Source organism: Zingiber officinale, chromosome 8B (assembly GCF_018446385.1).
Source record: "Zingiber officinale cultivar Zhangliang chromosome 8B, Zo_v1.1, whole genome shotgun sequence".
Taxonomy (NCBI): domain Eukaryota; kingdom Viridiplantae; phylum Streptophyta; class Magnoliopsida; order Zingiberales; family Zingiberaceae; genus Zingiber; species Zingiber officinale.
In genome coordinates, this window is record NC_056001.1 from 73,037,241 (window position 1) to 73,109,329 (window position 72,089).

The window sequence follows — 72,089 nt, forward strand, 5'->3', positions numbered from 1 at the left end:
CATTTTTCTTTTGGAAACTTAATTTCAAAATTATTTTAAAAATCTTTTAAACTTAATTTCAAAATCATTTTCAAAATCTTTTAAAAATTAATTTCAAAATTATTTTAAAAATCTTTAAAAACTTAATTTCAAAAACATTTTAAAAATCTTTTAAAAATTAATTTCAAAATTATTTTAAAAATCTTTTAAAAACTTAATTTTAAAATCATTTTAAAAATCTTTTAAAAATTAATTTCAAAATTATTTTAAATCTTTTAAAAACTTAATTTCAAAATTATTTTAAAAATATTTTAAAAATTTAATTTCAAAATATTTTTAAAAATCTTTTAAAAATTAATTTCAAAATTATTTTAAATCTTTTAAAACCTTAATTTCAAAATCATTTTTAAAATCTTTTAAAAACTTAATCTCATAATCTTTTTAAAAATCTTTTAAAAATTAATTTCAAAATTATTTTAAATCTTTTAAAAACTTAATTTCAAAATTATTTTAAAAATATTTTAAAAACTTAATTTCAAAATCATTTTAAAAATCTTTTAAAAATTAATTTCAAAATTATTTTAAATCTTTTAAAAACTTAATTTCAAAATCATTTTAAAAATCTTTTATAAACTTAATTTCAAAATCATTTTCAAAATATTTTTAAAAATCTTTTAAAAATTAATTTCAAAGTTATTTTAAAAATCTTTTATAAACTTAATTTCAAAATCATTTTCAAAATCTTTTAAAAATTAATTTCAAAGTTATTTTAAAAATCTTTTAAAAACTTAATTTCAAAATTACTTTCAAAATTATTTTAAAAATCTTTTAAAAACTTAATTTCAAAATTATTTGAAAAATCTTTTAAAAACTTAATTTCAAAATTATTTGAAAAATATTTTAATCTTTTTTTTAAAAAACTTAATTTTAAAATTATTAAATTCAAAATAAACCTAGAGTTGATCTTTGTTGCAACAAATACAAACTCAAACTTATTGACTTCACCTTCTTTTCATCAAATAGAGTCCAATTCAAATAATTTATGTGTAGGAATATAAAGAATTGGATCAGTAGATGTTAGATAGTGGATGCTCCAGACATATGACGGGAGATAAACTAAAGTTCACAAAGCTCAAAATAAAGAATTTAGGGTCTGTTGCATTCAGCAACGACGGCAAACTTAAGGTAATCAGAAGAGGTAACATCGAACTTAGTTCCGATTTTATTATTCGAAAAGTTCTATTAGTTGAAAACTTCAATTTTAATCTTCTAAGTATAAGCCAATTATGTGATAGTGGATATTTAGTTACCTTTGACAAATCTAGTTATTTAGTTAAAAATATTGAAAACCCGAAAATCACACTTAAAGGGCATAGGAAAAATAACATGTACTCAATTAATCTACCCACTTCCTCAATAAAGTGTTTTCTAACACAAGAAGAGGAAACTGAGTTGTGGCACAGAAGATTGGGTCACACTCACACTAGACTCATTTAAAAAATGAGTCAAAATGGTCTAGTTAAAGGATTGCCCAAATTAAAATTTACTGAAAACTCAATCTGTAATGCTTGTCAACAAGGAAAACAAACCAAGTCAACCCACAAATCAACTAATCTAGAAAGCACTAATTCCTTACTTGAGCTCCTTCACCTTGACCTATTTGATTCACATGGAGCTAAGTCACTAAGCAAGAACCAATATTGCCTAGTTATAATTGATGACTACTCTAGGTTCTCCTGGGTAAAATTTCTAAAAATAAAAGATGAAACTTTTGAAGAATTCAGTAATTTTTGCAAGTTAATAGAAAATGAAAAAGATACTAAAATTAAAAGAATAAGAAGTGATCATGGGGGGGGGGGGATTTGAAAATCATATGTTTACCCAACTCAGTAAAATAAATGGATACCAACATAAATACTAGCCCTAGGAGAGTGTGCCTCTCAACTTTTGTGGATGATGCATACCTTAAAAGACTATGAATTAGAATACAAAAATACAAAAATCTTAATTGACAATATAAGCTCAATTAATCTAACTAAAAATCTAATTCACCACTCTAGGACTAAACACATAGAGGTAAAACACCACTTTGTAAGGGATCATGTAGCTAAAGGTGAACTTGCACTCAACTATGTTTAGTCCAAATCAAACCTAGCCGACATTTTCACAAAACCCTTACCTGAACTTGAGTTCAGTGCACTTAGAAGACAAATAGGGATGTGTTGGGTAGAATAGATATTAATTTTCAAAATTCATTGTCTTACTTCTAAACTCATTCTCTTATTCTTTTCAAAATCTAGGAAAAATTATGATTTTAAAATCCCCTTTTCTTAGAATTTTCAAAAACTGGACTTAGTTTAGGCTCTACCCTAGAAATCCTGTTCCCCTAGATTTAAGCCAGAGCATCTCACAAACACCTAGGTATACCTTGCTTGTGTTTGAAAAATATAGAATGGTGTGAGATGCATAGGGTACAGCCTAGACTCAAGAATGCTTATTTCTGTGCATCAATATGAGTCTGGGCATTAAATACTTTATTAACAGTAATCAAGTCAAGTCTTCCAGCTTTAGTCAAATCTAACTGGACTAAATGACTTAACTTGACTAACCAGGTAAAAGCTGCTGCCCTCTAGACAATCAGCAAGTAGCTAAAGGTTAGACAGTTGGTGAAGAAAATAGAAATATTAAGCTTAAGCATGCTTGTACTTTAGGGTTCTAATACCTGATCAAAACAAATTAATAAGTTAACAACTATTTAACTTGACTCATGCTTGGACTTAAGGACCAACTGAATAAATAAACCTAAATTAAATTTTTAGCTACTCCCTCTTCGTCCAAAAATTAACAAATTCTTACTCATATTTTTTCAAATATAAGTATTGTTTTATTCAAATTAAGCTAAGTCCCTTTTTAACTTAAATTATATTTTCAAAATTCAATGGTTGCAAAAGGCTTAGCTAAGTAACTTTATAAAATTCTTGCTAAAGATATTTTTCTTAAGTTACCCTTCAGATTCATTCTTTACTTCGCCAAAAGTATTAAAAATTATAGTTTTACGAAATTTTAACTCATTGTTTTCAAAAGTTTAGGTCAAAAAGAAAAATTAAAAATTGACTTATTTTTTGATAAATGGCAAAGGGGGAGAGTAGGAAATTCAAAGTAAAAGTCAAAATCAATCTAATTCAAAAGTAAAAAGGAAGCCCTGTATTAAGGGGGAGCTTCACAAAGTTTAAGTGTTAGCTTAAGTTATGCTTTTATTTGAATTTATGTACTTAAGCTTGCTCACTTAAACCTTTTGATATATTTATGTATTTGTTTTAATTTAACTTTGAATTTGGGTTGCCATAATAAAAAAGGGGGAGATTGTTGGTGCGAGAAGCATCTGACGATCAAACCTGAGTTTTGATAATGGCAAAGGATTCAAAGTTAAGGTGTGTTGTGATCTAACGTGCTTGACTAAGTGTTTCAGGAAAACCCTAGGGGGTGGTAACCCTACGTCATAGGGGGTGGTAACCCTATGCGGAAAGTCTTGGTGGGTCGAGTGCTTCAGGCAAAAGTCCTAGGGGGGTAACCCTAGGTGGAAAGTCCTGGTGTCGCAAACCAGGTGAAAGACTGGACCAGTCGGGAAGCGGAAGTCCAACAGAAGGTCCGGAAGCATCGAGCACCGAGAAAAAGTCCAGTCGATCTGGAGGATCGCACTGGCAATAGATAAATCTCCTAAGTGGAGTAGGTGAGGACGCGTTCCCTGTAGAGGGAACAGTAGGCGTCGGGTCAACCTAGGGTTTCCGGTTGAAAATCCGAAGTCAGACCCGGACAGTCTGGAGACTGTCATTATATTATGTTATCATATTTACTGTTGTTTTGTGCTAACTTTGTGTTGTAGGGTATGTGTTTGGGACTAACACTTTTGCAGGTGCAAAGGAGCACAAGTTTACCTCGGATGAACAGTGTCCGAGGCACCTCCATGGAGCTTAGAGGCGCCTCGGGTGCAAAAGATGAGCTGGCTGTGAAGCAGGCTTGGAGGCGCCTTGAAGGAGGCTCAAGGTGCCTTGGACTGGAGGATGAAGGCGCCTTGAGGAAGCATGAAGGCGCCTTGAGCCTGATAAGGTTCGACCAGTTCAACCCTTATCGCAGCGTGTGACTCGGCCAGCATGGAGGCGCCTTGGATGGCTTTCAAGGCACCTTGAACACCCTTTATAAGAGGGTTTCGACCAGCAGCTCAGGATATCTGATTCCAAGCAATCCTTCTGATACAACCTGCCTACGAGATGATCCCGAAGTGCTGCGACTTAACACCGACAACCCGGAGCTCTACATCTACTATTTCTCTTGTTGTTGGTAAATTTAACAGCTTTTATTGTAATTAGTTTGTAACACATTTCTGAAATATAGTTGTTGCCCACGGAAAGCGATCAAGGATCGCGGGCCTTCGAGTAGGAGTCGATCTAGGCTCCGAACGAAGTAAATTCTCCTGTGTCTCTGTGTTTGTTTCTTTATTTCGCTGCGTGTTTTAACTCCGATAGTTTTACGAATCGAACGAAATAGCCGTGAGGGCTATTCACTCCCCCCTCTAGCGCTTCTTGATCCAACACTTTTCTCACGATTTGGATTGGAATGCTTGTAATCTTTATGTCTTCAGTTCTTTATCTTTCTGTTATGGAGCAGATCTATTGTTATAGGATTAAGGGAGTAATTTTATGTGATTTGATGTAAGAACTCATGGATATGCTAATTTTCTATCTAGATGATGTTAGCATGTCTTGTATCTATTCGATCTTATGTGGGTCTATGTGTTTGGACTTAATTACCATGTTTGATTGAATGTTTATGATACTTATGGATCCCGTAGAGGGATGCCCTAGATCATATGACTGAGGGACGCTAGTAACAGATAGTCCTACTAACGAACGTCTAGGGTGTCATCTTGAAAGGTGAAGCAAGTCTCTACAAGGAGGTGGGATGGTTGAATGAAGTTTTCACCTTCATCACTATGTACATTAGGTAGAGTATGTGTTTCTATATTGTATGACCGAGGGACACTAGTGACAGGCAGATCCCGCTAACAAACTTCATAGGAATCATATCTATTTGGTTGTTAGTGATGTCAATCTAGGTCCCTTGCTGGTTGTCTTCTGCAGGAGAGAACCGACAACTTCCTACAAATGAATGTTAATTGAGGATATGAATTGGTGAACCATGTTGCATTGATGAATATCACAATGAAACGAAATTCCTAGAACACTCGAAAAAATCAAGTTTCTCATTTACTTTTCTATTTCTTTGCCTTGTTCCTTTACTTAACACATTTCCTATCTTAGTCGATTGTTTAGATAATTCTTTATGAGACATTTCTAGTGCTTATAACCAGTCCTTGTGGCTTTGATATCTTTTATTACTGACAATAAAACCATGCACTTGTAGTTGCATAACACCTACCAAGGCTTTGCTCAGTCCCCTGGACCAGGACTTCGTTGCTTAATCGTAGCTAGGACTTTCCACCTGCCTAACCTCAACTAGGACTTTCCCTTGTCTAAGATCACTTAAAACTTTCCTACACACTCAGTTCAACTTGTTAGACAACAAGAAACCTTAACTTTGAGCCTTTTTCCATAATCTAAACTTAGGTTTGATCGTCTGGTGCTCCCTGTACTAACATGCCATTCGATTCTCTTACAAGAGATCCATATCTCTCAGGAATATTGCATATCTTACCTGATCTATGAGAAGGTTACGTCATAATTAGTTGAGGTTATTGACTATGCATCTCATTAGTATTTATTGGAGTCTCTTGAACTTCATCAAGTTCAACTATACTCCCACTTTCTTGTTACAAGAGAAACTCTTTCTCTAGGAATGTAACATGCCTTGAAACAAATATCTTTTGTTCCAAGGGATGATAGAATTGGTAACCCTTAGTTTCCTTAGGGTATCTAATAAATAAATACTTATCAGACTTAGTGTCCAACTTGTCTGACACAGTTCTCTTCACATAAGTAGGGCATTCCCATATCTTCAAATAAGATATGAGGGATTTATTACTAGTCCATACCTCATATGGAGTAGTTGAGATTACCTTCGTCGAGACTCTGTTTAGCAAGTAAACAACTGTCATGAGCGCATAACCCCAAAAAGTTTTGGGAAGATTTACATGATCCATCATTGACCTAATCATGCCTAGTAGGATTTGGTTACACCTTTCTGATGTACTATTATGTTGTGGCATATAAGGCGGAGTCCATTGAGACAATATACCATTGTCCCTTAGATTATCTTGAAACTCTTGGCTTAAATACTCACCACCTCGATCGGAATGAAGTATCTTAATACTTTTATTAAGTTATTTTTCTACTTCATTTCTGAATTCTCTAAACTTTTTAAAGACTTCAGACTTGTGTTTCATTATATATACATACCCATAACGAGAGTGATCATCAATGAAAGTAATGAAGTAGCTATAACCTCCTAGTGTATGAGTTAACATTGATCCACATATATTAATATGTATGAGCCCAAGTAACTCATCAACTCGTTCACCCTTCCCAGAAAAAGGTAACTTTATCATCTTGCCTTTTAAACATGAATCACATGTATCAAATGTATCTAATTTAAATAATTCAAGAACTACAATCTTTTACAATTCAGACATGTATTTCTTGTTTATATGGCCAAGGTGATAGTGCCATGAGTAAGAGGTTAATTGATTATCTATTCTAGCGCGTTTATTACTCATTTCAATATTGAATACTATTAGATCGTAGACGTTCGATAGAGGGGGAGGGTGAATATCAATTACAAAAATTCTTTCGAAAAGAGTAAGCGCAGTGGAAAAGAAAGAACACTGCTAACACAGAATCTTTTTACTTGGTTCAGAGCCTGTGTCGACTTCTACTCCAAGGCCCGTACTCATTGAGTACTTTCGTTGGGCAATCACTAGCAATTCGAATATTCAATTACAGAGTTTAAGTACAGAAAAGCCAGAACAAGAAATATCGACAATTATGAAATAAGAAAGGAACAGACAGAGCTTTGTCGGAGATCTTTCGCAGCGTTGCAAGAGCACTGGAGAGCAAGTTTTCAGTTCTAAGTTGTTGTTGAAGCTCCACTCCTGCCCCTTCTTTTATATGAAGCTCGGGGCACCCCAGATCCCTTCCGGGCACCCTGGTGAGACGTGGCAGGTCCAACCAATGAGCTCCACGTGGCGACGATGCGTTTGGATAAAAGTTGCATCCCGGGCGCTCGGATCCCTTCCGAGGGCCCGGACCTTCGGGCGCCCGGATCCCCTCCGGGCGCTCGGACCTTCGGGCGCCCGGACCTCCTTTCTCCAGAAGACTTCTTCTCCTGCAAGACAAGGTTAGTTCGAGGCAAATATATAATTTATAACCTACAAAATAGAGTGTTAGTTCAGTTTATAGTTTGACAAAAATAGTATGACTTAGATTCCGTCTTTCCGAGACTGGAATCTAGTCACGATCTCGACTTAGATATCTGAAATGGATTAAAGCTGGATCGATGACTAATGTTCCCTTCTCGAGAACGCGTCCTCATAGTCACTCCCTTCCAGTGACTTACCTTTACTCACCTGCCAGACGTCCGGTCAGCCCTTCGACCCGTCTGGACTTCTCGCCAGCTACCCGGTCAGCCCGTCGACTTAGCTGGACTTCTCGCCAGCTATCCGGTCAGCCCGTCGACCCGCTTGGACTTCGTGTCAGACATCCGGTCATCCCGTCGACCTGTCTGGACTTATCCTGTACGCTCGGTCAGAGTGTTAGATGACGACAAACCTAACTTAACCTAATTTGTCATTCATCAAAACCTGAGTTAGGCCGTTAGTACTAACCGCACCAACAATCTCCCCCTTTTTGATGGAATGACAACCTGGTTAAGTTAGTGAAAAAATATGTGAGTAAAAACCAGCATGAGGTTCAAGTTAGTTTTTAACTTTAACATTTTGTTCTATCATGAGGTTTAAGTTAGTTTTTAACTTTGACATTTTGTTTCTCTAACTTAACCACTTATCCCTCCCCCTTTGACATTCATCAAACAAGGACATAAGTTAAACATTCAAAAATATAGAATACATAAAAAAATGTAAGGAATGATGTCAAGTTAACTTGGGGGAGTTTAAACTTTTGAAGACTTGTTTAAAACATTAGCTTTAGCTTTTGGAAAATAGCTAAGTTTTGGAAAAGAGTAGTTAATTTTTAAAGATCATTTTTGAAAAATTAATTTAATTTTCAAAAATGACTTTGCAAACTCAAAGAGAATTTTCTAATCAGAAATTTGAAAAGCTAATTTTCCAGTATAAGTGTATAAGTTTCAAATTTTAGGATCAAGTTTTAAAATTTTAAAATACGTTTCAATTTTGAAGTATTTTTCAAACATAAGTTTTCAAAATCAAAATTTTAAGGCTAAGTTTTCAAAACTAGATTTATCAAGAAAATTTCCAAACATAAGTTTAATTTTGAAACACTTTTCAAACCTGAAAGATCAGAGATTTCAAAGCTGAGTTTTAAAAGATATTTACTTTTCAAAACTCACCTAAGTTTGTAATAGATTCAAAATCTTAGTTTATAAAATTTAATTGAAGAATATAGTTTTATAAAAGCTAGTTTAGAAAATTTAACACATAAATTTTCAAGATTAAGGATTTCATAGCTAAGTTTTAAAAGATATTTACTTTTCAAAACTAATTAAAAATAAGTTTGAAAAAAAAAATCTATTTTTCAAGGATGACTAAGTTTATAAAAACTTTAAATTTGAAAACCAAAATTTAATCTCAAAACTTAAAAAAACTTAGAAAAAATATTATGTTTAAGGTGGAGAAAATAATTTTGGTGTTAAGTGTTGATTTAATCCTCCCCCTAAACCTGACATCTAAAATAGCTGTCTAACCAATTAGGTACTTACTGACTATCAGAAGATAGCAGCTTTCACTTGGTTAGTCAAGTTAAGTTCATTGTAATCAGTTAGCGGTTGACTTAACTGAGTAACTTAGCTTGATCAATGTATGTTTTGTATTTTACGCCCAGACTTATATTTTTGAAATTCGTGTGTGACATTCTTCTATGCCATAACCAGGTTTCTTCTTTTTGTGTTAAATAACACTTAATTGAAGAAGTGGTTAAGTTAATCGCATAGATGTTGTCTTTCCTAAACCCTTTTAGGCTTATGTTAGGGTTGTCTAGGTGTTTGATTATGCATTCTGTAGATAAAAACCTAACCTTATACCTAGTATCATACAGTTGACTGATGCTTAAAAGATTATACTTAAAATTTTCAATAAGTAAAACATTTGTAATAATAAAATCAATTTTCAGTTCGATATTACCTATCCCAATTACCTTTAGTTTGCCGTTGTTCCCATAGGCAACTGTTCCTAGGCTTTTGTAGGTGAGTTGAGTGAATTTTGTGTGATCTTCAGTCATATGTTTGGAGCAACCACTATCCAATATCCACTTAGTTTCCTCTTCGAAGGTCGAAACCTTCGGAAATGAGTACGGACTCGTGGCTCGATTCGGGTTCAGACCCGTCTTCCGATTCTGCTTCGCGAGCCATTAGCGCGAGGTGGCTCTGGTGCTTCTGATCTTCTGCTTTTCAATCGTCTGAGGAGGAGGAGTCATCCCACGTCACTTTGAGGGCCTTCTTTTTGGTTGGCTTCGGTTTGTCGATCTTCAATCTCGGGCACTCGTTCTTGTAGTGGCCCTTCTTGTTGCATCCGAAGCACGTCATGCTCCTCGATTCGGTTAGAGAATTGATCTTTTGAAGGTCCTTCTTGCTGAAGCTTCTTTTCCTCCTGGTGAACATCTTCCTTACCAGGTTCACCAGGTGTTCTTCATCTTCAGAGTTCTGGTCAGAATCTTCTTCCGGTTCAAACTTGTTCTTCTTTTCTTTTGAGGAACCTGCAAATAAAGCTACACCTTTCTCGACCCTGGCGTTAGTTTGCTCATGCAGTTCTAATTCACAGAAAAGTTCATCTAATTTTAATTTAGATAAATTTTTAGAGATCTTGTAGGCATCTACGATAGATGCCCACAAGCTGTTGGGTGGAAAAGCGTTTAGGGCATACCTTATTAAGTCCCGGTTCTCCATTTGGTGCCCTATTGCGTGGAGTCCGTTGAGAATGTCTTTGATTCTTGCGTGGAGTTGGTTGGCCGTTTCTCCTTCCTGTATTTTTAAGTTAAAAATTCTATTTAAGAGCAAGTCTCGTTTTGTTACCTTAGAGTCGCTCGTTCCTTCGTGCAACTTGATCAGTTTGTCCCACAGCTCTTTAGCATTTTTATGTGGTATGACCCGGTTCAGTTATTCTCTAGTTAATTCACACTGTAATGTGTTGATTGCCTTGTTCTCTGTTGATGCCTTCTTCTTTAAGTCTGTTGTCCAATCTTCTGGATCCAGTAGATTCCTGGAACTGTCTACTAGTATTTTGTAGGGTCTTGTGATGCTCAGCCACTGGTCGAAGTCTGTCTTTAGATATACTTCCATCCTCTTCTTCCAGTACGGGAAATCATCCCCGTTGAAGAGGGGAGGTCACACAATGCTGAAGCCCTCGATCTGCGACATTTTTAATCTGCACAAAAAAAATATAGAGAGGTTCCAAGACTTGGTCTTGGATTAGTAGAGTGGGAAGAATTAAATAAAAATAACTAAATTGGTGTTGCACCAATTTAGATTTAATTACAACGGAAAGAAACATCCAAAAAGGTAATAATACTAGTTTGGATCTTTACGAAAAACTAAAATCTGGAAAAAAAAATTTAAAAAGCAAATCACCCCCTTGTCTGATTGGTGGTTGCACCAAATCAGAGCGGTACCTGCTCTGATACCACTTGTTGGATCGTAGACATTCGATAGAGGGGGGGGGTGAATATTGATTACGAAAATTCTTTCGAAAAGAGTAAGCGCAGCGGAAAAGAAAGAACACTGCTAACACAGAATCTTTTTACTTGGTTCGGAGCCTGTGTCGACTCCTACTCCAAGGCCCGTACTCGTTGAGTACTTTCGTTGGGCAATCACTAGCAATTCGAATATTCAATTACAGAGTTTAAGTATAGAAAAGCTAGAACAAGAAATACCGAGAATTGTGAAATAAGAAAGGAACAGACAGAGCTTTGTCGGAGATCTTTCGCAGCGTTGTAAGAGCACAGGAGAGCAGGTTTTTAGTTCTGAGTTGTTGTTGAAGCTCCACCCCTGCCCCTTCTTTTATATGAAGCTCAGGGCACCCCGGATCCCTTCCGGGCACCTTGGTGGGACGTGGTAGGTCCAACCAGTGAGCTCCACATGGTGACGACGCGTTTGGATAAAAGTTGCCTCCCGGGCGCCCGGATCCCTTCCGGGCGCCCGGACCTCTGGGCGTCCGGATCCCCTCCGGGCGCCCAGACCTCCTTTCTCTAGAAGACTTCTTCTCCTACAAGACAAGTTTAGTCCGAGGCAAATATATAATTTATAACCTGCAAAATAGAGTCTAAGTTCAGTTTATAGTTTGACAAAAATAGTATGATTTAAATTTCGTCTTTCCGAGACCGGAATCTAGTCATAATCTCGACTTAAATATCTAAAATGGATCTAAGACGGATCGACGCCTAATGTTCCCTTCCCGGGAATGCGTCCTCACAGTCACTCCCTTTAAGTGACTTACCTTTACTCACCTGCCAGACGTCCGGTCAGCCCTTCGACCAGTCTGGACTTCTCGCCAGCTACCCGGTCAGCCCGTCGACCTAGCTGGACTTCTCGCCAGCTATCTGGTCAGCCCGTTGACCTAGTTGGACTTCTCCCCAAGCGTCCAGTCAGCCCGTCGACCTGCTTGGACTTCATGCCAGACATCCGGTCAGCCCGTCGACCTGTCTGAACTTATCCTACACACTCGGTCAGAGTGTTAGATCACGACAAACCTAACTTAACCTGATTTATCATTCATCAAAACCTGAGTTAGACCGTTAGTGCTAACTACACCAACAAATACATCACCAGATATATCTAATGCGTAGAAACCATTGCATAAAGTTCCAATGAAATAAAGTGTTAGAGTGTATACTAAAAGTCTAGCTTTTGTAAACATTATTTTGAAATAAAGAATCACATTGGTCAAAAATGTCTACATTTATATGCTAAGCATAGTTATTCAATTAATTTATATTGTAGATAACATGGTGTGTGGTGTCACACACAGAAGATCATGTTATCAGTTCTTTATAAATTATAAATAGTAGCTCATGACTAAGATGGATAGGAATAAACCATTGAAATAGTCATAGTGTAATTTGGTATTAGTTTATCTTGACTAATAAATTACACTAGTACACTCTAAGTGTATTGAGTAGGATAATTTAAGATAGGTTTTTTTTATATTGACTTAATAAAAGAACAAGACCTTAGTTATTATGGAAGTATGTGCTCTTAATCCTAATATAATAACAAGCGCATATATTTAGTATTTATTTCTTTAACTTATCAAAGGGTGAGATTTATCTCGATAAATCAAAATGCCCGATAAGTTGGGAAATGATATTAGTTATAGTGTGTGTTGTTGATTATAGAAGGAAACTGTGTCCTAGTAATCTAGGTTGATAATGTCCCCAAAAGGAGCTCATAAGGATTGTCATGTTAAACTCTGCAGGTGGACTTAGTCTGACATGACGATAAGGTTGAGTGGTACTACTCTTGGACTAAGATATTAATTAAAGAGAGTTGCCAGTAGCTCATTTAATTAGTGGACATTCGACATCTTAAACACAGGGAGACTAACACACTCATAATAAGAAGGAGCCCAAAATGTAATTTGGGATTGGTGCGGTAGTTCAATAATAATTCTTTAGTGGTATGAATTATTATTGATGAAATTAAGTTGGGTATTCGGGGCGAACACGGGAAGCTTAATTTCATCGGGAGACCAAAACCAATTCCTCCTCTCGGTCCCTATCGTAGCCTCTTGTATATAGAAAATTATACCCACCGCATACCCACTTCTTACCCACCCTTAGGTGGCCGACCAAGCTAGCTTGGAGCCCAAGCTAGGGCCAGCTAAAGCAAAGAGTGAAGCCAATTTAGGGTGGCCGGCCAAAGCTTGGATCCCAAGCTTAGGTGGTCGGCCACTAGAAAATAAAAGGGATTTTATTTAAAATCTTTTCTTATGTGGATATCATGGTTTTAAAGAGAGAGTTTAAAATTTAAATCTTTAATTTTATAGTGTTCTACAAAAGATTAAGTGAAAGATTTGATATCTTTCCTTATTTGTAGTTAAAAGGAAGATTTTAGTTTTTGATAAAACTTTCCTTTTTTGTAACCATGTTCATGATTTAAAAAGAGAGTTTTAAAATTAAATATTTCCTTTTTATAAGTTTCTACAAAAGATTAAGAAAAGATTTGATATCTTTCCTTATTTGTAGATTGAAAGGATGATTTTAATTTTAGAGAAAACTTTCCTTTTTGGAAATTATCCACGTGTTTTAATAGAGAGATTTTAATTTATAAAATTTCCTTTTATAACCAACCATGAAGGGAAAAAATTATTTGAGAAATTTTTATTAAAAGTTTCTAGAAATAAATTAGGAAGTTTTATTCTTGTGTTAAAACTTTCCTTGCTTGAAGCTTTGAGGTGGCTGGTCATGTGGATTTAAGAAAAGGAAATTGGTTTTAATTAATTAAATTTTCCTTTTCACACTACAACAAAAACCTTCATAGACATCGGTTTTCCACCGGTGTCTATTTCATTTTCGACCGATGTCTATGAAGCCGATGTTAAAAGTCTGCCATTTTAGACATCGGGTTAAAACCGGTGTAGTATCACTTAACGACACCGGTTTTACAGCGGTGGAAAACCGATGTAATATTAGTTAATAACACCGGTTTTACAGCGGTGGAAAACCGATGTAATATGTATATTTTTTCACAAATTTGATTTCCGAAACCATGAAAAACCGACAATAACAAAAAAAATACACAAATATTCACAAATTATACGAATATTCTTCATTCAATAATATCCATAAAATACACAAATATTAAAAAATTATATAAATAATCTTCTTAGAACAATATCCATAAAATACCCAAACATTCTTTTTACATCAAAAGCTAGCTAATAGATATACTATCCCTAACCATTAATGGGTACCCCACGGAGCAGTAGGCCTCACTTCCTGTCCAGATCCAACATTCAATCCTTTCCCTAGGTCCCATAGCATAGTTCAGTGGTCGGCTCTGAAGTCCTCAGTGGTAGAAGTCCGACCCCATTCTCCTTTTCTCGTTCGCTCCTCCCTTTTCCCAGTCATCCCTCTTCCCTGTCATCTGTGCAATTAGTTTATAAATTCAAATAACCAGAACACGAGAAAAATATACATATTCAATGACATTCAATAAAATATATAATATAGTTAAACAAAGTGAAGACCTTGACAAAATTAAGACTCCAATGGTTTAGTCATGCATATTGCATAGAGTTCAATTGAGGAGTAAGAACTAAGAACCATATAGCTGACCAAATAGTTAGCAAAAATATGGGTTCATTGATGTTGATAATATATTTCTCTGTCCTATTTACTAATAACCACCTGATATGGGTTCATTAAAAAATTTTGTCATATTTTGTCAAAATTAGAATCAACTAGCTATAGACTGAAACTGAGCCTAAGCAGAATCAGAATCATAAACTTCCTAAACAATCTTGGGCATCCTACAATAGATTATCCAAAAGTTGCAGAACAAAGTTGTAAAAAGTAGTAAAAGATTTGCAACTCTTATTCGATGCATAATAACAATTTTGATTTTGACACACGAGGCATTAACACCTGTTTTAACTTGACGCTATCTACTTGATAAAGTCAAGAAAAGACATTTACCTTCACTTCGATCCTTGAATCCTCGAATAATACATGCAAGACTCCAAGGCCTTCCACCAGAGCATTCTTTTGCTCCACCTTTTAATATGCCATTGTGTTGCTTCAGTCTGAGAATATGTCATCTTTTGTCAAACAATGGGAAGGGTTTCACTTACATATGCACGAATCTATATATTCATCAACAACATCTTCCTGCCAAACGAATCTAATGAAGGTAAAGGCACACAAATAATACAAAAAAAAATTCTTCTGAGTGTGTGTTGATAAAATATGGCTACGCACCTTAAAAGTCCTCATATTTAACAGAGAAACTTTTCCACCTGATGCAGACGTTGCATAAGAGTCATTCTTAGATAAAGAAATACAAGCAGTTGCTTCTTCTGGATTGTTATCACTCCTTTCATTGGGCATAAAAATACCATTTGGTGGCTGACGGGGCTGAGGAGCAACAGATGCAGTTGACTGAACAAGCAAAGCAAACAATCAGCACTAGGCTTATAGCAAATAGATAATTTCTTACAACTGTTTCTTTCTGACCTTGCCCGATGGATTTCGTTCATCGCACGACCACTGCCAGAGTTTATGCACTGCATTGGAACCAAGTGCTAGTAAACTGCATCCAGAAGAAAAACTGCATTGGAACCAAGTGCTTTGATTTTACCATCAGTTGAAGTTGAGAAGAAAAACTTCACAGATAGAAATAATGAAACACTAGAAATATATAATTCTATTTCTGTCCAGTATACTGTTTCTGTCCAGTTGAAGCATCCCACACCTATTCATCATGCAACGGAACCTGTTAAGAACATACAATTCTTCTTGTACAATCTTCTGACTGATCAACCACATGGTTTTACTCACTTTAATTGCCTTGTCATTGCCGCAAGTGATGATCGAGAGAGTCTTCTTGGGATAGGAAAAGGCAATGTCATTAACACTGCCTATATGAGCATCAATCTGCAGAACAAGATGTTATCATCATCATCATATATATGGTTGCCAAACACCATAACTATTAACTGACCTCCAAATGTTGTCGTAATTCTTAATTTAAATTAAAAGCATAGATCTGCACTAGATGCTTTGAAAATGCAACACCTATTAGTATCACAGAAGAATAACAAGAATTTTAGTTTGATGAACTTGATCAAAATAATCCAACTTTGTTTTTTTGCTTCGACATACCAAGAATAGAACCTTCAGGACTCCACAAGCATCTGTTGACAGATTAGAACAAAAAATACTTTGTTCACTACAGCAAAGAACAAAAAATGATAAAATCTAAATTAATAAAACACATAAATAAAGTCCAATTCGATCGAAAGCTTACCACATATACACAACTATGCAAGTGTCTGTGATTGGCTTCAATTCACAAAAGGGAATTATGTCATTGCAGTTAACATAGACTGTGCGCTCCATGCCAAACACAAAAGGGAATTATGATATCAAGTAACTGTGTCAATTAAAGAGCAAGTTGAATCTCAAGTAGATGTTGATGGTCCATTTGCTGCATGCTTACATTGAGAACTTGTTGCCTTTGCCTTGTCATCTCATTCCCACCCACGAGAAAGTAAGCAGTGTGCCTGAAAGCCAGCCTAAATAATAAAAATAATAATAGTATTCATATCATCAACAAAGGAAGACACGGTGTGGGTTGATATGTGCCTGAAAAAATTCATCATTTTGACTTTTGAATTAGGATCGATGCTCATGGTGCTATCGAGTGCTTGTTGCATGTGGTGCAACCACCTCTCAGCAGCTTGGTGTGTAACAGGGAATGGTGCATGTCGTCCGATCAGAGCTGGATGACCTGCAATAATGATTGATTCAAACGAAACCGTGTTGCAACAATTCAGCCAAAGGTTTCCCTTCATTACAGAAGCAAACTTAGAACTGGAATCTATAGAGAGAGATGGATGTATCAATTTCTTGTATATTTTTCAGATTTTTTCTTCTGTATCAGCTGAGTCCAGATACTAAATTGTTCTTATGATTTCCTTACCAAATGAATAAAACATGCCTTTTGTTGCATCAAACTCCATAATACTGGTCTAAATATAGCAGCATATCCACAAACTAAAATTAATTATTCATAATAAATTCAAATGCATGAACTCAGGTGTTTCAGTTATGTGACTATTTTTGATATAATCACATAACCGAAACACCAGAGATATGATCGGTATAACAATATCTCAGTATGCATCAAAGTAGGACACCAACCATTCTTGTACTTCCTAACCACCATTCTCCTAAAGGCTCAATGAACAAATCCTGAACACAAGGTGATTACAAAAGAGAATAGAATATTTAAGAGGTCATATGAAATTACAATGATACGAATATCATCACAATAATCAATTTGTGTAAGATTCTGATCATATAAAACAAATATAAAATGATAAATTTGGCAGATGCTAAATGATTTTGCTACTTTAAAAGGCGAAACAAATATTGCAAGTTTCAGAAAGAAGCTATCAGACATCAATAGAACAAGTTCCCTTCACCTTTCCTCTGGGAATACAGATTAGGGCCTCCCATCCTCTGAACGAGGAACTCGTACTGGTTCCAAATCGTGTCCTCCTTCTTCGAATTCGAAAAGATAGATCAGAACCCCACTCTTCCTCATCAACGAAAACCCTACCAACCATCTGTGTTAACAAAATCAGAGATGGTCATAATCAATCGAGCATCTACAACGGACGTAGAGGGCCGCGGAGGAAGAGGTAGGTAGATCGGCTCACCTGTTGTAGAAATTGGTTGAGAGATCGATGAAGGGTTGGATTCCGCCTAGGGTTTCGAAGAGGTTGGTCTCGTTGATGGTGAGGCGTCGCTCACTGCCACTTCGCTCGAGGATGAAGGTAGCGTATTATCTATAGCCTTGATAATTGTGGCGCCGACCCATTTTGACTTAACCCACCTACTAAACTATTGAAGATGAGGAAGAACTTCAGTAGCGACAATGGATAAAGAAAAAAAATTTCGGAATGTAAAGAAGGACTCCAACGATGACAGTGAATGTTGGACCGGAGATGGATGAAGGAAAAACTATCGGAATGCGAAGAAGGCCTCCTCTTCTCAACCAAATGGAGGAGTTGGAGGAGATGCGGTGTGGTTGGACGGAGAAGCAAGTTCGTTGTGTCTTGATCCTGATCGGGAGAGGATCTAGGAAGGGGGGAAGAGGGAGATGAGGTTGAGAGAGATGGTCGGAGGTTTAGGTTTAGGCTGAGAGAGATGGTCGGATGGTCGGATGGTCGGAGGTTTAGGTTTCGGTTTAGGTTATCGCGAGAGAGATGGTCGCGCGGAGGAAGGGGCGGGATAAAGATTTAGGTTTGGAGGGAATTCACAGTGTGCAGATTTTGGCTCGTGGGGAAAATTAAAATATTTTATTTGGGTTCATTAACATCGGATTTTAAAAACCGATGTTAAAATCGGTGTCTATTAATGAAAAAAAGGGCGCTCATAGACATCGCCTAAAAAATCGATGTCTATAAGCTAAAATCTACGCTCATAGACACCGGTTTTTAGAAAAACCGGTGTAAAATACTCAAAGACATCGGTTTTAGCCTAAAACCGTTGTTGTTCCACTGATGTCTATGAGAGATTTTGTTGTAGTGTCATGGCAAAGAAAATAAGGAAGTTTTTATTTAAATTTTTCTTATTTGCCAAGACCAAGGATTATAAAAGAGGGGGTAAGGGTGCCTTCATGGGTAACATCTCTATTCTATTTTCCTCCCTCTCTTCCTTGGTGGTGGTCGGCCCTAGACCTTGCTCTTCTCCTCTTCTCTTCTTCTTTAGTGGTCAGTTTCATCCCTCTCTTGGAGCTCTTGTTGGTGGCCGGTTCTAGCTTGGAGAAGAAGGAGAGAAAGGAGGCTGTGTTTCTAGCATCCCTTGGAGCTTGGTGGTGGTGGCCGAAACTCTTCATCTCAAGGAGGAGTGCTTGGCCGAAACTTACAAGGAGGAAGAAAAAGGGTTTGGGTGGTTCTCATCTCGGTAGATCGTTGCCCACACAACATCCGAGATAAGAAGAGAAATACAATAGAAGATCAAGAGGTTGTTGTTTACAAAGAAAGGTATAACTAGTAATTATTTTCCGCATCATACTAGTTTTTCTTTGTATGAATTCCAAACACAAGAGGCATATAATTCTAGGTTTCGAATTTGTGATTCGAGTATGTGTTTTTTTTTTATTTTTTGAATTTGTGATTTGATTGTTCCTTTTGGTTAAACCTATAGGTTCTTGTAACGTTGGAAATGCTCCTAAACCCATTTAGGTGCATAAGTTGTAACGACCCGCCTCCTACTGACTAGGCTGCGAGGCCGATCGCTACAGTTATGCTGTGCTAAATTACTATTGCGTAAAATCTGGATTTATTAAAATTTTACTAAACTGATTACTGTAAACTGAACTTAATATTCTAGGTGTACCTAGGAGTTGTACACATGCTAGGGAAGATAATCTATGCCTCTCGGATGGCCTGCTAGCTATAATCAGGCACTTCAATCGATCCATAGATCGATTGGGTTGTTGGATCGATCCCGTGATCGATCCAACTTGTTACTGGCACGGAAAAACTATCTGGATCGGTCGGCAGACCGATCCATATGCTCCCTCGCCTCTGTATGCGGCTGGATCGGTCTACCGAACGATCCAGATCAGTGAGGTCCGATCGGTCGGCCGATCGATCCAGGTGCGTACCGAAGCTCTCGTGAATAATGGATCGGTCGGTCGACCGATCCATACGCCAACTCTCTGTTGCGCATGGATCGGTCGGTGACCGACCGATGCTAACCCACTCTCGATCGATCCGATCGAGTTCGATTCGACCGAAACTCGACGCCGAAAATCTGGATCGGTCTACCGAACGATCCAGAGCACACCGATCGGTCGGTGAGCCGATCGATCTCACCGATCGGTCGGTGACCGATCGCTGGCGTCGTGCTCTCGTTAAGACAATGGATCGGTCGGCCGACCGATCCATAACAGAGGCCAACTCTGTTCGGCGCATGGATCGGTCGGTGGCGACCGATCCAAAGCTAACCCACTCTACGATCGGTGCAGACCGATCGAGTTCGATTTCACCAAACTCGATTTACGCACGAAACTCGATTTCGACGCCGTGCCAAAATCTCACATATGAGTTATACACTACATGAGAAAAATTCTAATGACATAAAACTAGTATTCTAAACTTAACATGATACATAGTTCACTGATTCATAGCATTACACAACTAAACGTGCATGAAAGTAAAACACTAAAGAGTTCTACGGTTTAAACTTGCTAAGTCCCCAAAGAATCTTTTATTCCAGTTCCTGCCACACACACCATCTCTGCATTGGCCTCCAGCTTCCTCTGCTAGTCCATTTTTCCCTTACCTTTATCTGCAGTATAAGGAAAATAGAATTTGTAAGCTTAAAGCTTAGTAAGAAACCAACTACCTCACTAAAACATGCAACGATGCAAACATGCTTTTAAAGAATGCTATTTGAAAACATGTACTGGCATGACATACTATGGTTGCAAGCATAAACTGAAATAACTGAACATGCATACTGAACATGGCATGACAACTAATCACATGAATCAATAAAGATAACTGATCTGAACATATAATAAGCTAAACTGTAGCTAAACTGATGCTGAATTCGAACTCAACTAACATAAATAATTTTGAGCTTTGAAAACTAATTCATAATAAGTGAAAATACATAATCATGCTGTTTGGGCCCGGCAACTGTACTTGCTGTGCGCGCATCCCTAACTAGACCCGGGTTTGCAAGTCCCGAATTTAGTAGGGTTAACTAGGTTATCTAAACCTAGGGACGACTGTGGGAGTCCAACCCAATGGATATCTGATCCAGTACAGTGCCACTGAAAATAAAATACTGAATATAGATAACTGTTTTAACTTGCTGTTTCTAGGTTATCTGAACCTAGAGCTAGGTTGTCTGAACCTAGAGGCGACTGTGGGAGCCCACCCATTGGACCGTAGTCCCATATAAGCTAAAATAAACTGATTTACTGATTTAAATGCTTCTAATGCATTGAACTGAGCTATTAAAATGCCTAATTTGCATTTTAACTTAACTAGCTATTTTATCGAACACCTAGTGTGCCCCAACTCTCCCCTCTATTAGGGAGACCACTTCTAGGCACCCGACAACGTCTAGGAACCCCCACTGAAGAGGGAATACGTGTTCGGCCCATCTAGAAGTACTCACTAAATCCCTAAATCTGCGAGGAGGGTCAAATTCACCCTATGCGTCGATAAAAACTGCATATAGCTAAACTAGTGCGTATAAAACCAAACGGAGCTACTTATACTGTAGGTGAGGGGTTTCTTACCTTGTGTGCTAGATTTCTTACAAATCTAATCGCTAGAAATTCCGGTGGAGACGACTTCTCGACGATTCGCTCGCGTCCACGTGCTCTACTCGCGGAGGGGAACGTCCTTGTGCTGAAATCATCGCCAGAAAGTGACCTTGGGACTCTAGGGATGGAACCCTAGTTCTTCCCTTGTTGTGGCGCCAAGAGAAGGAGAGGGGAGAGGGGTTGGCGTCGGCGTGAGGGTTTTGGAGAGGGGTTGCCGGACCAAGTTCTAAAAATAAACCAAACCCCAACTTAAATTTCCTATTTATATTAAGTAATTAATTCGGCCAAACCAATTATAAATATAATTGATTCCCTTTCTTTTCAGCACGGCCTTGCTGGGTTCACCGGTTACTAAGGCTAACTAAAGGTTTAGCGGACCCGAGAGGTCCCGGGTTCGATTCTCGCTTAAGCCATTTTACTTTTCTAATAATTTTTGCTACTTCCGCTACTCGGAAAATACCGGAAAAATATCTAATAATTCCAGAAAAATCATAGAATATCCCTAAAATAGTTTTGAGAATTTTCGGGCGTTACAATCCCCCATACCTTATAAAAAGTTTATCCTCGAACTTAGAATAATTCTGGGTACTTCTGTCTCATGCTGGCTTCTGTCTCCCAAGTTGCCTCTTCTGCTGTGTGACTGTGCCAAATGACTTTGACTAATGGTACTTCCTTGTTCCACAATTTCTTAACTACTTGGTCTATTATCTGAATAGACCGACTATCATAGCTGAGGTTTTCCACCGGTGTCTATTTGATTTTCGACCGATGTTTATGAAGCTGATGTTAAAAGTCTGCCATTTTAGACATCGGGTTAAAACCGGTGTAGTATCACTTAACGACACCGGTCTTCGAATCGGTTATTAACCGGTGTAGTATCACTTAACGACACTGTTTCATCAACGGTGTAAAATCGATGTAATATTGTATGTTAATAACACCAGTTTTGGCAGCGGTAAATGACCGATGTAATATTACTTTATAACACCGGTTTTACATCGGTGGAAAATCGATGTAATATGTATATTTTTTAACAGCACAGATTTGATTTTAAAACCGACAATAACAAAAAAAAAACACAAATATTCACAAATTGTACAAATATCTTCATTCAATAATATCCATAAAATACACAAATATTCACAAATTATATAAATAATCTTCTTACAACAATATCCATAAAATACCCAAACATTCTTTTTACATCAAAAGCTAGCTAATAGATATCAAAATCAAAGTATAACATTCTGTTAACACATCAAGGTACAACTGTCTCAAATGTAATCTAGCATGCATTCAGCCCACTCGAACCGCACTTCATCAATTTCAACTCTGGAGTACTTGAGATTTGTAAACTGTAAAAACACATAAATAATATATTAGTAAATCAAGACCAAAAATCATAGTTGAAAAAGTAGTAAGAGCACCAAGTAACAAGATGACTAATTTGAATGCTTAAAAAGAGACCTATTCATCATTTATCTCAACCACATCAATGCTTACTTCAATGCTTGCAATAAGGATCTTCAGTGATTCACAAGGTATCAGAAAGTTGAATTTGCAGTTACAAATCAAGTAAAAGAATCATATTCAGCTGTCAAAAGATAACTAGGTCCATGCTCTTAGAGAGAACCATACAAAACAAAATGAAAGGTTTTGAACATAAAAAAAAAAAAAATGTTAGTCATGACAAGACTGAGATCACTCATCTATCTATCATTTCAACCTAATAAATTAGTTACTTTGGTTTTACAAAGTCTCCCAATTGTGTAGGAAGATCACAGAAGAATATTCCTGATAAAAGTTAACTTTCTTTAGTAGAAACAACCAATAGCGCTATAACAAATCCAGGAACAGCAACCAACCATTAGTCACTAATATATGAAGAGATTGCAAATGTAAGTGAACTTAAAGAAACAAAAAGAGCAAATAAAAATCAACTAGACAGCAATGGATCCAACATAAAAAATTGTGCAAAAACTAATAAATAATAATAAGGGTTACAAATCACTCCTACACAATCAGCACTACACTTGCTTCCAACTAAGAGAGCCTATAATTAAACAATCAAAAGTGTACCAATAATTCTCCTTTCTGATAAATAGCTGTAATAATAAATCAAAAGCATAGCATGTTGTGCTCATATAGCTAACAATAAAAGTGAAACAAAAAAATATAGCTCTTGGGAATTAACTGACACGTATGGTAAACATGACCACCAAATCAAAGATGAAGTGTGTGAAAAATACCTTTGGTTTCTCTTCCTCCTTTGGTTTCAGTAGCTCTTCCTTTGAAATAGCTTTCCCTGTAGAAAATAATTCAGTCACTCAGCAGTCAGAAACATGCAAATATAAAACTACAAAACCGATAGAATCTGGGCTTCCAAATGTACATGAAAAAAATTTCAAATTCAATGCTGTGTCAGAGAACTCAAACCTTTTGCATCACGATATACTGGTTCTGCACTTTTACCACTCAAACTAGGATCCAAGGATGCAAATCTGGGACAAAAAAACAAAGAATAGTGAACATATATATACCAGTCGTGAAGGCATACTCAGCCGATGTCGTATCCGTTTCCCAGTCCTTCCATCTGTGTATCTGCCCAAGAGAAGATTATCAATGCAAAGTGGATACTGCAACAGCTAAACTAAATCATCCTCAGGCAATGCTATGGAATTATTCAGAATGATACATAATGTAATCCACTACTCTGTCATTGCAGATTCACCTTTGCTCTTCCAAGGACCATTATAAGAGCACTATTTACCACATGAAACTCAGCCAAAAAGAAGATCAGAATGTGCAACTGGTGCAAGCCTGTGGCAGTAATCAGTTGCTCCTTTTCCTACAAGTGATCACAACTGAACATTTTAGTGAAAGCTTCTTAGATTTTGTTTACAATAGATTATTTTCAACCAAACAATCAGAGAATTGGAAGTTGCTGTGCACTACTCATTGGGGGGCATTCAACCACTGAATCACCAGCAGCTAAAATCCTGCGCTTCAGGTGTGACTCCGTCAGCACCAGCGCGAGCAGCCGCCTTTTATTTCTGCCAGTTGACTCTGCATCAGGGCGACATGGCAGCATAGAATCTGCAACTGCCTTTGGCACGCAGATTTTCGTGATCTGGTCCTGACTAAATGTCAACAGCAAGGAGATGAAGCCGAGAATCATCAACTCTGCGAAAACCACAATGGATCACAGAGTTACAGTAATTCATCTATTCCGGATACCATGCACGTCGAAAGAGTGCTCCAATTTAGGTATGAACTTTCTGGTTTTATCGGCTTTCACCTTCTCAAGAACTTCAAAAAGAGTTCTCTTTTGCCTCTTGATAAACCACTGACAACGAAGTCAAAGCAAATGTAACTGTCAGTCATATGAGAAAATTGAAGCACACTTCTCCAAAAAGAAATGGCAATACAATATATAGATAGCAGACAATAAATAATCAAACAAAGTTCACAAACTTCTAGAGGTAAATTGGAACATACTAGTAACACAGAAATGAAGCATATTATAATTCAATTATAATCAATTTAAATATGTTTGATGGTGTTAGTCAATAGTTCCCCCGAATTATTTGATCTAGGACAACACCAACTTGTGCCACTATGGTAAATGCCAACATCCTCCGCATCTACACATCTGACGGGAGTAGAATGGAAGGGGCTCCCAAAATCTGAGCATTCACTAGCTTTAACTCAGAGCAAACAATATGAAGGCACATAATAGTGAAGACCTTGTCAGAACTATTCTAAATGACCTTGACAATTGAAGTGATTTATAAAATACTACAGTCAACTCAAAAATCTAAAGTCAACCAATGTGAGTAACTATCCCAATGTCTTATCTTAATTGGAAGAGATCGCCGATTACATCATGAACCACAAACCAAACTCAAACTATTGCAGCACGCAAAGCGTAGTTCTTTCCTTTCAATTTCTTCATAGTAATAGTAATGGACACAACGGGGCTTGAAATATCAGTAATAGGAGACATTAAGGAGGTAGTCAAAGAGTTTGACTTTTTACCATGTACAAAGTACAAAATACAATGTACAAAATGTGACACCAAAGTTACAATGGAGATTAGATCAAGTGGTCAATGACAAATACACAACCTGATGGTGAATCTATTGTTGAAAGGATGAACCAAAATTGCACCAGTATCTTGCTGAACTTTCTCAGTAATACTCTCTCTTGATTGGATCGTTGATTCACTCCAGAAGATTTGACCACCATACCACCTGACATTCTCAACCTTGCATTTTGGAGCATTTTTCGGTATGACAACATATGCTGGGATTCCACGAAGCTTTGCAGCCAAAGCCACTGCTGCAGCATGGTTACCACTGCAATAAAAAACTATATTACCGACCTAAGAAAAAACAAGAATAACAAAAAACAAAGGCATACTAAAAATAAATCATATTATTGTTTGAAATTATATGGAGATAACCTGTTGTGTGTCAAAACGCCTTTGGCAGCTTGATCATCAGAAAGGGAGAATATAGCATTTGAAGCTCCCCTAATCTTAAAGGCTCCTCTGAAATAAAATTGATAAAGTTGCTAACTACTAAATATTCTGATTCTTCATAAATTGTTCGAGATAATTGCCTTATTCAAGATAGGATCTCTACCCTTTTTGAAAGCATTCACACTTGAAATACAACCGTTTGGAAGCTATAGAATCTAAAGACTTCGAGGTAAGCACTGGAGTTTCATGAATATATGGAGCAATACGGACTCTCGCCTCCCTTATGGAAGCAATATCAGCAGCATAGTTATCGTTTTTCACTTGTTTCCCATTGTCCATTAGACCTATCCACAGCAACAAATGCTTCAGTATGTTTTGCACGTATCTATATAGTTAATGGTAAAAATTGCACTTTTTCCAACTATACCGATGAATTTAAACAAGTGGTGAGAAATCCTAATCCACACACAAAAAAACTAGTCAACGATGACAGAAATCTACCGTAGAAAAGCATGTAACCAAAAAAAAAAAAATCTCATTCAGGCATTTCCACAAGTAACCTGCCTACCAAATTGATCCGGAGCTGATATAACGAAAACCGAGAGACGAAATGGAGAACATAGAAAAGAGAGAGGAGCAGTCGACCTCTAAGAGATAAACAGCGATCGTTGTTCTCCGGCGTGAAGTCCAGCGTCGGAGGAGGTTTCGCGGCGAGGAAGGTGCGGTGGCTCGCGGCGAGGAAGGTGGCTGGTCACGAAGAGGAGCTCGCTCGTGGAGAGGGCGGTGGCTCGCGGAGAGGAAGGTGGCTAGGGCTCGCGGAGAGGAGCTCGCTCGCGGGCGGTGCTTTTTTTGATGCGACGCGGCTTTTTTTTTTCTTCTTCCGCAGACTGGACCAACAAAAAAAACAAGCGAGACTGCGAGCAACGTGGCCGAGGTTTCACAATGCGGACGGAGAAGCAAGGGCGTCGATCTAGGAAGGAGAAGAGGCAGATGAGGTTGAGAGAGATGGTCGGAGGTTTAGGTTTAGGTTTAGACGAGAGAGATGGTCGCGTGAGGAAGGGGCGCGATATAGATTTAGGTTTGGAGGGAGCAAATTTTGGCTGTGGGAATATTAAAATATTTTATTTTGGTTCATTAACACCGAATTTTAAAAACCGCAGTTAAAATCGGTGTCTATTAACGAAAAAAAAGGCGCTCATAGACATCGCCTAAAAAACCGATGTCTATGAGCTAAAATCTGCGCTCATAGACACCGGTTTTTGAAAAAACCGGTGTAAAATACTCAAAGACATCGGTTTTTGCTTAAAACCGTTGTTGTTCCACTGATGTCTATGAGGGTTTTTGTTGTAGTGCAATCACCTGGGTGGCATCTGGGGTATGCTTCTTCAGCATAGAGACATGAAATACGTTGTGGACAGCTGACATTTCCTGGGGTAGCTCTAGCTCATATGCTACCTTGCCCACTCTTCTGTTGATAAGGTATGGTCCCACATATCTGGGACTAAGTTTGCCCTTCTTCCCAAAACGCATCACTCCCTTCATGGGATCTACTCTGAGGAACACTGTATCCCCGACTAAAAACTCTAAGGGTCTGCGCCGTGTATCAGCATAGCTTTTCTAGCGGCTCTGAGCTGTCTCTATCCTCTGGCGGATCTGCTGTATAGCTGCTGTGGTATCTGCTACTAGATCTGTCTGAAGTTCTAGTTCTTTCTGTTCACCACTCTCATACCAGCAGATTGGAGATCTACACCTCCGCCCATAGAGAGCCTCGTAAGGTGCCATGCCGATAGTGGCCTGATAGCTATTGTTGTATACAAATTCTGCTAAGCTCAGATATTTGCACCAACTTCCCTTGAAGTCTAGGGCACATGCGCGGAGCATATCTTCAAGTACCTGATTTACCCGCTCCGTCTGACCATCTGTCTGAGGATGAAAAGTTGTGCAAAATTTCAACTTTGTACCCAATACTGACTGTACACACTCCCAGAAGTGTGATGTGAATCTACTGTCTCTGTCTGAAATGATGGTTCATGGGACTCCATGCAGTCTTCCATGGAGTAGGATATCTTGATAGCTAAGAAGTGGGCTGATTTAGTCAACCTGTCGACTATTACCCGGATGGCATCAAAACAATTCGTGGTTCCGGGCAGTCCCACTATGAAATCCATAGAGATATCCTCCCACTTCCATTCTGAATCTGAATAGGCTGCAGAACTCCTCCTGGTCTTGATGTTCCGCCTTGACCCTCGACAGGTGAGGCATGCTAACATATCTGGCGATGTCTCGCTTCATCCCGCCACCAAAATGGTTCTTCAGGTCTTGATACATTTGGTGGAACCCGGATGCATCGCATAGGGAGTCTTGTGAGCCTCATCTAAAATCTGTCTCCGTAGCTCCTCCTGATCTGGAACACAGAGTCTGTCACCAAAATACAACACCCCGCTATCGGACACTCTGAATTCTCTACTTTCTGATTCTGCTAGCCCTTGCTTGATTTTCTGAATTTCAGGGTCCTGCTCCTGAGCTGACTGAATATCACCAAGCAAGGTAGACTCTAAGGTCATAGTAGAGAGCTGTCCAACGATGAGTTCAAGACCGAAATCTACGATCTCCTTCTGTAGGGGCGGTGACATGGCTGTAAGAGATAATAAGGTAGCACTGGATTTTCTGCTAAGTGCGTCGGCTACCTTATTGGCTTTCCCTGGATGGTAGAGGATGTCTATATCGTAGTCTTTGACCAGCTCAAGCCATCTGCGCTGTCGCATGTTCAGATCCTTCTGAGTGAAGAAGTACTTCAGACTCTGATGATCTGTATACACTCTGCACTGAGCTCCATATAAGTAATGTCTCCAAATTTTGAGAGCGAACACTACTGCTGCAAGCTCAAGGTCATGAGTAGGGTAATTCTTCTCATAATCCTTGAGTTGTCTGGAGGCATAGGCGATCACCTTGCCATTTTGCATCAGTACTGCTCCTAGTCCCAACTTAGAGGCATCACTATAGATGTCAAAGCTGCTGGTGTTGTCTGGTAGAGCCAAAATGGGAGCACTGGTCAATCTCCTTTTTAGCTCGCTGAAGCTGTTCTCACAGTCCTCTGTCCACTGAAATTTCCTGTTCTTCCTGGTAAGAGCTGTCAGTGGGGAGGCTATCCTGGAGAAGTCCTCTACAAACTCTGTAATATCCTGCTAATCCCGAAAGCTCCTGATTTCACTGGCGTTCTTAGGTCTCTTCCAGTTACTTACCGCTTCTATCTTGCTGGGATCTACCATAATACCATCCTTTGAGATGATGTGACCCAGGAAGGACACCTGATCTAACCAAAATTCACATTTCGTGAACTTGGCGTATAGCTGGTTCTGCTGAAGGGTCTGCAATACTAGTTTCAGGTGCTCTGAGTGTTCTTCCTGAGTTCCTGAGTAGATAAGGATGTCATCGATAAACACAATAACAAACTTATCTAAATACTCCCGAATACTGTTCATGAGATCCATGAATATAGCTGGAGCATTGGTCACGCCTAAAGGGCATGACTACGAACTCAGTAGTGTCCGATCCGGTTCTCAATGTCTTGGGTATATCCTCTTTAACCTTTACCGATGATAACCTGATCCGAGATCTATCTTAGAGAACATCTTCTTCACCGGTCAAACAGTCATCGATTCGGAAGGGATACTGTTTGATCGTGACTTGGTTGATCCGTAGTCTATGCACGATGCTTCCATCCTTCTTCTTCACGAACAATACAAGCGCTCCCCATGGTGAATGACTAGGCGTATGAAACCCTTGTCAAGCAGCTCCTAGAGTCCTGAAGTTCCTTCAGTTCTGCTGGAGCCATGCGATAAGGCGCTTTGGAGATAGGATTTGTACCGGGAATGAGCTCTATCTCAAAGTCAATCTCCCTGTCTGGTGCTAAGCCTGGTAACTCTTCAGGGAAGACTGCTGAGTAGTCACATACGACTCGAACATCTGCTAGCTATTGGTTCTTGTCCTGGCTAGCGTTGACTACGTGTGCTAGGAATCCTGTACATCCTGAATCCAGTAGCTTCTGTGCTTTCATAGCTGAGAGAAACTTCTTGGCCTTTCTCTTTGGTTCCCCGCTGTATTCAAATTGCACTGCCGCTTCAGGTTGGAAGATGACTTTCTGTTTACGGCACTCTATGGTAGCACCGTATCTGATCAGAAAGTCCATTCCAAAGATAACGTCATAGTCGGTCATCTCTAGCACTATCAGATCACAAAAGAGCTCTTTATCTGCTATAATGACCGGCACTGCTCTGAGCCAGTGCGTGGATGCCATGATCTCTCCTGAAGGTAGTGCCGTCAAAAACTGACCACTGAGTACCTCTGAGGGTATTTCTAACTTTTCGGAGAACATCCTGGCTATATATGAATGGGTTGCCCTAGTATCAAATAGAACAGTAGCACTATATTGTAAAATGCTAATCTGACCTGTGACAACTGTCGAGGCATTGGCTACGTCCTCTCTGGTGAGTGAGTAGATCCTCGCATTCGCCATAGCTGGAGGGGCTTCTAATCTGCCCTGGCTGATAAGTGGACCTTCTAGAGCGGCCTGCATCTGATATAACTGAGTTGGCTGGCCTGCATACTGAATCTGCTGTGGCTAAGGAAGACCGGCCTTGTTCGGGCATTTCTTGGCCATGTGCCATTCTTGTCCACATTCAAAGCATCCTCGTGTGCCCTTGTGACAAACCCCTGGGTGGAATTTCTCATATGTAGCACTCTTTGGATAACTGGGTCGCTTGCTAGATGGTCCTCCTTTTGGGTCACTCCCTGATTTGCACTTGCTGTTGGAGTTTCCTTTCCAGTTAGAGCTGTGGCCTTGCTGTTTTTGAGTGTGAGAGTTTCCTTGGCCTTTGGACTCTGAGGAGACTTGCTTCTGCTGCTTTATGCTGTTCTGGTAATGCTCTGTGGTCAAGGCACTGCTCACTAACTCCTCTGTGGTTTGTGGCCTATGTATGCCACCAGCCACATTCACTGCTATCTCTGGCCTCAGCATCTTGAGCATCAACCGGATTCGTTCCTTCTCTGTGCTGACTAGCTCTGGGCATAGACGAGCCAACCTGTTGAATTTCTTCACGGCTTCCTCAATTGAAAGGTTGCCCTGACGAAACTCAGTGAACTCGTCGTAGTGGTGGTTTGTAACCCGTATGTGAAAGAACTCCTCGAAGAATTCTTTCTCGAAGTTAGCCCATGACATCTGGTTCACTGGGCGCTTCATTCTGATTCTTTCCCACCACATGCGTGCCTCTCCGGCGTAAGGAGGCACACTTCACCTTCTCGTGTTCGGGCCAGAAGCTCCATCGTGCTCTCCAATGTTTTGAACCAGGCTTGTGCATCCCATGGTTCACTAGTGCCCGAGAAGTTCTCTGGCTTCACGCCACCGGATCAGATAGGCTTCCTTTCTTGGCTCATCTGCTAGGACTGCTGGTTTGGTGCTGTAGGCTGGTGGTGGAACCTCTAAGACTTCGGAGTCGTTGGTTCCGGGGTGACCGTGGGGTACTCTGCCGATTAGCCTTTAAGGTGGCTATTTCGTCATTGCTCGCTAGTCAGAATCGAGCCACTAATGTCAGAAGGTCGGGAGGAGGCACCGAACCGCCTACCTCTTGGGGCTCGAGCTAGTGCCCTTCTAGCTGGGCGTCCTCGTGCCATTGCTAAAGACATAGAGGACAGAACATGAATAACTATTACAATCATAATTGTATAACTATCGTTATCATGTTATATACTATCACATACTATCATGCAGCAGTTTATCTATAAACATGAACTATAACAAGGAAACAGAAAGCATAAATAAAGTAGAGATATTCTTACTTGGAAGCTGCAGGTTCAATGCTGATGTGTGTGTAGGAAGTATGGAACACTGCTCTGATACCACTCTGTAACGACCCGCCTCCTACTGACTAGGCTGCAAGGTCGATCGCTACAGTTATGCTGTGCTAAATTACTATTGCGAAAAATCTGGATTTATTAAAATTTTACTAAACTTATTACTGTAAACTGAACTTAATATTCTAGGTGTACCTAGGAGTTGTACACATGCTAGGGAAGATAATCTATGCCTCTCGGATGGCCTGCTAGCTGTAATCAGGCACTTCAATCGATCCATAGATCGATTGGGCTTTCGGATCGATCCCGTGATCGATCCAGCTTGTTACTGGCACGGAAAAACTATCTGGATCGGTCGGCAGACCGATCCATATGCTCCCTCGCCTCTGTATGCGGTTGGATCGGTCTACCGACCGATCCAGGAGCACACTGATCGGTCGGTAGACCGATCCAGTGGCTCACTGATCGGTCGGCCCAGCTCCTGATCGATCCACGGATCGATTACGGAACGAACAGAAAACTCTGTTACACAGTGATCGGTCTACCGACCGATCAGAGACTCTCTAATCGGTCTGTAGACCGATCAGAGTTCTGATTTCAGCCTGAAACTCTGATTTCAGCCTGAAACTCTGATTTCAGCACTTGGGCGTGCCAAAATCTCACATATGAGTTATACACTACATGAGAAACATTCTAATGACATAAAACTAGTATTCTAAACTTAACATGATACATAGTTCACTGATTCATAGCATTACACAACTAAACGTGCATGAAAGTAAAACACTAAAGAGTTCTACGGTTTAAACTTGCTAAGTCCCCTAAGAATCTTTTATTCCAGTTCCTGCCACACACACCATCTCTGCATTGGCCTCCAGCTTCCTCTGCTAGTCCATTTTTCCCTTACCTTTATCTGCAGTATAAGGAAAATAGAATCTGTAAGCTTAAAGCTTAGTAAGAAACCAACTACCTCACTAAAACATGCAAAGATGCAAACATGCTTTTAAAGAATGCTATTTGAAAACATGTACTGGCATGGCATACTATGGTTGCAAGCATAAACTGAAATAACTGAACATGCATACTGAACATGGCATGGCAACTAATCACATGAATCAATAAAGATAACTGAACTGAACATATAATAAGCTAAACTGTAGCTAAACTGATACTAAATTCGAACTCAACTAACATAACTAATTTTGAGCTTTGAAAACTAATTCATAATAAGTGAAAATACATAATCATGCTGTTTGGGCCCGGCAACTGTACTTGCTGTGCACGCATCCCTAACTAGACCCGGGTTTGCAAGTCCCGAATTTTGTAGGGTTAACTAGGTTATCTAAACCTAGGGACGACTGTGGGAGTCCAACCCAATGGATATCTGATCCAGTACAGTGCCACTGAAAATAAAATACTGAATATAGCTAACTGTTTTAACTTGCTGTTTCTAGGTTATCTAAACCTAGAGTTAGGTTGTCTGAACCTAGAGGCGACTGTGGGAGCCCACCCATTGGACCGTAGTCCCATATAAGCTAAAATAAACTGATTTACTGATTTAAATGCTTCTAATGCAGTGAACTGAGCTATTAAAATGCCTAATTTGCATTTTAACTTAACTAGCTATTTTATCGAACACCTAGTGTGCCCCAACTCTCCCCTCTATTAGGGAGACCACTTCTAGGCACCCGACAACGTCTAGGAACCCCCACTGAAGAGGGAATACGTGTCCGGCCCATCTAGAAGTACTCACTAAATCCCTAAATCTGCGAGGAGGGTCAAATTCACCCTATACGTCGATAAAAACTGCATATAGCTAAACTAGTGCGTATAAAACCAAACGGAGCTACTTATACTGCAGGTGAGGGGTTTCTTACCTTGTGTGCTAGATTTCTTACAAATCTAATCGCTAGAAATTCCGGTGGAGACGACTTCTCGACGATTCGCTCGCGTCCACGTGCTCTACTCGCGGAGGGGAACGTCCTTGTGCTGAAATCGTCTCCGGAAAGTGACCTTGGGACTCTAGGGATGGAACCCTAGTTCTTCCCTTGTTGTGGCGCCGAGAGAAGGAGAGGGGTTGGCGTCGGCGTGAGGGTTTTGGAGAGGGGTTGCCGAACCAAGTTCTAAAAATAAACCAAACCCCAACTTAAATTTCCTATTTATACTAAGTAATTAATTCGGCCAAACCAATTATAAATATAATTGATTCCCTTTCCTTTCAGCACGACCTTGCTGGGTTCACCGGTTACTAAGGCTAACTAAAGGTTTAGCGGACCCGAGAGGTCCCGGGTTCGATTCTCGCTTAAGCCATTTTACTTTTCTAATAATTTTTGCTACTTCCGCTACTCAGAAAATACCGGAAAAATATCTAATAATTCTAGAAAAATCATAGAATATTCCTAAAATAGTTTTGAGAATTTTCGGGCGTTACATAAGTAATGAGCGGTATCTAGCAACACATCATTACTACCCAAGTTACAAGAATGTTGAGATCCAACATCACCTTGTGACTACTAATTGTGACTTCTCACAATATATGACAAGTGTCCTTCTATCCTAGACATCTAGATTGATCAATGTGAGGCATAGACCGTGTCATCCTCTGATCAAACTAAATCTTGAAATCCAAGTAGACTCACTAAATCAAATGAGCTCAATATCTCTTATTGACTCATTTGGGCATGGCCATGCACTTCGTGGTCTCACTCTATCAAGAATATCGATGTCTCTCCGGTCATATAGGAGGGATAGATCCCATCTACATCACTCACATCCCTCTACATAATTCGTTACATACCCAGTAATCGGCTTTATAGTCCACTCAGTTACAGGTGACGTTTGACGAAACCAAAGTACATAACTCCTTATGTAGGGATCTATGGTGACTTCAGGTCCAAGGACTAGTAGTCATACTAATAGCCACATGAGAAAGTATATGACACTTATATAACGATCCATGATACTTTCTCATGGCGGGTCATTCAGTATACATTCTCCAATGCATACCCATGTGTCAACTTGATATCTCTATATCCATGACTTGTGAGATCAAGTCATCGAGTTGACCTACATGCTAGTCTTATTGCATTAACATTGTCCCTGAATGTTAATACTCGACCAGGAATGATTAAGAGTAGTGTTCCCTATATCATCTCACTATCGGTTCAACTAACCGATTGATATAGGTGAGAACGTTCTACTCAAGGACGCTATTATACTTAGTTTATTTGGCACAAATACAAGTAAGTATAATAACCAAAAACAAATACCTTTATTTATATACAAATATGATACAACAAGTTCATAATATAATCATCAAATGATTGACTCTAGGGCTCTAACTAACAATCACCTCCCATAACCTCTACAATAATGAGGCGACAAGGAATATTCGGTGCTAGAAGATGTCAGGTAATGGAAGGTGTATAGTCTTCCTCCGAGAAATCTTCCATTACACGTGTATGAACAGTCTTTTATAACTCTAGAAACTGAATATCCACTCTCATAAGAAGGTTTTGTTACATGTATATATCATATATTAGAATATTTCATGGTGAATAGCTATTATTCTCTAATGGGTTATTGTGATTCTCTGATAATGTTGTCTCCTGGAGGCAATCTGACTAGACATGTATCCGACCGACTATATGTAATAAGAGACTGGTGATAAAAATAGAGAACTAAGTCCTCCAATCCGACTGGCTATTAGGCCAACCGGGGCTATATGCTGAGTTGTATTGTAGTAGTAGAAAATGAGCTATCCTCTAAGTTCAAACAAAACCGAGTCCAACTGGCTGTATACTAAGAGTGCTTTTGCTGGGAAGTGAGAAGCCCAACCCTAGGCCCGTCTGACACTTTAGACCGAGTGACCATATGTAATAAGACTTGCCCCTAAACTGTTATGTTGGGATCTGGAAGTCTGACTGAATCTCATCCTGGTCAGTTGTATGCTTGGAGTATGCCTTTGTTTTGTCCTGAGAGGATACTTGTAGAGGATGGGGAGCTAATCCCTGTATGCCTGACCGACATTAGGGTCTTTTGGTTTTATCCTACATATCTTGGTATCAAGTGGAGCGATAAGTCCTCCTAGTCTGGCCGGTCCTTGGGGACGACCTTCCGTATACAGAGAGACTTGTACCTAAAGAATGAGAAACTAAGTCCCTTAAGTTTGATCGGCTACTAGGCCGGTTGACTTTATACTGAGAGTCATAGCGTTGAATGAGGATTGAGTGTTGGTGCAGCGGAGGCCAGTAAAAGGGGGTGAATTGCCTATAAAATAAAATTCAAACTCTATCTCAATCTTTGACTTAATTAGATTAGCACAATTAAATTAAACAATAATAAAATTGAATAATTAAAAAAGGAACATAAGAGAATAGTCTATTTACTTGGTTACAACCTAGGTGATTGTTAATCCAAGGTGTTGAAGAAAGCTCCACTGGAAAATACTCCTTTGCTGAAGGCGAAGTAGTCTCTTACACACTTTTTAGCTTACAAAAGACTAAGAGAATGAATATAGGATTTGTAGTTCAATTGTTATTAATTTCCTAGCTTCAGGGTTCTTTTTATAGTCCTTGGAAAAACCTATCCGTAGCTCGAAAGCACCTTTAAAATGGTCCAAGGTGCCTTCAATAAGATAAGTTAATCCACTGAAGATAAAACTTTATCTTCAGCTAATGGATATTTAAAGCTCCTTTAACATACTTGAAGGCGCCTTCCATGAGGGTTCGAAGGCTCCTTCAACAAGCTCGAAGGTGCCTTCCATGATTAGGCGTTGAAGGCACACCTTCTAGCTCCTTGAAGGCGCCTCTAGCAACTTTTGGGAGACTCTAAAGTTAACTTCTTGAAGGCACCCGAACCCATCTTCTGACCTTCTCCTCGAGTAAACTTCTGCTCCGGCTTCTCGTCCCTCGGAAGTAATGCGCGTGTCCTTCTTGTCCGCCGGTGTACTCTTCCGTAGCTTCTCATTCCTCGGATGTACCAAGCTCGCCGACTCACTTTTCGTACCATCCTTCTCGTCCGCTGCGTCTTCTGCTCGACTTCTTGTACCCCAAGTTCCTGCATACTTAGATATAAGGCAATAAACACAACATGACCTAACTTAACTTGGTTAACCATATCAAAACTATCTCGAGGTACTTATAATCTCCTCCTTTTTAATATGCATCAACCCAATTTAAAGTTAGGATTAAAAAAAAATGCACTATAATAAATAAGTGAATAAAATTGCAATGACACCAATAATTTTTCAAATAAGTATAAGGAAATTTTTTTTAATTATTCTACCTCTCCCCTATTTCTCCTCCTTTGATCACATAAAAAAATAGAGGAAAATAGTTTTAAAATTTTGAAAATTTTTCTAGGGATACATAACAAGAATAAATAGCAGGCTACTATTTTTAGAGATAATTTTTAAAAATATTTTTTTTTAACTAATTTAATCTCCTATTTTTGAAAAAATAATTTAAAAATTACTTTTTTTATTTCAAAAAGTCCTAAAAATTTTTGTAAAACTTAAACAAAATAAGTTAGATCAATAAAAAAATTTCACAAAGAGATATTATTTAGTCTAATAGAAATGATTTATTTTAGTAGAATAACCTAATTTTTGAAAATAAATCTTTAAAAATATATTTTCATGTAACGACCCGGCCCTCTTGGCCCATTTGGCGGCCCATTTGGCGACCCTCGGGTCGTCGACCGTCGGCCCTTATGTCGTCGGCCCATTTGGCGACCTCTCATGTCGTCGATCGACGACCCTTTGGCCGTGCCGTTACTCACTAGGACTTTCCACACCTGGCAGTGGATTTTTGCCTCCCCCAGGATTCGAACTCTAAACCTCCAGGCTTAAGTATTAGAATTTATGAATCCTGGTAACCAAGTGAGATCATCTCACTTGGTTACCAGGATTCATAAATTCTAATACTTAAGCCTGGAGGTTTAGAGTTCGAATCCTGGGGGAGGCAAAAATCCACTGCCAGGGGTGGAAAGTCCTAGTGAGTAACTGTAAGATATCGAAAATTTAATAATAAATATTATTGGACGAAAAATCTTATTGGATTTTTTGGGGATTTTTAGAAATTTTTCGGGAATTAAACGAAGTCCGTATGACTCGTTTTGAGGGGATGGATTCGGGGTACAGTGAAAGCCTGTTTGAAATACCTCTTAAATAGGAGTTGATTAAGGAATAAACTTAAAGGTTAATTAAACTAACCTAAGTTTAATAATCCCTAAATTCCCAAATTTCTCTCCCGATAACTCCTCTGCCCGAGCTTTCCCCTCTCCGGCGATTTCTCCTCTCCTCCTCTCGGTGTCGCCGGCGCAAGCAACCACCGGAGCTTTGAAGGGAAAACAAATGGCTGGTTCTTCTTCCTCAGCTCTCGGTTTCCTCTCTCCCGATTGCTCTCTCTCGCGGATGACCCGAAGTCGACGGAGGATGACTCTTCCTCGATGGTCTCGGCCTCCTCGCGTCGATTGAGGACCATCACCGGAATCTCGAAGGAGCTGATGCTGTCCAAGCCTTCTCCAGTGAACTGATCACTACCTCGACAATTTCTTGCGAGCGATCGATTGCGGGCGATCAATGGTGGTCCGGCGGAGTTAGGGCACAGCGAGATTGGGATTGCGTTGCCCCCTAGCCGATTGACCTCCTTCAGTTCTCTTCTTGGATCTGATAACTGGTGCATGCTCTGTGCCCTTACCTCAGGTGGATTGAAGCGGGCGATCGGGTTAGGTAAGTTTCCTTTGGACCCTAATGGATTCAAAGGTTTTATTGTTGTGTGATGTTCTTCCTGTTCTGTATTGGAGGAAGGCGTCAGATCGAAGTATTGGAGGATTGCACTATTGTCGATCACTGCCACTCCAATCCTTAAAGCTGTGGAGGTCACAGGTGAGAAGGTAAGGGGCTATTGAGGTGAATTTGGTACTGTGATTTCGGGTTTCAACAAATCCTTTGCTATATGATTGGATTTATGGTTTGATCTTGGAAGAAATTCGTGTAGGGTTCTTGGTAGCGGTTAGCAGAGGTTCTTGTGGGCTGTGAGATTCAGAACTTGCTACCAAAACCTCACGGTAAGTGATTTCCAGAGAGGTATCTCTGTTATTCGCATTAGTATGGGCTAAATTAGGTTTTATAAGGGGTTGTAGGGTTGTTCTTACTCAGTATGTGTTGTTGAATCCATGTCGATATTGGACTAGGGATTTTGGATTGGAAACTATGGATATCGGTGAGAATATAACGGTGAATCATGTTGGAGTTTGTGATTGATGGTAGTTTGATGATTTGGTTGATAGGTTGAGTGGATGATTATTGAATTGGGAGGTATTGTTATGTATTGGATAAAATTGGATTATTGTTGATTTGGAGGAATTTTAGAGATGTATCATGTATAACCTAATCTAAGTAGGTTGTATTATGATTAGGGATTGTTGGGGGATTAATCCATAACCATATTTGATTAGTGTTGCTCTAGTTAGGTGGGGGAGTTATATAGTTAATTATTTTCTATGAAATTAGCTAAATACACTGGTGATCGCAGGACTTGGATTCGGGACGAGCGTCTCGACGTGGGATTTTCGGATCACGATCGACAGATTTAAGGCGGGTATTTATTCCTTGGCTCTATGTAGATTTTCTTGTACTTAGTGCATGGTTATTGTTGGATGAATTAGGTTGCTTTATCTTATATCATGATCGGTTGCTGTTTTTCCTGCATGATACTTATGCTTGACCTTTGTGATGATCTATTTAATTCATATACAGTCTCCACTCTTGATATCTACTCTGTGGTGATTACACGTGTAGAGTATGTCTTATAGGGATTGTTGGGTGTTTGTATTATCATGCCGATTGTGCATATGACCGGGATTGTACATAGGATGGTATGTGTTATAGGAGTCATCATGTTGACCCTACATTTGCATGTTATATGTACACACGTTTGGTTACGTACTTTTGGAGGAGTTGGGTTGATTGTATGTTTATGGTTTATACACGTGTCTGATGTGTTTATTATTGGAGGATACATGTTGATTGTACTTATGTTCTGTGTATATGTGTCCAATGGGATTATTAGAGATTTTTTTTTGGTTGATCATATGTGGGTAGTTGTGTACATGTGTTTGGTGGGATGTGTGGATTTATCATGACGATTATATTCATGTTGTGGAGTGCTTATGTGGTTTAGAGGTTGCATGGATGATGACGGTGGTTGTATCATGATTATATATATATCATGTTCATCATTCATTGCATCTGACGACTAGTCTCCCTTGTGGTTGAGAGGGTCGCCAGTCTTTTATAGCTGTCCTTTCGGCCACTGTTGGAGAGTGGTAGTTAGGAGTAGAGCTAGTCCTGTCGCGCTCATTTAGCCGCTCAGTGTTCTGTCAGCCTCGACCACTCTGGAGTAGTGGATCTTGAGGGTACAGTAGTCAGAGGGTTTGAGTTATGAGTGGTCAGGGACCCTTAGCTATGTAGTTAGATAACTACTTAGCTGACCGTCCGCTTCGGGCGCCTATAGCGCTGCATGTACTGGAGGCTAGTACGGTTTGTCACGGACCCAAGCCTCTTGGCCATACAGGGGTCGTGGTGTCTAGAGAGGTGGCGGGGGTGACCATGGAGCATGCATGCACTTTTGCATTTGATGCGCGGTGCATCTTTGGAGATATATTTGCATACATGTCTAGTAGATAGTAGTTGCATGTGTTTGTGGTATGTTGCATTTGTTTGCGATATGATTGTTGCATATGGTTGTCATGCTGCATACATGTCATTTATTTTACATGTATTTGCAGTCGTATTTATATTGCACAGGTGTCACGAGTAGGTCTGTTGCAGATCCGGTGAGTTTATTGATCATTGTACCATGTGTTGATTCAAGATTGGGTATGTATCTGTCATTATGTTAGTTGTGGTTTGTACAGTTTATATGTCAGGTTATTATGTCAGTTATGTTTAGGTGCATTGATTATGATAGTATGATCATGTTCTTTATTCCCTACTGAGACTGTATACTTGTGATCTCCATGTTGTTTATGGACCATGCACTATCTTATCTATTACCCGCTGAGTTACCTATACTCACCACCGCATGTATATCTTTATGTTTTCAGGTAGATGGTTGGAGTGTCGCTTGGAGTATCCTGTCTGCCGGGTCCTACGTCACATCCGAAGGTTGTTTATGGTTTTGTATATGTTTTATTTGTATTTGTATTTGGTGGGTTGTTGTATTTATTGTTGTGGTTGTTGTATAAAGCCTAGCCGGCTAGCAGTGTGTTGTTTGTGTTGTATTGGGCTTTCCGTCTTCGTTTTTCCGCTGTGTTGGTTTGTTTTGTACAGCCGTGTGGGATGTTTTATATATAACTGCGTGGTTGTGATTGTTTCATTCCAGCCGTGTGGGCTGTTATTATAACTGCGTGGTTGTGTATATAAATATTCCAGTCGCATGTGGCTGATGTATTTTGCTTGTATTGATGCTACAGATTGTCACCGGTACAGGGGAGATGCTGTCGGATTTTTGTCTGGCAGAGACTCCTTTGGGGGCGTGACAGTAACGGCACGACCAAAGGGTCGTCGTTCGACGACATGAGAGGTCGCCAAATGGGCCGACGACATAAGGGCCGACGGTCGACGACCCGAGGGTCGCCAAATGGGTCGCCAAATGGGCCAAGAGGGCCGTCGACCGTCAGCCCTTATGTCGTCGGCTCATTTGGCGACCTCTAATGTCGTCGACCGACGACCCTTGGCCGTGCTGTAATTCACTAGGACTTTCCACCCCTGGTCAGTGGATTTTTGCCTCCCCCAGGATTCGAACTCTAAACCTCCAGGCTTAACTATTAGAGTTTATGAATCCTGGTAACCTGGAGGTTTAGAGTTCGAATCCTGGGGGAGGCAAAAATCCACTGCCAGGGGTGGAAAGTCCTAGTGAGTAACGGCACGGGCAAAGGGTCGTCGGTTGACGATATGAGAGGTCGCCAAATGGGCTGACGACATAAGGGCCGACGGTCGACGACCCGAGGGTCGCCAAATGGGGCAAGAGGGTCGGGTCGTTACAATAAAAAGGCGCCTTTTATTGTAACGACCCGACCCTCTTGGCCCATTTGGCGGCCCATTTGGCGACCTCTCATGTCGTCGACCATCGGTCCTTATGTTGTCGGCCCATTTAGCGACCTCTAATGTCGTCGACTTCCGGACTTAAGTATTAGAGTTTATGAATCCTGGTAACCAAGTGAGATCATCACTTGGTTACCAGGATTCATAAACTCTAATACTTAAGTCTGGAGATTTAGAGTTCAAATCCTGGGGGAGGCAAAAATCTACTGCCAGGGGTGGAAAGTCCTAGTGAGTAACGGCACGGCCAAGGGTCGTCGATCGACGACATGAGAGGTCGCCAAATGGGCCGACGACATAAGGGTCGACGGTCGACGACCCAAGGGTCGCCAAATGGGCCGCCAAATGAGCTAAGAGGGCCGGGTCGTTACAATAAAAAGGTGCTCTTTTATTGTAACGACCCGACCCTCTTGGCCCATTTGGCGACCTCTCATGTCGTCGACCGTCGGCCCTTATGTCGTCGGCCCATTTGGCGACCTCTAATGTCATCGACCGACGACCCTTGGCCGTGTCGTTACTCACTAGGACTTTCCACCCCTGGTCAGTGGATTTTTGCCTCCCCCAGGATTCGAACTCTAAACCTCCAGGCTTAAGTATTAGAGTTTATGAATCCTGGTAACCAAGTGAGATCAGACCTCTCATGTCGTCGACCGTCGGCCCTTATGTCGTCGGCCCATTTGGCGACCTCTAATGTCGTCGACCGACGACCCTTGGCCGTGCCGTTACTCTCTAGGACTTTCCACCCCTGGTCAGTGGATTTTTGCCTCCCCCAGGATTCGAGGGCTTAAGTATTAGAGTTTATGAATCCTGGTAACCAAGTGAGATGATCTCACTTGGTTACCAGGATTCATAAACTCTAATATTTAAGCCTGGAGGTTTAGAGTTCGAATCCTGGGGGAGGCAAAAATCCACTGACCAGGGGTGGAAAGTCCTAGAGAGTAACGGCACGGCCAAGGGTCGTCGGTCGACGACATTAGAGGTCGCCAAATGGGCCGACGACATAAGGGCCGACGGTCGACGACATGAGAGGTCGCCCACTGCCAGGGGTGGAAAGTCCTAGTGAGTAACGGCACGGCCAAGGGTCGTCGGTCGACGACATGAGAGGTCGTCAAATGGGCCGACGACATAAGGGCCGACGGTCGACGACCCGAGGGTCGTCAAATGGGTCGCCAAATGAGCCAAGAGGGCCGGGTTGTTACATTTCAACTCTAAAAATTTTGCTAATTTTCACGAATATATAAAACAGATTGTTTAATGGCATAAAAATCAAAATTTTTAAATTTATATTTTCTTAAATTTTTAATATTAAAACTTACCTTTTCATAGAATAATTCAAAAAAATTTATTGTTTATCAACAAATTCCAAAAAAAAAATTCCTCAACAAAAATACTAATGTTCTATTAGTATAGAAATTTTGAATAAAAAATTCAAATATAAGATTATTCAAAAAATATTGTTTTATGTCAAACAATTTCTACCCTAATAAATTAATAAAATGGGGAATTTATTCTAAAAAGGATTTCAAAACTCAATATAAGTTTCTTCCTATTGAATTCATTAGAAATTTTGATAGTACATAATTCCTAGGAATTTTTCTTATTTTTCCCTTATGATTTCTAATGTACCAACTAATTTTGAAATTTGATTTTCCAAAATCATTCAAATTCTAGCATGCATCATTTTCCATTTTCTTTATTTGTGCTTTTAGTTTTTCATTTTCTAGTTTGAGGTTATCATACATATCTAAAGGGCATGAATTTGCTAAATTTAATTTTAACTTATCATTTCCTTTTTCTAATTTTACTATATTCTTAGAAAGCATTTTAATAAATTGAAATGACTTTTCAAGAGGTAATGCCTGTACCTCACTTACCTCGTGGTCTGATGCTCCCCCTTCGTCACTACTTTCTTCTAAAGATCCTCCCCCTTCGCTGATGCTTTCCTCTAATATACCTCCCCCTTTGCTGATGCTCATCTCTGAGGAACTTTTGGCATCCCTCTAGTGGTCTGTCATTAGGGCTAATTTGGTATACTCTTCTAGTTTAGATTCTGATGACAATTGTTCGTCCCATGTCACCTTCAAGGTATTGTGCTTTGATCTTATTGGTCTTTTTCCTTCTTCTTTAGTCTAGGGCAATCGCCTTTGATGTACCCTTCTTCTTGGCAGTTGTCATATCGAACCTTCCTTTTACTTTGAAAGCACTTTTTTACTTGTGACTTGTTAAATTTATTATTTTTAATAAATTTACTAAACTTTCTTACCATTAACGCTTCTTCATCTTCGTCGATTAACGTTTCAGAGTTTGGGTCGTCCGTTTTTTTCTTTTAGGGTAATGCTATGACTCAACTCCTTTAATTCTGCACATGTAGATTCATGAAGTTCTAAAGTTGAAAATAAACTTTCTAACAAACTTACCTCTGGATCTTTTGAAATGATAGGAGTCAACTATGGACGTCCATTCTTGTGTTCTAGGGAAAGCATTTAAAGTGTACTAGTAATCTCGATTTGTTACCATTTCTCCAAGATTCATAAGTTCAGTGATCAACTCCTTCAGCTTGGCATGTAATTACGCTACTAACTCTCCTTCTTTCAATCGGAGACTCGTCAGTTGGTTCTGTAGCAGGTCCCATTTTGGGATCTTTGCTTTGGAGGTACCTTCATGTAGCTTCACGAACTTCTCCCAAAGTTCCTTTGTTCATCCATAAGTGTCGATTTTGTTAACTTCTTAAGGAGGCAGCATGCTCCGTAGATAGAATTCAGCTCGTCCATTCACTACAAAGTCTGCTTTCTCCTTCTTGGTCTATAGGTACTCTTCTTTGTCTTCTCCTTGTTGGTTCTTAGGGGCTACAAAACTATATTTAATTATTAAAAGTATTTCAAAATATTTTTTGAAAAATACCTCCATGCATTTCTTCTATATCGTGAACTCCCCCTCGAACTTCGGGGGGTAGATACTTGGTCCATCCATTGTCTTGTTACTTCAGTCAATGGTTAGTCCTTTTGAGGTGGTTGAAATCTGATACCAATTGTTGGTGCAGTGGGGGCCGACAAGAGGGAGGTAAATTGCCTATAAAATAAAATTCAAACCCTATCTCGATCTTTGATTTGATTAGATTGGCATGATTAAATTAAACAATAATAAAACTGAACAATTAAAGAAAGTAAAATAAGAGGACAGTCTATTTACTTGGTTACAACGTAGATAGTTGTTAATCCAAAGTATTGAAGAAAGCTCTGCTAGAAAATACATCTTTACTGAAGGCAAAGTAGCCTCTTACACACTTTTAAGCTTACAAAGACTAAGAAAATAGATACAGGATTTGTAGTTCAGTTGTTGTTAATTTCCTAACTCTAGGGTCATTTTATAGACCCTGGAAAAACCTATCCATAGCTCGGAGGTGCCTTTAAGATGGTCTAAGGCGCTTTCAATAAGATAAGTTTTATCCACTGAAGATAAAACTTTATTTTCAGGTAGCGACTATTAAAGGCACCTTCCATGAGGGCTTAAAGATGCCTTCAACAAGCTCGAAGACGCCTTCCATGATTAGGCATTAAAAGTACCTTCCACCTCCTTGAAGGCGCCTCTAGTAGCTTCTAACGGACTCTAAAGCCAACTTCAGAGTTGACTTTTCTTCTGTAGGTGATTTCGGTTATTCAGAATTAGGCTCATACAAACTCATCTTCCGGTCTTCTCCTATAGCAGACTTCCACTCCGGCTTCTCACCCCTTAGAAGCACCGCGCGCATCCTTATCGTCCATCGGTATACTCTTCCATAGTTTCTCATCCCTCAGATGTATTGAGCTCATCGACTCACTTCCCGTACCATTCTTTTCATCCTTCTACTCGATATCTTGTACTCCTAAGTTCCTGCATACTTAGACACACGACATTAAACACAACAGGACCTAACTTAACTTGATTGACCACATTAAAACTACCACGGGGTACTTACATTGAGTCTTGGTGAGAATAACCCCTTTAGATGTATATATACTGACTCTGACTGCCATCTTACCCTGATTTTGACCACCACCTCACTTTGATTTTAACTGACACATCATCTCTAGATCTACTTACAACATAGTATATCAACCCCATAGCCAATTTACTTATTTTTATTTATATTTTTCACTTATCTTTATATTTTCCTTTACTATAAATAATATTAATTAATATTTTAATTTATTATTTATAATTATATTAGTATTTTAAATTAAATACATTTATTTATGTAGAAATAATAATTCAATAAAAATATAAATAGAAAATTTAAAAAAATAAAAAAAAATATTAAATAGGGTAGTAGATCCTTGCGTGCATCAAGAGGAAGAGGAAGAGTATAAATCATCTTTACCGTTTTTTTTAAAAAAATATAAGCTCGACCCCACTATTTTGGGACCAGTTTATAGAAAAAATTATAAACTCCACCCATATAATAGGGGTAAAATTTCAACGAGAGATTTATAGTATAAACTCATACTATAAATCGTCATTAAGGATGTCCTAAGCTAGGACCTCATGACTCTAATTAAGTTAGCATGCATGTCATTTATGTATGTATTCAAAGATGTTAGATTAAAAGACTATGATAGTTTTTATAAAAATATAAGTTGCATGAATTCTAGATAATCAAAATAAGAATTCAAATAAAAAAATCAAGAACATATGAGCATGAATCTTTGTTTCATCGAGAACATGACATAAGAAAATAAATACTGTAATTACAAAGAACCTGAATGCAGCGGAATTGTCATTATTTTTCATATAGAGCTCGTCGATCCAACAATCCTGTGGAAGAAGAAGGAAAAGAATGTTGACCTTCCGAAGGAGTTAGGGAACGGCGCTGAATCCTCTTCATCAATAGGGAACGAAGAGACGTCTCAAAGATGTCATAATCCTCTGGGGACCAGTCCATTATATAATGCACATCAATTATCAGCCCATAAATAATCATAGATGTGAGGCTATAAGTCTATATATATATACTGAACATCTATTATCAGCATATAGATGATAATAGATGCAGGACTAAAATAAAGGTACATGGTCTACATCTAATAACTGAACCCAATAAACATAAGTTATATCACTTTAAAAGGTTTAGATCGTATTCACATATACAACTTACAAATAAGCTCACCTAATAAAGATAATTATCTCCAGCAGCCTGACCTCTCGCACCAAGTCGGCGCATTAATTAGCACCTCTAATTAAGAGACAAACTCTTTGACCAAGTTCACATACGTCAACACCTCTCTAGATGCTATCAGTTATCCACCATATATGCAATGGATGATCTCAGTTCCCAAACTCGATTATAGACTTACAGTTCTCGGTCGAGAGACTTTCGCATCATCACGTTCGCCCTGGCATTATTTTCGATCGGTGGCAAATTTTAGCAAGCAACATCGTTGGCTCCACCTCGATCGTTATCACTGAAATGGTGGCATGCAGACCTCTAACTATACATATATAAATAAAAGAAAAAAAAAAGAATAAAAGACATAGATGTTGACATTATTTTACTTGGGTCGGCTTGTATATCTTATCTCCTTCCTATTATATGTGCTTCCTTTTTTTTTTTTTTTTTTTTTTTGCATCATGTATTGTTGTCTCCTCCTTATAAATACCAACTAGTGATCACTTCTCACACCCCTCAGCTTTTGAACAACATATATCGATGGTGAGATCATCCTTCTTAGTCCTTCTATTGCTTCTGTTCCTCTTGCACACGAGCATTCATGTCGCTGAGTGCCGTATTCTCCTTCTCGATCAATCATCGCCGCAAAAGATACAGGGCTCGAATCTAAGGAAACAAATAGAGTACGTGATGGGATCAATGCCTCGGCCGAGAACAACAGATCAGGATTGGGCCGCTTCAAAGAGGTTGAGTCCGGGTGGACCTGACCCTCAACATCATGCTATGAATCCATAACTTAATTTGCTGTTCCCTCGGGGTGGTGCGATGGTTAAGGTATGAGGTGTTGCCACATGAGGTCTTGGGTCGAAATTCGGCATGACCGCGCGAGCATAACCTCCCCCATGTCTTGGCCATTTGTACTAATGGCTAGTAGTCATCCATGATTTACCTCCTCCGTGTTGACCTAGGGATGGGTTGACGGGAGCGCTGGGGACGAGCGAATCGTCTTTTACCACATAACTCCTTAATTTGCTTAAGTAGACCAGTTGATATATGTATGTGTCCTCTGTTTGTTTTTCAGTTTTTATTTAATAAAATGATTTAGAAATTCTCTTGTATGATTTAGAATTAGTTAATTTGAATGTCATTTTTATTATTAATAAGGAAGATATTTTGGTCTTTTGTCCCGAAAAATTCTCTGTTCGTGAAAGTGTGAAACTTTTTTTATCGACCCTTTTTAAATACTTTTGAGACAGAAAAAAAAGGGTGTAATATATTCACAGAATTATATATTGTGTGATTTATCAAAGTATTTTAAAAAATTTTAAATGTTCACAGTGGAAATCCTATCCATCCAACATTGAATTGGCACGTAATCATCAATTAATACACGATCAAACTAATTACTTTCTTTCTTCTTCGTTGACATTGACGTCTTAACGATCGGAACCTCAACTCGAGTAGTCATATCGACGTCGGCATGCACTGTATCTTCGATGGCGCAGAGGATCTTCGATGGCGGCCGCCACGCAATCTTAGTGCGAAGCTGTCGATACATCCGTTGACTTTTTAAAGTGGGTTAATTATATATCCATCCGGTGTGTTTCTGAAGATTCCGGGGCCGGGTGAGTCAGCCTGCGCATTAGCTGACTCAACACCACTTAGATTTCTCGTACGTGGCCAAAAAAGTTATGACGCTTTTGATGTATCGAGAAGGCGCCAAATGTGTCGAATACGTACGCAGGTAGATGGTACGCGGTGGCTCTGAGAGGGCAACCAATTAACCATCCTGATCACTTTATCTCTCTCAACGACTATGCGTCGTATGCCATCTTCATTGGTTCCTTTTCCATCTCACCTAACACTCATTTTGTTTGCTCGACTCTTTTGATCTACCAAAATATATATAATCGATCACTCAATTAATATATATTTACATATCTCGATCATTTAGCATTACTACATACTTATATATAAGCTAGCTAGATAGCTAGTATTTGTAAAAATAATCATATATATATATATATATATATAAAATGTTTGTTATATTGACCAACCTAGAAAAACCCATTACTTGAAGTAATGGAACACATCAAGTCCCAACTAAGTTAGTTAAAGAGATCAAAGGTGACTTTATTTATATGTAATTAATATAATTATCTCTAGCCATCCAACCAACCAGACAATAAGCATGTCCTTTCATTGGATATAGACGAATCAAAATTAAGAGAGAGATATACAATTAATGTCCATTCATGAACAACCCTATCAATTAGATCCTAATCAAAAGTATGGCTAGTCAGAATCACCAACCAGTTCAATTGATAGATCTGACTGAGTTGGGATGCATGCAGTGAGAGAATGGTAGGAAAGGAAAGGGTGAGTGCACTTTTGACTGGAAAGTCAACTACACTAGTGTTGTATTACGCAGGAAATTAAAGTCTTCATTCTTTCTTTGTAATTAATATTATTCTGTCAATCACAATCAAATATATATATCCTAATGAAAAGACTAAGGAGAAAGGCATGCATGCACTTGTTAAACTTACATAGTGGCGCCGCGTCCACTCATCATCGCGTTTGTTCGCCATTAATTTATAATTAATGCCATTACTGGGTGTGTCACAGCCACGCATTGCACCTGCAATTCAAGTCAGAATGGCTGATCTACTGAGGTTGTGAGTCATGATTGTCGACACCAATGTTAGGATCTATTTGTGCCTTCCAGATTTACCTAGTGATCGATAGAAAATTTCTATGAAAGTAAGTCGGTCATCTATAGAAAAATTAGTCGGTTCGAAAACAAGACACCATAGGTTGAACAAGCACCCCAGGCACAGTGCGATGGTAAGAGGCAGAGCTAAATTCCCATACAACGAGAGTTCAAATTTCATATTGGACATACTCAAATGCCTGCGGAGTCTGAACTACAGGTGATGCGGGGTTGCCTGCCATGACCCATCTACACTTCCCTAATTTACCTTAGTAGTCGGTGGATAAATTCCGTGGAAATAGGTCGGTCACCTCTAGAATTAGTTAATTCAAAAAATTGAATACCATAGGTTGAATAGATCCCTCAGGACATGATGTGATGGTAAGCTCACAACAAAATAAATAGGAATTTTAAGATGAATTTTGGGATGATTTTTTTTTAAAAAAAATTCGTTGTAAAAAATTTTGCAATAAAATTAGCGACGAAAAAAAGTCATCGCCAATTTACAGTTGCAAAATTTTGCAACGAATTTTTAAAAATTCATTGTAGATTTCATTGGAAATTTGTGACGAAAGTTACTTTGTCGTAAATTTCATAATCTTAAATTTGCGACGAACATATATTTTCGACACAAATTGACTATGAATTATTTTTCATCGCAAAAAATGTTGTATATTTGCAAAGAAGACATGGCCAAAAATACTTTTTTCATCGTAAATTTGTGACAAAAATAGATTTTCATTCCAAATTTGGGACGAATCCAGATTTATCACCAAAAGCGTTAAATTTTGTGAAGTAGTGGTGCCAAAAAAATTATTTTTTTCTCATAGATTTGCGATGAAAATATATTTTCATCCCAAACCTATGACAAATCCAGATTCGTCATAGATTTGGGATGAATCCAAATTCGCCGCAAATCTACGATAAATCCAGATTCATTGTAGATTTACGATGAATCCAGATTCGTTGCAGATTTGGGACGAATTTCGATTCATCACAAATCTGCAGTGAATCTAGATTCGTCACAATTAAAATAAGTTTGCGATGAAAATATTTCCGTCTTTACATACATACATACAACATCATAATCACATCATATAACACATCAACATATCAACACATCACCATATCCTACAATTAACATATTCAACACATCCCTACAATTAAACATGATACTGTAGGATTGAGGCACGTGAGAAGTGGGGTTGAATCATGTGAATTTTAAAAAATGAGTCTTTTTTGATTTTATAAAGATCAAGTGCACAATAGAAAATAAAATAAAGTACGAAATAGAAAACAACAAGCAATCGATTTACTTGGTTCGAAGCCTTCTATGACTCCTACTCCAAGATCGGGTCCTTTGGACCTATCGATGACTAATCCACTAATATCCTCTATAGGTAAATTTTCGGTAGAGTAATCAAGTACAAAAATAGACAAATAGAAAAATGTAACAACCATACACTTTCCTTAGTAAAAAAAATAAATGACTTTTTAAAAATAAACATTACCTAAGACAATGATGTCAAAATGTGGACGCTCGTGTAGGTGTAGGAGTTGGTGTTGGTCTGTTGGTAGTGTTTGGATGTCGATGAGTAGTAAAACATCAGCGACATGAGAACGTAGTAGCAGAACAGTCATGGAATCATGTAGAAGATTGATGCTTTGAGTGCTGTCATTGACCTCTTTACAAACAGTGTTGGAGGCATCTCCAACCGCCCAAGGTGCCTTTGACAACGTTTATATGATCTACAACACTCAACTTCTATCAATGGGAGGGTGCCTCCAATGCACTCTAAGATGCCTCCAATCGCCTCCGAGGCATCTTTCCTCAGTAAACTTCTATCCTTGAAGTTTATCTGCGTGAGGGCACCTCCACCATATACAGGTCACCTCTGCACAGCTCCAAGGCACCTCTGTGTAGCTTTAAGGCACCTTTGTGCAGCTCTGAGGCACTTTAGGCGTTGTTTATCCGAGCTAATTTTTGCAGTTTAATCCTGCAAGTTCATGTTAGCCCAATAACAAAAACAATAACTTGCAAAACAGAGTTAGCATATTTATAAAATAATATTTTTAATTAGATCCTGTATCACCAAGACCAGGATCTAGTCATGATCTCAGCATAGACTTTCAAAATGGCTCTAAGTTGGACTATCACCTACAGTCTCACTTGGACTTGTCCTCACTAAATCACTCTTCACAGTGCTTACCTCACTTACCATTGTAGACTTACTTGACCTTGAACTCTTGACCCACTAGATCTTCCTGCCAGATGTCTCATCTAAATTTTAGCCAATCATCTGGTCCTCCCTGTCCTGACTAGACCTCCTACCAATTGTCTGTTGGATCGAGACCGCGCTAGAGGGGGGGGGGGGAGTGAATAGCGCTCGTGGCTTTCACGCGTTTCGGATTCGTAAAACAATTGAGAATTAAGCACAACGGAAATAAATAAACAAACACGCACAGAAGACCAAGGTATTTACTTGGTTCGGAGCCTGTGGCGACTCCTACTCCAAGGCCCGCGATCGTTGATCACTTTTCGGTGGGCAACAACTATAATTTCGTAAAAGTGTTACAAGCTAAGTACAAAAAGAAATTATACCAACGACAGTAGAAAACAGAAATTCGAAAGCTCCGGGTCGTCGGCGTCGAGTTGTAGCTTTGTTAGACTGTCTGGTTAGCAGCTAATTGAGGAAAGATTGCTTGTCAATTGATATCTCGAAGTTCTGCTCGAGATATGCTTATATAACCTGCTGAAGGCGCCTCCAAGCCTGTCCGAGGTGCCTCCAACTTGCCGAGTCAGCCGCGCGGATCAGAACAAAACTGGTCACAACTTATCTGGTTGAAGGCGCCTCCATCACCCTTTGAGGCGCCTCAAAGTAGTGGTCCAAGGCGCCTCCAATAACCATTGAGGCGGCTCCAGTTCCTCTTCATAGCCAGCTCACACTCTGCACCCGAGGCGCCTCCAAGCTCCATGAGGGTGCCTCGAGTACTGTTCATTTGAGGCAAGATGTGCACTTTAGTCCCTGCAAAATATGCTAGTTTATAAAACACTCACATACCCTGCAAGACAAAGTTATCACATATATAAATACAATAAAAAGAGTATTTGACAGTCTTTGGACTGTCCGATTCTGACTTTGAATTTCTGACCGAAAACCCTAGGTCGAACCGATGCCTACTATTCCCTCTTCCGGGGAACGTGTCCTCACCTACTCCACTCTGGAGATCATACCTGATGCTAGTTCGGTCCTCTAGACCGACTGAACTTTCCGCCTAGGGTTACCACCCCCTAGGGTTTTTCTCCACCTAGGGTTATCTCCCCCTAGGACCTAAGGTTACCCCCCCCCCCCTTTAGGATTTCTCCTCCACCTAGGGTTACCACCCCCTAGGACCTAGGGTTACCACCCCCTAGGGTTTTTCCTCCACCTAGGGTTACCACCCCCTAGGGTTTTTCCTCCACCTAGGGTTACCACCCCCTAGGGGTTTTCACCTGCCTAACCACAGTTAGGACTTTTCTGCAAGCTCATTTGCACATGTGAGATAACAAACAATCTTAACTTTGAACCCCTTTGCCATTATCAAAACTCGGGTTCGACCGTCGGATGCTTCCCGCACCAACAATCTCCCCCTTTTTGATTATGACAACTGAAATTCAAAGTTAAGTAAAAAGATACAATAAAGAAATGTTATAAGGCAATTCTAGCATAAATTTGATAATCACAAATTTGGCATTAGAATAAATTTAATATAAAGCTCCCCCTTAATAGAAGCTTACAAAATCTTCCCCTTAATAAAAGCTCCCCTGAATTCCCTTGAATTTAAATTTTCAAATTTTCTATCTATTAATCTGTTGTTATATACCCTAAAAAGTGTTTCAAAATTTGGCTAAGTACTTTTCCAAAAGCTGTTCAATTTAACTAAGTACTTTTCAAAAAGCTATTCAAATTTTTTGTCTTTCTTTGAATTTCCTTCTACTCCCCCCTTTGTCATATATCAAAATAAGAAAGGGACAGCAAGCTAGCTTCACGCCAAAATTCAAGACCTGCTGAATGGACTCCATGTAATAGGACAAAAAGTGGAGAACAGAGACGTAATAAGGATAGCACAAGCACAAATTTAGCACATACAAAGCTTCCCCTTAATAACAGCTCCCCCTTAAATTTAAAAATTTCTTTGAACTTTCTTAGACTCTCCCCCTTTGCCATATATCAAAAATAAACAAGAGAGAAATGAGTATAGACCTTAGCATGTTTTGAGAAAAATTTAACTTTTCAGAAATTTTTATCTTATCTTTCAAAAAGATAGAAGAAATAGAGGTTTAAATAGACTTTTGATCAACACTTAGATTTTTAGAATAAATTTTCTTGTAAAACTTTTAGCTAAGTGAAAGATTTATCATAAATTTTAAAAAACTTTTTCTTTTAGAAATTGCTTTGAAAGCCTTAGCTAAGAGAAAGTTATTTATTTAGCCTTTAAAAGAAGTTCAATAAAAGCATAGCCTTTTTATTTTTATTTAAAAAAAAAAACTCAATTAAGAACTTATATTAAAAGGATTTTCAAAAGAAACTATAGTTAAGTACTTGGTTAAAAGAATTTTGATAAAAGCTTTAATTAAAAAATACCTAAATTTTAAAATGATTTAGAAAAATACTTAACTTGTAAACTTTTAACTAAGGTCATTCTCACTTAGAGTAAAAAATTTTCTTTCAAGAAGTCCTAAAGTCCAAGCATGAGTAACTTAAAAAAAAAATTCAAATTTCTTTGCACTCCCCCTAAATTAATGGCAAAAGTGTTTGAGGGTCCTAAAGTCCAAGCATGTAAAATAAATAAATATTTTATATTTTTCTAATTTTACATCTCACCCATTCTGGGTTATCAAACATATTCAACTTATGAGTCAGTGTGAGATGGAGTTGTCTTTATTTTATCAATATTTAAGAGTAATGAATTTGAAATATAAGTTAGAATTCTTCAGTAAAATTGAATTCCAAATAATTAAACATTTAACATTTAAAAAATTAACTGAGTTTATAATTAGAATTGATTTAGATTATGGAAATCAAATATAATTTAGAAAATTAATTATCATATGATTTTGAAAATTAATTAACTCAAAATGTATTTTAAAATAATTTTTCAAATGTTTTTTAAATAAATTTTCAAAATGATTTTTAAATGATTTTTAAATAATTTTTTAAAATGATTTTTAAATAATTTTTAAAATATTTTTTAAAAGATTTTTTAATTGATTTTTAAATAATTTTTCAAATGTTTTTAAATAATTTTTCAAAATATTTGTAAATAATTTTTTAAAAAAATTTAAATGATTTTTAAATAATTTTTAAAATCTTTTAAAAATTTTTAAAATGATTTTTAAAAAGATTTTTAATAATTTTTAAAATGATTTTTAAATAATTTTTAAAATTTTTTAATAATTTTTAAAAATGATTTTTAAATAATTTTTAAAATGATTTTTAAATAAGTTTCAAAAGTTTTTTAAAAAGATTTTTAAATAAGTTTTTAAAAAGATTTTTAAATGAGTTTTTAAAAGAATTTTATATAAGTTTTTAAAAATAATTTTAAAAAAGTTTTTAAAAAGATTTTTTAATAAGTTTTTGGTGGGTAAGTTGCATTAGATTAATTAATTTGATTATAGAGTTAATTAAATTGATTTAATTATTAAGTTGATTTATTAGGTTAATTAGGTTTAGTTGATTTTGATTCTATTTGACTAAATTCAATTAATTTGATTAAATTGAATTAATTTGTTTTATTTGAATTTATTTGATTAAATGGAATTAATTAATATTATTTTAGACTAAGTTCAACCTAGATCCATCTCACCCGATTCGAAATTATCAATAAAGTAATCTTAAGTAATTTTGTGAGATGATTATCTTTAATTTAGGTTATTTCTAAGGATTAATTTACATTTGAGTTAAACTTAATTTTTTCAATTAGTCAATTAAATATGTATTTCAAATAGTGGTTCCCAGGTCGTGGCGAGGCACTCAGCCTTTTTAGGTATGGGATCATCCACCACTTCCTAGACAGAGCCGCTCAAAGAAATTATATATTTAATTTTCTTTTTGAAACCCTTAGGTTTAACTGGACAAGTGTAAATTACGCCTAAGTCCTTAAACTATCGTAATCTAAACATGCATATTATAAATAAAATAAATAAACGATCATCAAGCAATTTTTTATCTATTTATTAAGATAGTTTTTCTATTGGCTCCCTCTGAATCATAGTCTCGATATGATCTATCAAAGTAATGTACTTGATCTTTGGGGATCCAATATTGACCAAGTCCAACTTTATTGACCAAGTTGGACTTAGATACCCATGCTTGAACTATTTTACTATCCGGCCTGTTAATAAGTGATAAATAAGTCTGATATTTCATTTTAGCTTTAAATTCTAGTCCGGATTGATTGTATACGACTTTCTATTTTCCAAGATTCAAGTCAATATTCTTGGAACCCAGTGTAAACCATTCCAATGTAGTCTTCAAATCCTTGACTTGACTTTTCAGGCTGGAATTCTCTTCCTCAAGTTTTTGGACTTGAGTTGAGGTTCCAGTCTGAACAGGGTCAGCCAAGGATTCAGTATTAGTCGCTTCTTTAAGGGATGTTACCTCCTTTAGAAGCGACTTGACCCGAACATTGGATTTTGCTAACTTATGCATTGAATAGTTAATTAAATTATACAGATGATTTGTCTTACAGAGGGGTTTGACCTTTCGGAAACGGATGCGGATCCGTGGCTTCTCTCGGACTCAGCTTCCAATTCATCCTCGCTTCCAGATTCGAACTCGGACTCGATTTCGACAATGTTTGCTTGTACTGGTAGAGCGAGGAGGCTTGCTTGTTCTTCTTCGTCGAATTCGAATTCGTCTGATGACTCGGACCATGTTGCGTTTAACGCCTTCCGTCTTTGGTTTGGTTCCACTGTCTTAATTGTATCTGCAAATAACGTAACACCTTTCTCGGTTGGAGTAGTATTAGTCTGCTTAGATAGTTTGTCTATTAACTAATACTTACTTACTTGCGTATCGGAAGTATCTTCGTATAGCTCAATCAGCTTCTCCCATAATTCTTTAGCACTTGAGAACGGGCCGACGCAGTTCAGCTCCTCCTTGGTTTGGCCGCATTGAAGAGTATAGGTTGCTTTAGCATTGGCCTCGACCTTCTTGATTATGTTCACGTCCCAATTCTCGTAAGGTACCGGTTTGTCGGCGCTGTCAGTTGGTAGTTCGAGCCCGATTTTGATGATCATCCAGACTTCAAAATTGATTTGAAGGTATGCCTCCATCCGTCTCTTCCAGTAACTGAAGTCGTCTCCGGTGAAGAGCGGTGGGGGGGGGGGGGGGCAGTGCTATAACCTTCTTTGAGTGCCATAATAATGAAATCGACTACACAAGAAAATAGAAAACTTGTCCCAGGACTTGATCCTGGATTAGTAGTGCGGGAGAGGGATAAAAATAACAATTCACTAATTTTGGGGGGAAACAATAAAATATTAATAAAAAAATATTATCAAATTTTTGAAAATGTGATATTTCGATAATACCGACCAATGGTGAAAAGATGAGAATGAGTTTTTCAAAAATAGTTTTGGAGGGAAAAAAATGAAAGGCGTAATAACGCTCGAATGGTTGTTCTACCAATTCAGAGCAACCCCGCTCTTATACCAATTGTTGGATCGAGACCGCGCTAGAGGGGGGGTGAATAGTGCTCATGGCTTTCACGCGTTTCAGATTCGTAAAATGATCGAGAATTAAGCACAGCGGAAATAAATAAACAAACACACACAGAAGACCAAGGTATTTACTTGGTTCAGAGCCTGTGGTGACTCCTACTCCAAGGCCCGTGATCGTTGATCACTTTTCGATAGGCAACAACTATAATTTCGTAAAAGTGTTACAAGCTAAGTACAAAAAGAAATTATACCAACGATAGTAGAAAACAGAAATTCGAAAGCTCCGGGTCGTCGGCGTCGAGTTGTAGCTTTGTCAGACTGTCTCGTTAGCAGCTAATCGAGGAAAGATTGCTTGTCAATTGATATCTCAAAGTGTTACTCGAGATATGCTTATATAACCTGCTGAAGGTGCCTCCAACTTGTCGAGTCAGCCGCGCGAGTCAAAACTGAACTGGTCGCAACTTATCTGGTTGAAGGCGCCTCCATCACCCTTTGAGGCGCCTCAAAGCAATGGTCTAAGGCACCTCCAATGACCATTGAGGCGCCTCCAACTCCTCTTCGCAGCCAACTCACACTCTGCACCCGAGGCGCCTCCAAGCTCTATGAGGGCACCTCGAGTATTGTTCATCCGAGGCAAGATGTGCACTTTAGTCCCTACAAAATATGTTAGTTCACAAAACACCCACACACCCTGCAAGACAAAGTTATTACACATATAAATACAATAAAAAGAGTATTTGACAGTCTCTGGACTGTTCGGTTCTGACTTTAAATTCCCGACCGGAAACCCTAGGTCGAATCGACGCCTACTGTTCCCTCTTCTGGGGAACACGTCCTCACCTACTCCACTTTGGAGATCATACTTGATGTCAGTTCGGTCCTCCAGACCGACTGGATCGTACCTTATTTACTTAGATTGCTTGTTTATTTAATTGTTGTATATTTTTAACTTAACTTTGAACCTTAGTTGCCAAACATCAAAAAGGGGGAAATTATTGGTGCAAGTTGCACCAAAATCAAACCTAAGTTTTGATGTTGTTAAAGGTTCAAGTTAAATCTTGTTATGATCTAACAAGTTAACTGAGTGTGCAGGATGTTTACTCAACCGGAAAAGACCTAGTTGGAGGCTAGGCAGGAGAAATCTTAGCAGATCGTGGAACCCAGGTGCAAGTCCAAGAAGGTCGAGGGGATCCGAAGCTTGGCCGAGTGATCGAAAGGTCTGGAGGACTGAAGATCAAGAGAAAAGTCCTGGGGAGCCGGTCAAGGTTGAGTGAAAAGTCCAAATTAGATTTGGAGTATCAAAGTTTGGCAGGTAGGTTGAGGTAAACAAACTGGAGGAGTGACAGTGAGGTCGGGTTCCCGAAGGGAACAACCTTAGGTCGCTGATCCAACTGAAGAAATCGGGAAGGTTTTCAAGTTGAGATCAAGACAGTCCTACTGTCTTTATATTACTCATGCATTTTATTACTGTGCTAATCTTTGTTTTGCAGGATATTTTGGCTAACACTGTTTTATAGGTCAGACTTGATCGGTCGACCGAACCAGGTTAATTCAAAGCAGTAATAAGCACAGAACATATAAAACCAGAGTCCGATCAAAGCATGATCGGTCGACAGAACCGTAAGATCGGTCGACCGAACCTTAATGACTCAGCACTACCAGCACCGATCAGAAGCAAAGGCAAGAAAAGCTGATCGATCGACCGAACTCGGTGATCGGTTGACCGATCCAATCAACATTAATGGTGTAATAAATAAAGATCTCGGTAGATTTCAATGAACAAGGAAAAAGCTTGTTCGGTCGATCAAAAGGCATGATCGGTCGACCGAACCATTAAAGATCAGTTAATGTCAGAGATCGAGCCTGCGTTAGACTCCAGCTAGGAAGGAAGGAAGGAGCGGGTTTGGTCGATCGAACAGTGGGATCGGTCGACCAAACGCCCAAGACCTATAAAATGGAGCTCGGAGTCTGTGGCCAAAATATAACTTCCTGATCAAAAATCCTATTTTGCAAACGACTCATTTTCATCAGCCCAGCCAGCCACATCATCTGGAAGTGCCGACCTAAGACTCATATGCAATTTTCTTGTCGGTATAATTTAAATTAAGCTTGCATTGTAATTTCATTTAAGCAAGATAGTAGGGTGTTACTATCTTGCTCCATTGTACGATCTGCTTCTTTCCAAAGGATTTCGGAAAGAAGAGTTATAGTGATTGTCCATCGGTGTGGTCAAGGACCATGGACCTTCGAGTAGGAGTCGAGCTAGGCTCAAAATGAAGTAAACAAACGTGTCTCTTTCTAATTTCTGCTGCTTAACTTTGTGTTTTAAAAAGATAAGTAAAGTTTTAAAAGAAGCGATATTCACCCCCCCCCCTCCTATCGCTCGCATCCGATTTATCAATTGGTATCAGAGCCTCGTTAGCTCTGAAATAACTTAACCGTTTTTCAAAGCATTTTTTAAAACTTTCTCTTTTCTTTAATATTTTTCTCTTTTAGAATATTTTTTTCTCTCTTTGTAACACCCCGCCCCTTCCTGCTTAAGCTGACGTGGGTTACTTATCTTTTCTTCTTAAAACAGCAGAAGTCTTATCTATAGTATAATTTTTTTTTCTTTAAAACTTTTTCTTTACTTTTCAAATCATCATCACTAACTACCTATCATATGAGTCACATAACATGCTTAACATAAATTTAAACCATAATACTAAAGAGCATGATGAAATGTCATGGAGTCATAAAAGAACGACATAAACATAATTCTTATTAACTAGAAGTAGGTCTTTCTCTTTAGCCGAGTCACTACTACACACGTCCTTCTTGCCCCCCTCCTGCTGCTCCCTTAGTACATCCATTCTTTGCCCTTATCTGTGGTACAAGGAAAGTAAGCTGTGAGCACACAAGGCTCAGTAAGATCCTTTCCTACTCACAAAAGCCGTATAGCATAACTAAAACTCCAAGGCATAAAGCATAAAGACAACTCATCATATCATGTATAGAAGCATCATATCATAACATAATCGTAAGGTATCATGGCATATCATAACATAATCATAAAGTTCATCCTAACATAACATAATCATGATCATAGCATATCATAACATAATCATAAAGTTCCTCCTAACATAACATAATCATGATCATAGCATATCATAACATAATCATAAAGTTCATCCTAACATAACATAATCATGATCATAGCATATCATAACATAATCATAAAGTTCATCCTAACATAACATGTCATAATCATAAGCATCATGGTATATCGTAACATAATCATAAAGTGTTATGCGAGATGACTTTCAAAAATATGATTCATGCAAAAATATATGCAACATGTCTTTTGAAAACTTATTACATACATACTTAAACATAATCATAACATGATTAGGGCCCCGGCTTGTACCACATACATAAATGCGTGCGTCCTATGTAGGTCCAAGGTAGCAAGTCTTGAACCCTACAAGGCATACATACTAGGCCCGTTTCTTAGTCCATCGACCTAGGGGCACTTAGGAGCCCATCTCTAACGAGGCCCGTTTCTTAGTCCATCGACCCCGGGGCGCTTATGGAGCCCACCCTTGGTACAAGCCATATAAAGTAAAGTAGGATGTCATACATCATGGTTCTTATTATTTCATGCACATCATATTTCTTATCATATCATACCATATAGAATTTGGGCACACAACTCATCATAATGGCATGTAAAATTTGGGCACACAGCACATCATAAATACATGCATAGTTTGGGCACACAACTCATCATAAATATCATGCATAATTTGGGCACACAGCTCATCATAAATAGCATTCATAATTTGGCACACAGCTCATCATAATATCATGCATAACTTGGGCACACAGCATAGCATAAGGGTTACCATCATACATAGATCATAAGTGTACATAATTAAACATAGAAGCATAGCAATCTCTTACCACATCATAAAACATTGCATGTGAGATACATGAGAATCATATTTAGATTTCTAACCCTAATGTCATATAGTGGCCGAAACATATAGTTGGGATTTAGGTAAAAAAAACCACATACAAGCATGTGAACCCTAAACCAATATCATATCGTATACCATAAGGGAAACATCATGAGCATGTTTAGGTAGGGTTCTAGGTTTCTTAAGCTTATAAACTTATCATGGCCGAATCATATCAAGTAGTACATTGGGTTAAAATCATCATTCAAGCATGTGAACCCTAAACCAATTTCGTAGCAAATATTACAAGGAACACCATGAGCATAATTTGGTTAGGTTCTAAGTTTCCTAGGCCCTTAAACTTGTTATGGCCGAAACCTTTAAGGCTTGGAACTAGGTTTCAAGTGTCATAAAAGCATGGAAACCTTAAACAACTTTCATAGTAATTATTTCAAGGAACAACATGAGCATAATTAGGTTTAGGTTCTAAGTTTCCTAGGCCCTTAAACATAATGTGGCCGAGACTTGTAAGACTTAAAGCTACGGTTCAAGTGTCATAAAAGCATGAGAACCTTAAACAACTTTCATAGCAATTATTTCAAGGGACATCATGAGCATAATTAGGTTAGGTTCTAAGTTTTCTAGGCCCTTAAAGCATGATGTGGCCGAGACTTGTAAGACTTAAAGTTAGGGTTCAAGTGTCATAAAAGCATGAGAACCTTAAACAACTTTCATAGTAATTATTTCAAGGAACAACATGAGCATAATTAGGTTTAGGTTCCAAGTTTCCTAGGCCCTTAAACATAATGTGGCCGAGACTTGTAAGACTTAAAGCTAGGGTTCAAGTGTCATAAAAGCACGAGAACCTTAAACAACTTTCATAGTAATTATTTCAAGGAACAACATGAGCATAATTAGGTTTAGGTTCTAAGTTTCCTAGGCCCTTAAACATAATGTGGCCGTGACTTGTAAGACTTAAAGCTAGGGTTCAAGTGTCATAAAAGCATGAGAACCTTAAATAACTTTCATAGTAATTATTTCAAGGAACATCATGAGCATGTCATATAAATTTCATAATTTGTCTTAAGGAGGATCATGGCATGATTAGTTTAGGTTTAACAATTTTTTTCTAGGCCCCTAATCCTATCATGGCCGAATACATATGAGCATGGAATGAAGCTTAATCATCATATGAGCATATCATGTTAACAACTTCCTCATCATGAGGCACATATCATAAAACAAAAATAAGAGACATGCTTGGGGTTGAGTCTTAGCTTACCTATCTTCTTTATTCATGTTTGGCCGAGAGTCTAGGGGTGTGATTCTAAGTTCTAACCAAACATTTTAGCATATGAACATTAGATAAATCCCTAACATAAGATACATGTTACAAGAAACATATTGAGCATGTCAAAATTTAGGTCTTTACATTTCCTAGGTCCTTCTTTTTAGTCTTGTCTTGGCCGAAAATTTCATAAAAGTATCCTAGGCTTTTAGGCAACTAAATCTCATAAAAAGAATACACAAGCTATTGTACCACAGGTGAGGGAAACTTACATCCTTTCACTTGTGGTTTTTCTTAAGGAAAAAGGTAATCCTAAGTGCCAAGGAAGAAGAGAGCTTCTTCTTCTTGTGCCTCCTTTTTGCTTCTCTTGCTTGGAAGGGATAGATCTTGAAGGCTTCTTCTCTAACTTTAGTTTTCTTGGAGAGGAACTTAGCTTAGCTTGCAGAATAGGAGAGGGAAGGGGCTCTTGGTTTTGGTGGAGGATGAGGAAGGAGAAGGAAGGAGAAAGAAAAAAGGATTTAATCTCTTGTTTTTCTTCTCCCAATCCAATTTATTCCTATGTAAATGAAGCATGTCTTCATTCATTCCCTCAACTCCTCTTTTCCCTCACTCCTTTAATTCCCACGAAAATAGAGAGAGGAAGGGAAGTAGGCAATTTATCTTTTGCTTGCTTCTTTTCTTAACCAAGAGGAAGAGAAGGTAAGCAACTTGGTTTTCTCTTGCTGTTTTGCTTAGTTTTTCTTTTATTTTCTTCTCATCTTTAACTAAATTTTCATTCCTTCCTATCCATATATTATTCATTATTCTAGTGGTTATCATACATCAATTTATCTCCATTATTTGTGGGAGGTTCAAGGTTCAATCCTTGACCTCACCTCTTCTTATTCTATGTTTGGTTTCTATTTTCCCTTTTCTCTTATCCTTTTTATTTCTATGCTCTAAAGAAAATAATACCCATATACTTATCTTATAATTTCATGGGTGTTACACTCTTATTCTTTCAAGCATTGCTAACCCCAAGACGAAAGTCTTGAAAATATTTTTCTTTTAATTCTTGTCTTGCAAGGATGTCGAATTCGTATCAAGAAGGATACAGTACTGTCCGACCTCCACTATTCAAAGGAGAGAATTTCAGTTATTGGAAGAATAGAATGGAGTGCTATTTGAAATCCAACATCGAACTCTGGGTCACAATCTTGAAAGGCTACATTCCCCCGACAAAAGATGGAACGCTTCTTGAACCTGAAGATTGGATTCCCCCAATGATCAAGAAGGCGCAACTGAACTACAAGGCAATCAACACCATTCAGTGTGGGCTTACAATGGAAGAATTGAATCGAGTCGGTCCCTACGACAATGCTAAAGAATTGTGGGTGTTGGGTTTTTCGGGCCGCGAAAACCACTTTTCGCGTCGCGGAAACCCCGAATCACCCAAAGCCGTAGATCCGTGCAAGGAAAACCGAACGAAAATTACGAGTACGAGGTTTTAAATATCTAGATCTACTCCTAGATCTATGTGTTAAGAAGTATACCTTGAAGCGTGCCCTTTCGCGTTCCCGCTCGTCCAAGGAATTGCCGGATCTCTAGACCGTCAAGCGTCGGTCCTCTAGAAGTATCCACATGGACACGTAGGTGGAGAAAACCTCACACAAAGGTGTGCTAGCACCTTGGTAAGATTCGGCCAAGCAAGGAGGAGAGGGAGAGGGAGAGCTTGAGGAGGAAGAAGGAAGAATAATCACACTTGAATGAATGAAAATCAATTCATCCCATTCAAAATGTGGCCGGCCACAATCTTCATGTGTAACTCCCCATTAAATGCAATTAATGTGAAGTTATTAAGAAAATGACTTTGTAACTTCCATGAGGTGGCACCCATGATGATGTGGAGTAACATCATTGGTCCACTTCAATGCCAACTCACCAATGAGGTGGCATAAAGTCAAGTCAAACTTGACTTTTAATCTTCCTCTCAAGTCAAGTCAAACTTGACCAAATCTCTTCCATGGTTGATCGAATCCAACCATTTGATTCAAGCGAACTTAATATAATGAATCTAATTCATTTAATTAAATTGATTCAATGAGTCAAAATCTAAATTAGACTCATTGAACACATGAATCAACTTGAGTCGAACTCAAGTTAGCCCAATTAGGATTACTCTTAATCCAATTTGATTCATCAAATGAATCTAATCCTCTTGGTTCATCATATGAACCTAATCTCCATCTAATTGTCCTAAGTGTGTGACCCTATAGGTTCTTGTAACGTTGGCAATGCCCTAAACCCATTTAGGAGCATAAGTAATGAGCGGTATCTAGCAACACATCATTACTACCCAAGTTACAAGAAATGTCGAGATCCAACATCACCTTGTGACTACTAATTGTGACTCCTCACAATATATGACAAGTGTCCTTCTATCCAAGACATCTAGATTGATCAATGTGAGGCATAGACCGTGTCATCATCTGATCAATCTAAATCCTGAACTCCAAGTAGACTCACTAAATCAAATGAGCTCAATATCTCATATTGACTCATTTGGGCATGGCCATGCACTTCGTGGTCTCACTCTATCAGGAATACTGATGTCTCTCCCATCATATAGGAGGGATAGATCCCATCTACATCACTCACATCCCTCTGCATAATTCGTTACATACCCAGTAATCGCCTTTATAGTCCACCTAGTTACGGGTGACGTTTGACGAAACGAAAGTACATAACTCCTTATGTAGGGATCTATGGTGACTTCAGGTCTAAGGACTAGTAGTCATACTAATAGCCACATGAGAAAGTATATGACACTCATATAACGATCCATGATACTTTCTCATGGCGGGTCATTCAGTATACATTCTCTAATGCATACCCATGTGTCAACTTGATATCTCTATATCCATGACTTGTGAGATCAAGTTATCGAGTTGACCTACATGCTAGTCTTATTGCATTAACATTGTCCCTGAATGCTAATACTCGACTAGAATGATTAAGAGTAGTGTTCCCTATATCATCTCATTATCGGTTCAACTAACCGATTGATATAGGTATGAACCTTCTACTCAAGGACGCTATTATACTTAGTCTATTTGGTACTAATACAAATAAGTATAATAACCAAACAAATGCCTTTATTAATATACAAGAATATGATACAATGAGTCCATACAATCATCAAATGATTGGCTCTAGGGCTCTAACTAACAATCTCCCACTAGCACTAGTGCCAATCAGTATAAGCTCTAAGCCCAAATGACCTAGTGTGACCATCATGCTTCCTCTGTGCCAAAGCCTTGGTCAAGGGATCTGCAATGTTAGCCTCTGTAGGTACTCTACAAATCTTCACATCTCCTCTCTCGATGATCTCTTGAATGAGATGGAAGCGCCGTAGTATGTGTTTGGTCCGCTGGTGTGAGCGAGGTTCCTTCGCCTGTGCTATAGCTCCATTGTTATCACAATAGAGCTCAATGGGGTCAGCAATGCTAGGAACCACCCCAAGTTCAGTGATGAACTTGCGGATCCAAACTGCCTCTTTTGCTGCCTCTGATGGCTACTGTTGTAGAATCAGCTACTGTATCCTGCTTCGAACTCTTCCAGCTGACAGCACCACCATTAATGCAAAATACGAACCCCGACTGCGATCTATAGTCATCCTGGTCGGTCTGGAAGCTAGCATCACTGTAACCCTTTACAGCTAGCTCATCATTGCCTCCATATATCAAGAAATATTCTTTAGTCCTTCTTAAGTACTTAAGAATATTCTTGACCGCTATCCAGTGACTTTCACCTGGATCTGACTGGTATCTGCTCGTTATGCTCAAAGCATACGAGACATCAGGTCGAGTACATAGCATGGCGTACATGATCGATCCTATGGCTGAGGCATAAGGGATCTGATCCATGCGGTCTCTCTCCTCTCTAGAAGAGGGACCTTGAGTCTTCGAAAGACTCACGCCATGTGACATCGGCAGAAATCCCTTCTTGGAGTTCTGCATGGCAAACCGTAGGAGTACCTTGTCAATGTATGTACTCTGACTTAGGCCAAGCATTCTCTTAGATCTATCTCTATAGATCTGTATCCCTAGAATGCGGGATGCCTCACCTAAGTCCTTCATTGAGAAGCAACTCCCTAGCCAGGTCTTGACAGACTGAAGCATAGGGATGTCCTTCCCAATGAGTAGTATGTCATCCACATACAATATGAGGAAGACAACTATATCCCCTACAACCTTCTTGTAGACACAAGGCTCATCTTCGTTCTTGATGAAACCAAACTGTTTGATTGCATCATCGAATCGAAGATTCTAGCTCCGAGAAGCTTGCTTTAGTCCATAAATGGACCTATGCAGCTTACATACTCTGCTAGTATGCTGTGGATCTATAAAACCCTCAGGTTGTGTCATGTACACATCCTCGAGTAGGTTTCCATTCAGAAACACGGTTTTGACATCCATCTGCCAGATCTCGTAATCGTGGTAAGCTGCAATAGCAAGCATGATCCGAATGGACTTAAACATCGCTACTGGAGAAAAGGTTTCATCATAGTCAATGCCATGAATCTGCTTGAAACCTTTAGCTACCAAGCGACCCTTATAGATAAGTCCATCCATGTCAGTCTTTCTCTTAAAGACCCACTTGCACCCAATGGGTTTTACCCCTTCAGGTGGATCAACCAAAGTCCATACTTGGTTGGTGTACATGGATTCCATTTCGGATCTCATGGCCTCTAGCCATTTCTCAGAATCTGGTCTCATCACAGCTTCCTGATAGGTGGTAGGCTCATCCTCTATGAGCACAACGTCATCATGCTCAGACAAGAGATACGAGTATCTCTCAGGCTGACGACGCACCCTATCAGACCTGCGAAGAGATATGTCTACTTAAACTGGTTGTTGTTCCTCAACTCCTTGTGGAACATCATCCTCAACACTTTGTGGTTCCAGTTCAACTTCCATCGAGGCTTCAGTGCTAGTATTCGCATCTTGAACTTCTTCAAGATCGAACGTGCTCCCACTAGTCTTTCTAGAAACAAAGTCCCTTTCTAGAAAGACCCCAGTCTTTGCCACAACTACCTTGTGCTGAAGAAGTAATATCCCTTAGTTTCCTTGGGATATCCGATGAAATAGCACTTGTCGGATTTGGGTCCTAATTTGTCTGAGACTTGACGTCGAACGTAAGCCTCACAACCCCAAATCCTCATGAAAGACACCTGGGCATCTCTCCCAGTCCATATCCTATATGGTGTCTTTATCACGACCTTGGATGGAACTCGGTTGAGTATAAAAGCTGCCGTCTCTAGAGCATAGCCCCAAAGGTATATCGGAAGATCAGTGTGACTCATCATAGATCGTACCATATTTAATAGGGTACAATTCCTCCTTTCGGATACACCATTCCACTGTGGTGTTCCAGGAGGAGTGAGTTGGGATAGAATCCCACACTCAGCTAGGTAGTCACGAAACTCATGGCTAAGGTATTCTCCACCTCGATCTGATCGAAGTATCTTAATACTCTTGCCAAGCTGGTTCTGTACTTCATTCTTGAATTCTTTGAACTTTTCAAAGGATTCAGACTTATGTGTCATCAAGTACACTTAACCATATCTACTGAAGTCATCAGTAAATGTGATGAAGTATCTATAACCGCCTCTAGCAGCAACATTGAAAGGGCCACATACATCACTATGTATGAGTCCTAACAAATCAGTTGATCTCTCGCTGTGCCCACTAAAGGGAGTCTTGGTCATCTTGCCTCGTAGGCATGACTCGCATATCTCATATGATTCAAAATCAAATGAGTCCAACAAACCATCCTTATGGAGTTGGGATAAGCGCTTGTCATTTATATGACCTAAGCGATAGTGCCAAAGGTAAGTTTGGTTCATATCATTCGATTTGAACCTCTTGGTACTAACGTTATAGATAGGGCTCTCAAGGTCTAGAATATAGAGTCTGTTCATCAGAGGTGCACTATAATAGAACATATCGTTTAAGTAGACGGAACAACATTTGTTCTTTTTAGTAAACGAGAAACCTTTCTTGTCCAAACAAGAAACTGATATAATGTTCTTAGTTAATGCAGGCACATAACAACAATCGACTAACTCTAGTACAAGCCCAGAGGGCAGAGATAAACAGTAAGTCCCTACAGCAACAGCAGCAACCCGTGCTCTATTGCCTACTCGTAGGTCCACCTCGCCCTTTGTCAATGCCCTGCTATTTCTCAGCGCCTGCACATCAGTACAAATGTGAGAAGCACATCCAGTATCTAATACCCATGATGTAGAAATAGATAGATTGACTTCTATAACATTATACCTGAAGTGGAAGTCTCACTTCGCTTCTTCTTAAGATCTTCCAAGTATACCTTGCAGTTCCTCTTCCAGTGCCCCGTCTGACGGCAGTGGAAGCAGGTAGCATCCTTGGCGACCCCTCCTTTAGGCTTCAGTGCCTTGCCTTTGCCCTTGGCTTGGGACTTTCCCTTGCCTTTGGGCTTGCCTTTGCCCTTCTTCTTCTGGACCATCAGAATGGGCTTAACCTTCTTAAGGTTAACCTCAGCAGTTCGTAACATACTAAGGAGCTCGGGCAGTGGCTTGTCAATATCGTTCATCTTATAGTTCAGAACGAATTGACTATAGCTATCCGGCAAGGATTGCAAGATTAAGTCAGTGGCCAGCTCTTGGCCAAGTGGGAACCCCAGTCTTTGTAGGTTCTCTATGTACCCAATCATCTTGAGTACATAAGGACCTACGGGAGCCCCGTCTGACATCTTGCACTGAAACAGTGCCTTAGAGATCTCAAATCTCTCATGTCTCGCTTGTCCCTGATATAGTTGGTGAAGATGCTCAACCATATCGTAAGCGCCCATCAACTCGTGTTGCTTCTGAAGCTCAGAGTTCATGGTCGCGAGCATTAGACAGGACACATCTAATGCGTCGTCTTGATGCTTCTTGTAAGCATCTTTATATGCTCGCGGGGCATTGGCAGGAGGAGCCTCCGGAATGGGCTGCTCCAGAACGTACAGTTTACGTTCCTGGGTGAGAACTATTCTCAAGTTCCTGTACCAGTCCAGGAAGTTTGCTCCGTTGAGCTTGTCCTTCTCAAGGACAGATCGCAGGGAGAAGGTGTTCGTATTTGACGTCATGGTTATCTATAACAGAATAAAAGCAGAAATAAATATCATATTCTTAATCATTTAATTAGGCCTTTAATTAAATGATGCTCCCACTGAATTCTATAATTCTTGTGGGACAAGATCCACATCATACTAACCCTTGAGTTAGCTTTGGCTAATACGCCCAAGGCTTAGTATGATCGGTAGGTAACGATTACCAATTACATCTCTATGCAACTCTTGTTTATAAAATCAATATCCGCATTTATATTAAAACTCGAGTTAGCTTTGGCTAATACGCCCGAGAGTTAATATAGATGTGATTTTGACCTATCTTTTCCAACTGTTGGAAGAATGCCTATAGTTGACTCGATCTAACCGAGCAACTAGGAATACTCAATCTAATTGAGTTTGTATTCACCCATGCGTTGATAGGCGGGACCAAGATTGTCCCTCCGTACCCTACCAAGATAATATGTATTGCTCTGCTTTGGCAGATTCAACAATACATGTGATCGAGGTAGTGATAGGTATCACGGCACGGTTAGGCATTTAGAGTTGATTCGATCGAGATCTAATCTAATCGAAAAGGATGCATCTTGTGCATGACTTAGATCTAATCTAATCGCAAGGGTGCATCATGTGCACGACTTAGATCTAATCTAATCGTAAGGCACTAATTAATTAATTACTTATTAAACATGCATCATATACATAAGTAATTAACTAATTAATTTATTTGTGATTTAGTCATGGCCCTACTACGATCTTCTCAAGCCAATGAGAAGATCGAATGGTCAACCTAGGGTCAACAACTTCTCCAAGCTCCTCCCTTTGACCACCTTGTGTTGCTCGTGCCCGCCTCGGAACTCCGTCTCGTGTGGACCCTCCACCGCTCCTATTTGTACATTACAATTTGAAACTCGAGTTACATTCGAGTCTAAATCTAATTTACAACCAGAATATATGAGAAAGGCACGACGCGCAGGTCGCGGAAAAATAAAAACATACAACACGCGCAAACACATAACGGCACGCAGGCCGTATTATGAATTACAACACAATCCAATCATATTGGGTTTTTGGGCCATGACTATCACAAAATTAATATATAATTCAAAATTATATATTTTCATAATTTTCTATAATTTTAAAATTAATTTTTACAATTTTTACGAGTAAAATTTCCCGGCGCAATCGCGAACTGATCCCCTTGCGGGGCCAGGGGCAGTGCCCCTACCCGCGATCTAACCATCGCGAGGGTTCCTTTGCGATCCAACAGCGCCTAAACTCGCTGTCCCAAAACAATTTGGGACGAAACCTTTGAGAAGAATTTTCCCGGCGGTCCCGATTAGCGATTTCGGGCGCAATCGCTAGCGGGGTTAGGGGGAGTGCCCCTACCCACGATCTAACCATCGTGAGTTGCTCCTAAGCGATCCTACAGTGCCTTCGCTCGCTGTCCCAAACGGATTTGGGTCGAAACATCACCGTTTTGCAAAAATCTTCCCGGTAGTCGAAGCCTACAAGCGTCTAAACACTTGTGCTTCGATTACTCGAGAAAAATACTCATAAAAACCCAAAAATCATAATTTTACAGAAAATTACAGAAACTTTAGTTTTCATAAAACCAAAAATTAAACTCGTGCAAGCCTTGCACGTGGCTCTGATACCACTGTTGGGTTTTTCGGGCCGCGAAAACCGCTTTTCGCGTCGCGGAAACCCCGAATCACCCAAAGCCGTAGATCCGTGCAAGGAAAACCGAACGAAAATTACTAGTACGAGGTTTTAAATATCTAGATCTACTCCTAGATCTATGTGTTAAGAAGTATACCTTGAAGCGTGCCCTTTCGCGTTCCCGCTCGTCCAAGGAATTGCCGGATCTCTAGACCGTCAAGCGTCGGTCCTCTAGAAGTATCCACACGGACACGTAGGTGGAGAAAACCTCACACAAAGGTGTGCTAGCACCTTGGTAAGATTCGGCCAAGCAAGGAGGAGAGGGAGAGGGAGAGCTTGAGGAGGAAGAAGGAAGAATAATCACACTTGAATGAATGAAAATCAATTCATCCCATTCAAAATGTGGCCGGCCACAATCTTCATGTGTAACTCCCCATTAAATGCAATTAATGTGAAGTTATTAAGAAAATGGCTTTGTAACTTCCATGAGGTGGCACCCATGATGATGTGGAGTAACATCATTGGTCCACTTCAATGCCAACTCACTAATGAGGTGGCATAAAGTCAAGTCAAACTTGACTTTTAATCTTCCTCTCAAGTCAAGTCAAACTTGACCAAATCTCTTCCATGGTTGATCGAATCCAACCATTTGATTCAAGCGAACTTAATATAATGAATCTAATTCATTTAATTAAATTGATTCAATGAGTCAAAATCTAAATTAGACTCATTGAACACATGAATCAACTTGAGTCGAACTCAAGTTAGCCCAATTAGGATTACTCTTAATCCAATTTGATTCATCAAATGAATCTAATCCTCTTGGTTCATCATATGAACCTAATCTCCATCTAATTGTCCTAAGTGTGTGACCCTATA

At 39.0% G+C, this 72,089-nt stretch overlaps 1 protein-coding gene, 1 long non-coding RNA gene and 1 pseudogene across 2 annotated transcripts; all 3 read right to left on the bottom strand.

Moving 5' to 3' along the window:
- Nucleotides 1–16,297: 16,297 nt before the first annotated feature.
- On the bottom strand, nucleotides 16,298–19,825 carry LOC122013966 (annotated as a pseudogene).
- Nucleotides 19,826–22,492: 2,667 nt separating this feature from the next.
- LOC122017258 lies at nucleotides 22,493–23,905 on the bottom strand. The gene is made up of 3 exons (XR_006121310.1): nucleotides 23,629–23,905; nucleotides 23,442–23,497; nucleotides 22,493–22,547 (listed from the first exon to the last, which is right to left on the bottom strand). It is a non-coding gene; the product is annotated as an uncharacterized LOC122017258 (long non-coding RNA).
- A 213-nt stretch (nucleotides 23,906–24,118) lies between these two features.
- LOC122013967 (serine racemase-like) lies at nucleotides 24,119–26,377 on the bottom strand. Its single transcript, XM_042570171.1, has 7 exons — nucleotides 26,321–26,377; nucleotides 25,839–26,019; nucleotides 25,658–25,744; nucleotides 25,320–25,550; nucleotides 25,103–25,172; nucleotides 24,430–24,538; nucleotides 24,119–24,375 (listed from the first exon to the last, which is right to left on the bottom strand). The coding sequence occupies exons 2-7, from the start codon at nucleotides 26,012–26,014 to the stop codon at nucleotides 24,119–24,121; spliced, it is 930 nt and encodes a 309-aa protein (XP_042426105.1). The 5' UTR covers nucleotides 26,015–26,019; nucleotides 26,321–26,377.
- Between the last annotated feature and the right edge of the window lie 45,712 nt (nucleotides 26,378–72,089).

What these genes read in the sequence shown, in the direction of transcription:
- LOC122013967 (XM_042570171.1), bottom strand. Translation starts at nt 26,014, where the DNA reads ATGGACAATGGGAAACAAGTGAAAAACGATAACTATGCTGCTGATATT. An exon ending in GGCGTTTTGACACACAACAG is followed by an intron (nt 25,551 to 25,657) that starts GTTATCTCCATA and finishes TTTTTATTGCAG; the next exon opens with TGGTAACCATGCTGCAGCAG. An exon ending in ACGCTTTGCGTGCTGCAATA is followed by an intron (nt 24,539 to 25,102) that starts GTTTGAGTTTGG and finishes CTTCGTTGTCAG; the next exon opens with TGGTTTATCAAGAGGCAAAA.